The following is a 72,089-nucleotide window of genomic DNA, read 5'->3' as shown; positions in this document are numbered from 1 at the left end:
TTCGATCTGTGAACTGTGCAGTTATTCTCTTAACAGTTTTAACTTTCTTCTTTCACACTTGCATTCAAAATAAATACATTATTAACTCCTCCTTCCTTGTTAAAGTGTTTGTGCTTAATTAATGGCAAGGTATTTCTTTATAGTTTCTTCCTGCTTGACTAGATTTTCCTGGTCTAACACCTCTTGGGTTGGATGCCAAATTTTGGCTATTAATCTCTCCAGGTTTACTGAATATACAGAATGGGAATTGATACAGCTTTTATGAACCTGTAAATATAAATTAAAAATAAGACATCATGCTGTTTAAATACACATATATTTAACTAGAATTCATCAGGCAAAATTACAAAACCCTATAGCCCAAGTACAAACTCGTGAAGAAAGGTCCATCCTTCAAAAGTTCTTGAATTATATGGGTCTTATATTTTTGCACCTACGTTTCTCCTAACATTACAACAGAAAAATTTACAAGGTAACTCTGGGATAATATTTCCATAATGTTACACAAAGGAGTTCTTTAAGGAAACAGCTTTTCAAAAGTAACAAAACTAAAATGCTGAAACCTTTCTAAACTCTTACAACTGCTTGGTTAGGTTAAAAACCTCGTAAGTAAAATGTTACAATTAGAAAAATTATTGTCTTAGAGTCAGTTGAATAATATTGTTATTAAATCTCTCCTATTCACTACATTCTTTAAAAGAAAAGTAAAAACATTTAACTTTGACTGCACCATATGTGTTTTCATATCAAATATGGATGTAATTATTGTAAGCTCATTTCTTTAGGCTAACAAAGTTTTAAGTTGATTTTCTGAGTGTTTTAAATATGTCTTATGTAAACTTCAATTTAACCCTACTAATTGTAGGTAATCTGAATAATAAAGTTTGACATACAATGATAATTTTAACACTATTATAAAAGACCAATCATGTACTTTTAGAAAATCAAATGACACTTTCAGTTGAATTCTCTTATAACAGCTACAGAGATTCAAATACCAAATTTTATATTGATTTATATCTTGGGCAGCAAGATGTGAGGGAGAAACCTATTTGCAAGCTGCAATGGACAAATTAAGAACATGGGAAAATGTATTTGTAATTATCACTTTTCTAATGTATTATGATCTAAACATGGCTACACAAAGACCATGTACCTGCAATGCTTCCAACAGGTCAAGAGGACAGACAGGTGGTAAAAGTGGTGGATGGCATGAACCGCATGCTGTCTCCAGGACTGCTTCTACTTCTGCACAATCAATAGTAGGTTTTATACTAGGAAGGTGGTCCCCATTACTGGAAACACAAGTGGCATAGCTTAAACCAAGAAGACACACAAATGTTAACCATTTGAAAATATCAAATACTGTTTCTTTTTTTAAATTTATTTTAAAGAAAGTTCATACACTAACAATCTTTCTTTGTTTATAGCAATAATACATTATGCAAAGACTCAAAACAAAAAACTTATGAAAAATTGAAAAATATTTGTTCATCCTATCATCACAGGTCAAAGGTCATGTCATAGCATTTGTCAACTTCTCTTCAAAATTTCACTGAACTATTATTTTATGAATTTATATCAATAAGTTTGGTATCAAATTGTAGATTATAATTCAAATGTTAGCATCATTTATTAGTTAATTTAATTTAAAAAAAAAAACTAAAAAGTACACACCTAAATGTCAGCATCTGTGTGTCAACTGGTATGTTAAAGGAACATTGGTTCAAATTGTATGTTTGTGATGTCTAAATACAAAGTCTATAGTTTCATACAAATTAGGAACTCAAATTACTGATGTGAATAACTAATCGAAAGCTCAGAATTCTCCCTAGTGACTTTCTCAGCTATTTTAAAGTGCTAGGAAGCTGCCTCATTCTTTTAAACCAATATTTTATACAGATATGTTGTCTTTAGTCTGTTCAAAATTGCATATTTTAGACAAAATATAGTTTTGTTACTAAGCTTGATAAATTATAGTGAAATTCTATGATATTGAAATAGAGATTTATGATTTATTATTTTAATTACATATTTAAAACTTAAAAGTTTTGTTTCATATCCTCCACATTCAAAATTTGAAAAGGCTCAACAACCTATGGCAAGCAGCAAACAAGTACAAAGGTCATTGTAACTAGAAGATATAAATATTTCCTATTGTTATGTACTATAACTGTTCTATGTTTTAAGAAAAATGCATCTTTATTTATAAACTTATTTGTAAACAGTAATAATCTATATACATATTATAATGCATAATAACTGAAATTTCACTGTATTTTAAAAAAAATACAACCAAGACAGGTCACTTTGTAAAGACAAAAGGTCAGTTTTATATTATTGGATATCATAACATGCACTACATCAATGCAACTTTTGCAATGTTAACCAGGCAAGACTGGAAGGTCAAAATAACAAAATATATGTATAATGTTATAAGATTTAAGCTATTTAGACTAAACATTTGGTTCTTTATGTTATAATCTGTAGTTACTCTAGAATTAAAAAAGTACATTTATTTCATAATTTTTAAGTTGGTTACAAGGTCAACCAAACTGACAAACCTCCATATAGTCAGGGTAGAAAACATAACAGACAAAACAAAGTTGTTACTGAAAACAGATATTACACAAATAATATTTGAGGTTTTTGGGACAAAGAATAGTTTTTAATCATAACCTGAAAATTACTGCATACTTGGACTAGTAACAAAATACACTTAATATTTTCACAATCAAATCTTTAGCAAAAATACTTTGTTAAAAAACATCTGATTTTGTTGTGTACACATACTGTATCAAGAGCTGTGAAAAACAGTTAACTACTGTATATTATACCAGACATGAAAGGGTCAATAAACTCTCCAGTATTTTTTACTTCAGCCACATCTAATTTGTGATTTTATTTTTATTTTTAAATTTTATTGCAAAATAATTAACATTAAGACTTGGAATTTTGATATCAATCAATTATAGCAAAACAAAAATAAAATCACTGTTATTTATTTCTTACTTCCTGGATATTAAAGAAAATTTAAATAAACAATCACGAAATATTAAAAGACACATTAAGACAGGTGAGCACAAACTTTCTTTATAGGTGTGTAAATAGTTTGTCTTTTTTTTTTCTGAAATACTGCATTTTATAAGAACTACAAACATGAAATTCAAATTCCTTTTCAGAAGTTTAAATGGCAATATTCAAGTCCAAAAGTTTAAATGGCTATATTCAAGTCCAGAAGTTTAAATGGCTATATTCAAGTCCAGAAGTTTAAATGGCTATATTCAAGTCCAGAAGTTTAAATAGCTATATTCAAGGTCCATTGTGTTCAAGAACAAGTTTGTTAAATTGTAAAACATCATAAAAAGTGAAAAAAAATTTTTGTGGTACCATAAAGTTTACATTAATCATTTAACATAAAGTCAAAGTTTTTAAAATTGCAATAATAAAGTAATTTTTATTTGGTTATGTAATTTACAAGCACTGCAAGACCCTCTTAGCTTCAAATGAACTTATATGACCTTACCTGTTACTTCCACTGTCCAGTGTTTTGTAGGAATTCCTTAAGTATGGATTTATTGCTGCTACACCCATAGCATAGCGAAACTTTCCTTCTCTTAATCTGTAGGTTGACCTTCTTCTAAACACACACACTAGTATTCCTTTAAGTTGTTGCTGATAAGTGTAAATAAGAAACAAACCACATATCATTCCTAACATTTACAGACTCGTAAGTCACGTTTAACAGTCCTTGAAGGAATTTAATGACATATAGAAAACTACATATTTTTACTTACACAAAAGAAAGTGATAATACCACAGGAACCAACAGCTTACCAGTTATTAAAATGAAAGGAATTACATTTATTTTTAAAACTGACTGAATAATATAAATAAGCTATGTCAGTAATTCACAGAAGGTACTCATTCAGTTTGGTGTGAGTTTTTTCTTTTAAATAAAAGACACAAGTTTATATAATATTATAGTAATGAAGTATTTACCCGGACGGCTAGCATCACCATTTTAACAGCACCATCTTCAACTCCATCCAGCCCGATATCCCAAGCAGTTACAAACATTCGGCCATGGACCATTGACACCTCTGGAAGTGTGTAGTCTCTTGAACAAAAAGATAACCGACTGTCATCTTGTGGGTCCTTTGCAACAGCTTGTGGTGTGTAATTTACCGTGTTGGCTGGCTGAAGCCGGTGCTGGAATAGATACAACTTAAAATCTAACTTATTTGTTAGGCAAATAAAAGTTTATTAGAAATTAGATATGTAAATAAAGTTTGCTGAAGCAAAACTGTCTTTAGAAAAAACAATTATGACTACAAAATGTTTTTTTATGTCTAAAAAAATGACATAACCAACATTTCTGGACTTGCCATCATCCAATGGTAAGATTTGTATACAACTACATTGGACAAAGTTTAAAAATTTAAACAACTATTTAAAAACCCTTTAAGCACAGCCAGCCATTGTTACCACCTGTTCAACAAGGGAAAGATAATTATCCAACAAAAAATATGGCAACCATGTGCATTTCTCACAAAACTTCGTAAGATTTTGTTAAAGTCTGATGTATTTCACATAAAGAATGACATCTTTCTAATAATAACATTATTTATTTGTACCCAAAACTGTTAAAATGGTTCAACTAGGCCGTGTTAGCTGTTAAAACACTTTTCTCTATGTTATAGTTTTCACATTTAATTTTGATAACCTATAGAACCTCTCAAACAAATATCAAAGTTATTTTTTTAGGTTTATTTTGTTTTCTATACCAAATCATATTTTTTAGCTATTATCATCAACATAAGATGCAATGAAATTATTAACATTAGGAAATAAAGAGTCCAAGCATTTTATTTTTATGTACAGTATTTTTAAAGATGATGTTTTGGTTGTATTCATAATTTCAGGTGTCTTCCTTTTCACATGTAGTTAACTTTTAATGTTTTATTTTGTATCCTTTACCACATATTATTAAACCTGACAAAAGTGTTGAAGCATATTACAAACATACACAATACATTTACACAAAATCCTTAGCCTTGAAAAATCACACAAAGGATGATGCTTACCTAAAAAAATGTTTAAACTGTAAATAATGCATTTTAAAACAATTAATTTACAATGATATAATTCTAAGGCCTAAATACGTCTGAAACCGTATCTCTTAACAGTAATACATTTAGATACAAAAACACCGTAAGTGCTAGAGTCAATTAACAGCCTACAATACTACAGATAGTTACACATACTCCATGAAGACAACTGCAAACCAATTTTTAAATAACTGTTGTTAGAGAATAATGTAAAAGGAGCTGTTTCTAGTAACTATATGCATGTTTATATACCATCTACATGTAAGCTATGAAGCTCAAATAAATCTGTTGAAGGAGGTCATGGCACCTGTCAGACACTGAAAAACATTAATACTTGTTTCAACTACATTCAATAAGAGAAAATTTGAAATTTAACAGTCTAAAGAATATGTAAGCATCTTATAGTCCAGTTTTAAATTCTATTCAATTTTTATTGTATTACTGAAGATGCAGAGTACCAAAGTATAGAATTTTCATAGCTTGTTGGTGTTGTGGAACAGTGCATCTGAAATTTTTAATTATTTTTAAAAATGTATCTCAGAATGGCTGGTGTGGGTATTAACACTCATGTGACCATTTCTGGACACATTCAAACTCTCTCTTTCTTAACCTGAAGATGACCTAGGAAGGTCGAAACATTGTTCTCTCCTTATCAATAAAAGTGTTAATACCCATACCAGCCGTTCTGAGATACATTTTTATTTTAAGTGGGTTTCTCGTCATCAAGAATTTTTAAAATATTTATTTTAAAATAAAGAATTAAACTTAGATAACACTGATTACAATGTTAATATTACTCACATACACTGATAGTAAAGGTCACGATCAAATTGAGACTTGCACAGAAAAGGGTTCATGCATATGTGAACTGAACTTGTTGTCAGTTGTAGCAACTGTATTTCATTAGACATTTATTAAAATCTCAATTTTGATGTCTTATCTTCTACTACTTACTTGTTCTTGAGTTATTCTGAGCTTCATGTCTATTCTGGCCTTTATGTAACATTTAAAGGAAACCAGCCATGTTAAATGTCAGTTTAGTCTCACAATTTACAAAAAGATTGCATGACATTATAAGTACGAGGAGAAAGATAGTTAGTTAACTTACTGGAGTGTAATATACTTCAAGTTAACTTACTGGAGTGTAATATACTTCAAGTTAACTTACTGGAGTGTAATATACTTCAAGTTAACTTACTGCAGTGTAATATACTTCAAGTTAACTTACTGCAGTGTAATATACTTCAAGTTAACTTACTGGAGTGTAATATACTTCAAGTTAACTTACTGCAGTGTAATATACTTCAAGTTAACTTACTGCAGTGTAATATACTTCAAGTTAACTTACTGGAGTGTAATATACTTCAAGTTAACTTACTGGAGTGTAATATACTTCAAGTTAACTTACTGGAGTGTAATATACTTCAAGTTAACTTACTGCAGTGTAATATACTTCAAGTTAACTTACTGGAGTGTAATATACTTCAAGTTAACTTACTGTAGTGTAATATACTTCAAGTTAACTTACTGGAGTGTAATATACTTCAAGTTAACTTACTGGAGTGTAATATACTTCAAGCACATTTTGAGTTATGATTTTAGGTAAATAAAAAGTTATCAGATTTGAGTGGCAGCCACAAGGCCATCAATATGAGCTGTAGAATCTGAGATCTCATCAGAAACAAAGGCTGAGACCAATTCTGAAAATCAGTTCAACCCCAAAAAAATACAGAAGAACTTTAGCTCTAATGAACACTTTAAAATAACGTCTGAACACATACTTGTGTCCAAGTGATTTACCACATTTGGTACATGGCAATCACATAAGTGATAGTTCTTAAGATGAATCATTAATCAAGGAATCCAAGAAAACACAATAACAAAATAATCTCACCTCAAATGTTGCCCTGACTGGTCGAATTTTTTTCTTTAGCTTTCCTTTCTTTTGTTTATCTTTGTTTTGGACTTGAGCATTCCCAGATGAATCCTTGACTGAAAAGAAAAATTACATAGTTTCATGATGTAATAATCAATCAATACTATTTCTTTATGAATTGGGAGCTAAACTAAAAATAGGTTTAGTTGCAATAAGAAATGTAATACATAATACTACATCACTGCTTGACTTGTAAACAAATAGAAAGTTGAGTATTGTAGCGTAGATGCCTTTTCAATTAGATAGATCTGACCTCAATAGTCTCAATACTAATATCACCAATTAAGCATTCAAACAGAAAATATTCAAGGGTCTGTTATTAACTGTATTCTTACACATTGTACAGAAGATTGGATATGTTCTATTACATTTATTTGAACTGTTCCACCATCAGCTTTCTCTTGATTCTTTTTCTGCAGTTAGGAAAAACAAAAACTGATTACTTGCATTATGTGTGTGTACAAAATCCTTTTACAGGATTGGCTACATTATATCAAAATGATTTTGAATACGAAAATAAGGCAAGTTACACAAGATAACTACAACCAATATAAAGTCACAGTGGAACAGAGTATATCAGAGCTCCATAGGAGTGTGTTTTCTTACAGCCACATCGGGATATCTACTGGAGCTCCATAGGAAAAGTATGTACCAGCCTTTTCCAACAGAAAACATTCATACACTCAGGTCATAAAGAAATGGTCAAATTGAAAAACTCAAGATGTGGATGTTCCATAATGATATTGGAAAAGGAGAGGGATATGGACCATCCAGAAGTTAACATTTTCTGATGTATTCATTCTTCCTGATTCAGTACTGATCTTTATATATGAACTTTTGTTTAGCATAACAATAGCCTTGAAGCTCCTATTTAAATTTGCATTTCCACATGATGCTGTGGCATGCAAATGAACACGTAACAACCTCCCCTCCACCAATGAAGCCTCCAAACACTATACTGATTCCCCAGAAGTATTGAGAAGAGGTAAATATATAACAAAAGAAATATTTTCAGTGTGGGGAATGTTAATTTCTGATATCATATATAGTTTATATATAACCTCCACTCACATATAGCCAGAACCCCACAAGGAACTGGTGCAAAATTTTACCTAGATGAGCCATCATCAGGATAAGCCTGAAGACAACTCATGGAATGTGATGGCTTATACCTTAGATAAATATAGAAACACATGTGGGAAACCATACCTTGTCTGTACCAGGCTGCATTGTTAGCTTGGGTAGTACTGGAAAATAATCATAATTACATGCAGAAGACACAAACACAATCCAACACCTAGAATAGACACAACTGTAATATGCATAATACAGCTAGGGCACATCAGACCATTCATGGGAGGTCAACTGCAATCCAGAACCAAGCAGCACTATGAATGCAGCTTTTCTAAACCACAGTACGAATATCTCCACCACCTTCACTTCAAATGCAGCAAAACAAAATAGGAATGTAATATCAAAACTGCAACTAAGTGAGGACTTATGTTTGCTGATCTTGTGTTACATTGACATTGTATATCAAATTGATAGGATGAGAGCCAACCAGGTGGGCAGACTGAACATCACCATCTTACTCTCTACTGAGTAGAATCAGTCATACTAAGGTGCCAGCATCTGTAATCCAATACCTCAGTGGCTAGTAACTGGTAAACAGCAAAAACTCCTGTGCTCAACTAGGAGAGAAAAAATGGGATAAAAACACACTAGAGAGTATGGTGGAGTGCACTAAGTATTAAACTAGATATTAAAGACAATCAGAAACCTCCTATCTGTTTAACTAATGAAAGTTCACAACTGGGATTAGCATTGCTTAAGACACTGAGCACCATGAGGGGTTTTGTAGAAACTATCTCATAAGTGAGAACTATGTCAGGCCAAAACAGCTCTACATTTTGAGAACTGTAAGTATAACATGGCAGCAATACTTGCCACCTGTACAGTATGAGAAGTCCTTATAAAAACAAGAAAACAAAAAGATACCCAGCTAGAGAGTACGTGGCATAGAGAATACTGAATGAAGACAGTATAGCCTGATGAAGGTAAAATAGTTAAATGATGAAGATGGTGTAAGGAAAAGGTGAGAGATATTGTCTACATGCCAGCCCAAACAATCTCCTTCAATGGATGATAGAAGCAAGCAGTCAAATGAGTGATTAAGGTGAAATTTTGATGTGATGACACCTACAAGCACTGATATGTATCCCCATCCAATGAAGGTATACCAAGTGGATGAGCTGACAGAACTATCCAATGAGGCTAAGGAAATAAATAAATACACAGAATGAACTGACAGGATTTGGAACCACAAAACAGACAAGTGCAGGCTAAATAACAACAGTTCATATAAGTAGGACACAATAGGTGACCAGAATCAATGAGTTAATAGTTGATAGATGTGAAACAGAACAGAAGAGGAGAAGCTTGATGATAAGTAATAGAGGCATCAATATGAAAGGGATGTTGAGAGAACAGCCACAGTAATAGAGGCATCAATATGAAAGGGATGTTGAGAGAACAGCCACAGTAATAGAGGCATCAATATGAAAGGGATGTTGAGAGAACAGCCACAGTAATAGAGGCATCAATATGAAAGGGATGTTGAGAGAACAGCCACTGTAATAGAGGCATCAATATGAAAGTGATGTTGAGAGAACAGCACAGTAATACAGGATGTTGAGAGAACAGCCACAGTAATAGAGGCATCAATATGAAAGGGATGTTGAGAGAACAGCCACAGTAATAGAGGCATCAATATGAAAGGGATGTTGAGAGAACAGCCACAGTAATAGAGCACATCAATATGAAAGAAAGGGATGTTGAGAGAACAGCCACAGTAATAGAGGCATCAATATGAAAGTGATGTTGAGAGAACAGCCACAGTAATAGAGGCATCAATATGAAAGGGATGTTGAAAGAACAGCCACAGTAATAGAGACATCAATATGAAAGTGATGTTGAGAGAACAGCCACAGTAATAGAGGCATCAATATGAAAGTGATGTTGAGAGAACAGCCACAGTAATAGAGGCATCAATATGAAAAGGATGTTGAGAGAACAGCCACTGAAAAACACAAAGAATGAGGAAACATTCCATGGGAAAAATCTTGTTTGGTCTTGAGAGAAGATAAGCAATAACCTTCAGAGCTCCCAAAATATTGCAGGCCACAAGGAGACGCGTAGTGAATGGGCCCAGAAGAAGATACCAGAAACAAAGAGAGTGAGAATGAGTACCCCCAAGTTGACTGATCAAGGTACCACAGTGTAGTTAAGAGAGTGAGAATGAGTGCCTCCCAAGATGACTGATCAAGGTACCACAGTGTAGTTATCTATATGAATCAGTAACAAATGATCTTTTCCCAGTGGAAGGAAATGATGCAGAGCCAAAACTGCTAAGAGCTTCAAGAAGTTGATATAAAGGGTCAATTCCTCAAAGTTCCACTCACCTGAAATCCTATAGGAGTCAAGGCAAGACAATCACCCAAACCTATCAGAGAAGTAACTGCAAAATCCAGAAAGAGAGAGAGAGAAACACCCTCTATAGTACTGGTTCTGTTGAGGCACCATTTGAAACCATGTAGGGAAGAAGGAAAATGGACAAAGGAGGACTAGAGATCCCAAGAAAGGTTCCATTGATCATGCAGAGTCCACTTAAAAAGGGGCACATAAGCACATCCCAAGGAGGCCCAAGTCTACCAAAGGAGAGAAACATTCCCACACAGAAAGAGAAGGAGAGAGCAGAGGTGTGTAAACCAAACTTTCCAAGGCCTGCAAATGAGGCATATGTTCATAGTACAAAGTGTGATACACTAGTAACACCTGCAGAATGCCACTGTCCTACTCTCAAGTGAGTGATATGAGTCCTCAGGAGGACAAGCTACCATGGTCCACAATCCCAGTAGTTAGGAACTAGCAAGTAGTAAGGACTCCCACACTCGACTAGGAGGAAAGGGTAAAATACATATTAGAGAGTTCGGAGGACTACATCACCACAGACAGTGTGTGTGATGGTTCGGAGGACTACATCACCACAGACAGTGTGTGTGATGGATGATCGCAACATCCTATTCTAAAAAGCACAGCTATTACTTCAGTCAACCAAATCCTGGCAGTTTCTGGAACCGTACATCAGGTCCATAGAAGGAAGAGCCTCAAAGCCATAGAGCATCAAAGATTGGTAGCAATCTCTGCTTGACTCATCTTGGTTCATGAGTGTACAGTCTGGGACAAACATATTTATGAAGAAAAAAAGAAACACTAAAAATAACTTCTAACAGTACTATAGAATGCCTCACCTCTACAGTGTGTACAACCCAAATCTACAACATAATGGTTTATTCATACAGAACAATAAAACAGAGACATATATCCAACACCTGGCAGCATCTGGGATTATACATCAGATCTGTAAGATGGACAGTGCAGATTAAAAATACAAATGTACCTGGTCAGGTACCATTTCCCACAGAGTGTAACCTACAATAAACTAACAAAAAGGTCTCTGATCTATCATAATAATATACACAATGTAAGTCTTCTGCCAAATTTCAAATGGATTAACAAGTGCAAACGTAAAGAGGGTGATGGTTACAATAGAACTAGTTTTTGTTAGTGGAGAGATGTTACATGATCATTTGCATGTGGATATGCAGAAGTGAGAGGTGAAAAGCTAGTGATGTGTGTTGAAACTTTTCACCAACAGTTGAAAAAATTAATTTGTGAAAGGAGGTACAATATTGTATCAGAAAGGTATTTTCTATAGTTTGTTCATTTTATAAAAGATTTAGAAAATGTGGCTCGGGTATATTGATCTTTCACAAGCAGAAATTTATATGTGAAGTTTTAAATTTAAGATGTAAATATGCCTGCGTTGTTTCAAAACAAAACAATCCTACAGAAATAAAAAAGTTCTACTTCTTGTAAAACTTAGCAAACAGGTTAAAATATTTATAACTAGTTCTGCTCCAGATATATTTCACCAAATAGACATCTATCATTAAGAAGAGTTGTACAGATGTATTACCTAAACAAATGGGCAACAAATACTGTAGTGTACCATCAGTATTTCTGTAAAACATTTATTCTCCTATTCACAAATATTATCTACGTCATTGTTATATCATTATCAAAAGGTAATACACCCTTTCAGTGAGATTAAAAAATAATAGCAATTAATAAATATGACCATAATCCATTGTTTGTGACAACTTACTACAAATAAACTTACCATGTGTGGACACTAAGCTTTGACATTTGTTTAACATGGCGAGCAAGAATTCATTGTGTAAATGTACTAGAAATAAAAAAAAGAATACATTAAAATATATATATATCAATTGTAAAGTAACAACATCACTAAAACTAGTAATGGATAAAAATAGATTCAAGAACAACTGTTTTACTTGTAACACTATGTAACAAAATTTTTACTTTTTCTTGTTCCTGGATAGAAAGTATTATTTCCCAATTGTTTATGCCTAAAGTAAATAGAAAAGACCTATTTTTCTCTTCAAACTTTGCTTTTGTGACCTGGAAGCGTATAATGAAAACATGATGGGAGGCTATATTTGGGGGCTGATACGTGAAAGTGATTTACATTACAGTCGAAAATCTCGAAAAACTACTCACTTCTAAACAGTTTTGTTCAACTTTAGTATAAATACATGTAAATCTTGATTCATATGTTGTTTTATTCAGACCTTATGTAAATGAAAATGTGCAAATTTGCCCATTTTTACATAGAAAATAAGTTCATTTCTAAATTTCATTAATCAGGTCACAAAATCAAAGTTTGAAGGAAATAATGGACATTTTCTGAATTTTTACAACATAAAAATTAAGAAATGACACACACTATCCAGGAACAAAATTTGTGTTACATAATGTAATGTAAGTGGAACTATCTTAATATAAGCTTCCTCTCATCAGGCTACTTGAGAGATGTCTTGCATTCAAGAAAACATATACAATTATAGTGCAGAAGATTATAAAAATATCTTTAATGTACTGCTTCTCTTTATTACTTAAACCGTTTTAGTTTTCCAAATATTTCAGATATGAAAACATATGTTTTGACCTAATAAATCCAAAATGCAATAACAATATAATAGAATATGCTAGATACCACACTGATTCACTGAACAAGACTTCATGAGTCACTATCAAACTATGACACTTTCTACAGTATCACCAGGACAAAATAAAATGTACAAGAGATGGTTTTAAATTAAAGCAGACAGATATTCTTAGTTGCATTTAAAACTTGATAATAAGGAACCCACTTTGAGAAAATAAAAGTTTTGAACCATCTTAAAACTTTTAGCAGCATCTAGTTTCTACATGAAATTTTAGTGAATTTTTCCTTCAATTTGCAATAACTACAATATTGACACAAGAGAAATGCCTGAAAGATCAAAATCAAGTAAACAACTCCAAGAAATTTCTCTCAAATAACAAAAAATCCATCTCTCAAACAAGACCTCTAATGATTGACAAGGTTATTAAAGAGATAATTTACTCTCAAATCAAAGTTCTGGCAACCATTAGATACAAACATACAAGTACAATGGATACCCTTCACCAGTGAATATAAAGGAAACAGACAAATATTAATAACATTTTAAAGACTTCTGGTTCATACAACTAACCAAGCAGCATTATGTTGTTCTATTAAATATCTTCACCTGAACTGTCTGCTCGAACAAGAAGGTGGACACCAATTAATCTTATTTGGTTCCCACTCTACAGCACTAGGGTCTTACATCCAGGCTCATCTAGACACATTCCCACTCTACAGCACTAGGGTCTTACATCCAGGCTCATCTAGACACACTCCCACTCTACAGCACTAGGGTCTTACATCCAGGCTCATCTAGACACATTCCCACTCTACAGCACTAGGGTCTTACATCCAGGCTCATCTAGACACATTCCCACTCTACAGCACTAGGGTCTTACATCCAAGCTCATCAAGGCACACTCCCACTCTACGGCACTAGGGTCTTACATCCAGGCTCATCTAGACACATTCCCACTCTACAGCACTAGGGTCTTACATCCAGGCTCATCTAGACACATTCCCACTCTACAGCACTAGGGTCTTACATCCAGGCTCATCTAGACACATTCCCACTCTACAGCACTAGGGTCTTACATCCAGGCTCATCTAGACACATTCCCACTCTACAGCACTAGGGTCTTACATCCAGGCTCATCTAGACACATTCCCACTCTACAGCACTAGGGTCTTACATCCAGGCTCATCAAGACACATTCCCACTCTACAGCACTAGGGTCTTACATCCAGGCTCATCTAGACACATTCCCACTCTACGGCACTAGGGTCTTACATCCAGGCTCATCTAGACACATTCCCACTCTACAGCACTAGGGTCTTACATGCAGGCTCATCAAGACACACTCCCACTCTACAGCACTAGGGTCTTACATGCAGGCTCATCAAGACACACTCCCACTCTACAGCACTAGGGTCTTACATCCAGGCTCATCTAGACACATTCCCACTCTACAGCACTAGGGTCTTACATCCAGGCTCATCTAGACACACTCCCACTCTACAGCAGTAAGGTCTTACATCCAGGCTCATCTAGACACATAGATATTTCCCTGCCAATCAGGAGGCTGATAAGAGTGACAATAACACTGTACAGAAGATATCAAATCTCTACAAAACATTGAAGCAAGCATTAACCCCACTTTCAATCAGTAATGTACGAAGACAGCAATATTACAAACACTATTCAGAAGTAGGCCTACATATTTTCTTCTATAAGCTCATTATTGCTCTCACAAGCTATACACCTGCATTTAAACCATCCAACCGAAGGAAAACATCAGAACACGTCTTCTAATTCAAGAAATACTGGTCCCACCAGGTGACCCTACAAGTAGTGCTTTCCAAACTTTGAATAGCAGCATCCTCCTAACTCAGTAGTTTCCACTGCAATCCCCCCACATATTAAAATATTTTTCACAAATGATAACGTCAAAATGAACATTTTCTTTGCCTATTTTTAATAACTTTTTAAAGGAAAATAAAGCTTGTCAGTAAATGGGGGAAAAACTTTGAGAGGAAAGTGATATTTTTGTTAGGCTATCATCATCTTCAACTCTACTGTTTCTTTCACCTTCCATTAAAATACCACGTCCACACAAGGATATGTACCACAGTTTCTCAAACATCACATCTGGCTCTTACATCAAACCTCTCAACACAAATCAATTAACGGTACTCTTTAAAGACTTTTATTAAGTACAAATCACCTACAGGATATTCTGTAACATCTCCACACTGTAGTAATAGTAAACGCAAGTTTTATCAGTTTATCCATAACTGAAACTCTAAAACAGTTTTACAAAACAAAAATTCAAATTACTTGTGTCGGGGGTCAAAAGTTTCCTAGCATCAGCATCAAATGTCTCCTTGGCAGTCTGAAAACACATAAAGTGTTCAACATATTACTGAATTTATAAAACAGACATTTTACACTTCATTGATTTCCACCCTGAAAGAAAATGTTTACAAGAAGATTTTATTGCTGCTTTATCCAAGGCACAATACCATACAGATAATTACTACAGGATAATTCCTCTATTTTCATGCTTCATGGCCAGATTATATATTAGACACAGTGCCTGGGATCTATAAAAACTATTTGTCCATGAAAATTCTCCTTAAGAGTTAATCTTAGAGGGCCAAAAATAATAAATATAAAAATATTAAATAAACATTTTACTCTAAACACTTTATTACATCTTTAAGTTATACGATATATTTTTGTAAGCATGTGTTAGTTTGTGTACTCGTATTCACATAAATATATTTCACTAAAAAGGCTTTTTCCTTCCATAATTTATTTCATATTAACCCATTTTTAACAGAATTCAATACAAGGTATTAGTATATTACTGATAAAGATATTAATTTATATATGGTTTATGCACCAACAGCAACATATACTTAAAAAATCTAATTTATCTAACTTTTGGTTTATATTATAAGGCTGGTAGGGCTTATAAACAGAAGGTGCCTAGACCCTACAATTGTCTTGATCTGGCACTGTCATGATTATAATTCATAGTTTCAATTACCTCAAGTGTGTAAAACAACTTCTTATGTGCTTATCCAAATTTGAGAAAAAATTGTGTGTGTGTGTATATATTATGGAGTACTTGTGAGATATAAGCCTAAAAATGCTTCTTGGAAGTGACCGTAAAGTCTATCATGATCTGATACATTTTTTAAAGCACTTATACAATTCTAAAATCAGCTGCAAGTTTTCAACGTATACTCAAACTTTGAACATAGGTGTCTGATTTTACAATCTGACCACTCACCTTTTGCCTAAACCACAACTTCATGCTGTTCAAGTACCTACAAATAATAAAAAAATATATATATACACATGTATACTCAGTTAAAACATATATTGTTTTAACATAACTTACATGGTTAAGAGCACAAACATCACATACAAGTTTTTTTATTTACAACTACTTAACTCTAGTGTTGTTATTTAAAATAACTTCAGAATACATAACAGGTACCACTACAACTTATATAATCACCATCAACATCAGTGTAACCTTTGACAATATTCCAAATTAGTATGATAGAACCACTTAATATCTAAACATTTCCACAAAAGAATTAGATTTTTTGTGAAGCCCGATGTAAGTTTTTTATTTTCACTACTAATAAAGTTGTAATTCATAGCACACAACTCTTAAAAACTTAAATATGTAACTTGAATTTTGAGTACTGTTTTGCATGAGTCAATTTTCCAAAAGAAATTTAGTCCTTAGCCTGATCCCTCCTGCATCTGACTCTAAGATTCACATGCTACTAGCCTTCAGCTAACTCACACCTAAAAATATGTTCAGTGTGAACTGCACTAACACATGATGACATTATCATGTAGTGTCCCTCCACTAAGAGGACAACACTACTTCCTTTAGCACTAACACATGATGACATTATCATGTAATGTCCCTCCACTAAGACAACACTAATTCCTTTAGCACTAACACATGACATTATCATGTAATGTCCCTCCATTAAGACAACACTAATTCCTTTAGCACTAACACATGATGACATTATAATGTAATGTCCCTCCACTAGGAGGACAACACTACTTCTTTTAGCACTAACACATGACATTATCATGTAATGTCCCTCCAAGAAGACAACACTAATTCCTTTAGCACTAACACATGATGACATTATAATGTAATGTCCCTCCACTAGGAGGACAACACTAATTCTTTTAGCACTAACACCTTTTAAGCACTTCCTGTTGAAACAACTTGATCGTTGGATGATAAAGTGGAGATAAGTACAGATTTTCAGGAAAATGTTAGTACCTAAATGAAAATACCATAAAGTGTGACAGCCAACAGCAGGTATATACCATTCTCCCAGAAAGAAGAGAGGAGAAAGATAAAAGGGCCTTATGCATTACTGTGATGGATGGAACTTTTTGCATGACAAACAACTGCATATAACTGGTCAGCAAAACACGTAGCATAGTGTGATTAGGGCATGATCAGAATATATTGTCTCATTCTGACTAAACTGGACAGACAGAAATGGGATTGACAAATCCATCCTGCTACAGCAGGAAGGTGTACTACCTGTTTGAGGGGTGACTCATACTACAAAGACAATACCACCAATATCCTACTTCCAACAATAATATACTAAACACAATCAATCAGGAAGTTTCCAAGGTCAACCACCCAAATGGTTGAGTACCTGAATTGTCAATCAAATCCCTGCCAGAAAGGTCTTTTACTATAGATAATGAAAAAGTAACTGTGAAACCCTATTTTGAAAAGCCAACAATCTTATGTCAAAGAAATGGACAGCGACTTCCTTTTTGCTGGCTTGGTAGTTCATAGAATTCAAAAATTTAGATTGGATAATTGAGTAAGCTTAATACCATGAGAACATCTCTGGTACTTTTGTGGAACACCTCACCTTGACAATGGACACTGATAGAGTCAGGCTGAAGAGCTGAGCACTTTCCATTACTGCTGGCTCCATGCACATTTTGGGAATAGTCACACCATGGGAGGCATCACCAGCCATCTAGTGAGATTCTGAAAAGGAGATGATTTTGTCCAAAAACCCTGCACAGCCCAAACTGGACACAGAAAATGATTCAGGTCTGAGCACAGAAATGATAGATATAAGAGAGCAAAACATGACAGAAAAAAATAACCACACCTTCCTGAGCAGCCAAAACTGATGAGAAAAAATGCATTCTGCATAGAGGAGTAAATAAATATGATGAAAGAGGATGTGGGGTAAGCACTGATTGAATATATATCCAAATGACAGCAACAGCAGGTGAAATAAAGGAATATTGTCTTCAGGTAAAGATAGTATAAAGAACAGAAAGCCAAGATCTCAAACAATGCATATGTGTATGCATAAAACCAAAATAAGATCCCAGTCAGGTGTATAATTTGGTCAAGAGGGTTGGTGAAGGAGGTATGAGCAGAATAAAATGACAAAGACAGGAAAAGAAAATATCTTGAGGTAAGGAGTTGACAAATGTAGTTGACAAAACCAGCCATGGTGAAGATCAACACTCCATGAATCAAGAACTTGTGTTTAAAAAGAAAGGCCAAAAGGGACACAGTAGAACATCCTGGTAGATTAGACCAATGTCAAAAACTTTGCCACTTCCACAGACAAAGTTGAAGGATGCCAAAAATGGGAAAAAATGAGGAATACACATTTGGAGGATTCAATCTTGCTGGTGATGGCCCACACAACTACATATGTTAAGATTAAGATACAAGTTTATATAAGAAATGACCTCTTGACTTGTTTGAATGGATCATAGCTAAATGCAGGATGAAATGGAAAAATACATCACAAACAGCAATGGAGTGAACATTTCTCTGAGGCCCACACACCTGAAGTCACATCCTTGTTCAAAGACTTACTTCAGTACCAACAGAAAAGTGGCTGAAGCCAAAATGGAGACACCCATCATGGTATTGGCACAATCAAACCACAAAAAAAAAGTTATCAGAAATGGGAAAGGCACACTATCAGGGACACTAGGTCCTGAAAAAGATTCCACTGAAGAAGGAGCATATGTGTACAGCCTAAAAGAATGAGTACCTTCAGTTAATTCAGAATGTACAAAAATGAAAATAACCATTAAACAGGGTGTAAGTAAAAAGCACAAGCCCTAGTGACAGGACATTACACTGATTGCAGACAAAAAGGTGAAGAATGAATCTGAATGAAATGAGAGTTAAAGAACCACCCAGATGCACCAAATACCAAGTAGGCAAGAGAAAAAGACTCAGAATTATTGACTAGCCAGCCCAACTGAGGAGATCATGCAGAAGAATGAAGATGTGAGAGAATGAGTCAATCTTCCATGTACAAAATTGAGCCAATCTTTGATTATGTAGGGTGAATATCCCATGACTCGATTGAAGACATAATGAGCAAAAGATAGGGTACAGAACTGAAATACTTGATCCCAATGGATGAAATGGAAAAAATGTCTAAAGGGCAAAGCTAATGAAAGGTGTAAAAAAGGCATATGACACATCAACCTTGGTCATCCACAGACCAGATGGAAAGGACCATTAGAGAGAAAAGAAATTCTCCATTTGAAATAAAAGGACACAGCTTTTCTTGGGAACTATAAAGAAATAAGAGTAATATCCCAGAGTAGGGGGTAAATATTTTCAAGATGGTACTCTTGACCAAGAGATTCAAGACTGCCTCCTTGAGAAGTGAAGATAAATAGGATCAGAAAAAAGTGGAGGAGAGAAAGCCTGAATAATCCATTTGTTGGCAGAAAATGAAGACTAAAGGCTGGCAAGGCAAGACAGGTTGGTGCCCTTTGGGTCAGATCCAACAACATAGTCACCAATAAAACAAGTGATAATATTCATGTTATGGAATTAGGGGATGGAAACAAGAAGGAAGCAGGAATGGAAAGGGTATATTTGGTTGGTTGTTTTGAATTAAGCACAAAGCTACACAATGAGCTATCTGTGCTCACCTACCACAGGTACTAAAACTCAGTTTCTAGCACTGTACGTTCAAAGACATCACTGTGCCACTGAGAGGTGGGAAGGATGGAATTGAATTGGGAAAGCCTAGCACAGGAACAAAAGGGTGAGGTTGAGAAAGACAAGAAACCAAAGGAAACAGCAAGGGCTGAAGCTGGGCTGCTTCAGGCCATGTTTCCAGAGAGTCAGGAACACCACCAAGGACCTTTGGGCAAAGAAAAATAACTCAAAGATCACACAAAATTACAGTAGGCGTACATTACTTAGGAAACCTCAGAAATAATGTGAGAGGATGAGAGGTAATGTAGGAGGGTGGTAAGAAAGAAATGAAGGCATAAAACTGTGCACTAGATAGAGAAATAGAGGGAGATTCCTATGACTGAGATCCAAGAAAAGGAAGGAATAACTGCTGTAAGTCAAGTCAAAAGAATCAAATAGGTGAGGAGGATGAGATGTGTGGTCATTCAAGAAATAAGTTGGCATGGATCTTAAGGAACAGCATGCATTTTGTGAACCAAGTTCCCAAAAGTTTTAAAAAGTAAACCAACCCCACTTTATTCAGTCCAATGATCAGCAGAGACAGGCAGAATCCTCTTATGCTTTACTCATAATAGTCCATGAGTGGTGGTCCAGAACAGTACAGTACTACCACCTACTAAGTGATCTTATGAAACATTTTATAGAGCCTGTTGCAACCTAGATAAAGTATACTGAATAAGTAGATGCTACCATGGAATTGGTTTGATAAAAGTACACCTGTCTGGCAATAGTCAACATGAAGTAAAAATGAGGTAAGAAACCTTGAAAGATAAAAAAAAAAGGCATAAGAGTACCATAGAAAATACTCACTCCTCTGTATAACCTAGCAGAAGTGGTTAAAATGGCTACAAGGGGTAGTGAAAATCCCTCTGCTGAAGATACTTACAGATTATGCAAGTAATGTAAGATAAAAGTATTGGAGGAGGCCCACATACCAGCCCACACAATGACTTCCAGCAAACAATTCATCTGAGTTACTGATGACATAGAAATGTGACAAACCTGATTAGACATAACTTGCAGAAGTCTCCTCACCTTCAAAAGAGCCAAGAATAAGCAACCAGCTTCCATTTTTATAATTACATCAAAAATGTAACTGAGGATAAATCATGGTATACTGAATAAACCAGTGAGTAAAAGGCTGTTGTTTAGCACCTCTAAAGGCATTAGTATGGGAAACAAAACCTTCAAAACTCTCCGTAGACATAACAGGTGATCAAAATCTGATTGTTCATAGAAGTCAGAAATTGTGATTAGATTAATTGGCAAAAAAAATTATCAATTTCCCTGGCTGACCATGCCTTAGAGAAAAATGAACCAGTCTGAGGATGCAAGTGCAATGATAGTGTCCTGTCAACAATCAGAATAAACCACTCAGACTGGTGATGTCTGTTGATCAGCAGCAATGAAAAATAAACCTTTAGGGAATGGTGATACATAGTACATGATATTAAGGTCTTAAAGAGATGTTAAGAAAGGGCACCTAATGTCACCTTAATATACCAATTGGAATGGTCATTTTGGACAAAGATCTCAAAATAACTTGAGTAAGCCAGAGAACACTGAGAACTTAAAAGAATTTTTGTCTAGAGTATTGAAAGGTAGTCACAAAGGCTATTTCCACACAGGAGAATTATGGAAGGTGGAACACTTTTACCAAAGAGCCAGGACAAAAACTAAGTTATTGTTGGCATTTCTGATTGAAGTAGACTGAACTCATCCCAATACACCATTGCCAATATGAGGGCCATTTCAATTCATCATGGAAGTAAGCAATGGCTGAGACAAATACATGACAACCTTAGAAATTAAATGCCAACATTGTGCAAAGGCCTGCATAACCTCCATGCTTGAAGCCTAAGTTTCTGGGCAGCCAGGTTGTACATGTCAGATCATGGCTGCCTCCACAGAGATGGTCAAAGAGGAAGTGGAAAAGGTGAGTACTCCTGAAAGTACCACACAAAAAAAAAACAGGGTCTAGCTGCCAATACAGAGCTATGAACACTCCTGTCTTCTTGAGTCAAACAAACCAATGGGAATAAAAGCCAAAAGAAGTGGCACAACTCTCCATTCTCAGACCTACCAAACTCTAATAACCCTAAAATTAAGTTCTGAATTCCGAGAATCCATGGGAGATAGAAACCCTACAGATTGGGTGGATAATGGTAGTGAAGATGTTACTAAATGCCTCATCCTGATTGAAGCACCTTTAATGTCCATGGATCCACGATTAAGGTTAACCACATTCAGGAATTCTTGGAACTGAGCCTTCCCCAGATCCCAAAAGCATACAATAGTCCACCAATGCTGTTGATGGTATTCCCTCCTCCCAACTGTTGAGTGATGCTAGAAATTGGAGGTGGAATAGAAAATAATAATCTTAGAATTCATACCATATATTGGCTTGTGAAACAAATGTTTTTAATAAAAACTAACTAGCTAGCACAAAGAATGCTCAAAGTATTTCCTAACAATCATAGCAAAGAGAAACCTGTTAGCAAACACTGTGTCAAGAAAAATTATAACATTATCTGGATGAGATGCCTACATACAATACCAGGACAGACAGCATGTTGACATAGGTGGAGAGTGTCGTGAAACATATACTGCCAAGAATAACTGTGTGGGATACTAAGACTGGATCAAGTGAGAAAATAATCAGACCACTGCTTAGATGGGCAAAGGAAGTAACTCGGGCAGTCAAGTAACAGCTGCAGTGGGAGGGGAGGACAGTTTTGAAACCTTCTTATTTGGAAATAAAATATTGTACTAGCCATTAACATGTACCATATTATATATACAAGGTTGACAGTGACCAAAAAATGTATTTGTCACAAAGTATCTTACATAAGACTAAAAGATGTGAAAAGTGCTGTATCACAAAGTACGTTGAAAGCATTATTGGTACACCTAACATTAAAATGTTATACATCAAATGGTTAATATTTAATGGATGTAGTCCAATGTTTCCATAAGACATATTCAAGCATGCTAAAAAAACGAGATGCATGGTAAAGTGCTGGACTGTTCAGAGTTAAAGTTATAAATGAAGTAATTTCAGATCAAAACATCTTAAACCTTTCTTGTGACACCTAGAAATTTTGAATAATTTCAGTGGGCACAAAGAAATAGCATTACAAAATTGTAGTCAAATTCTTTAAATAGTTTTTAATATGAAAACTGATTGGTATTGAGTTTATGATAATTCATAAAACAATCACAACACAGAAAATTTATAAAGATCTTCCTGTATAGTAGCAGCATCATAAGTACAGATATGAGATTATCTTTCTGTTTGGATATTCTGAATTTTTTGCACTAAAGAGTATAGTGCAGTCCTCCCTCTCATAGTGACAGAAATATACACACACACACATTTGTACCTGTAAAATTACATTTTCCATAAGTTTCTTTCATTGCTACTTAAAACAAGAAATAATTGAAAGTTGAAACAAAGCAGACAAACCAGAGTATAAGTCTCTTAATGTTGTTTTTTTATAGTGATTAATTTTTAATAAATAAAAAACTGTACACACTTTTGTAATTTTTTTAAATAGACAGAGAAAATGCAGTTCATGCTATTTACTTGGTATCAAATGACTGAAACATTAATGTGATTTTAAATTACCAATATGTAGACCCATATTCATTTATCAGCTTTTATTTAGATTCTGCAACTTCCTGTTGTAATGTTTATGAAAACTTCAAGGTAACATGTAATGACCACAATAACACAATACCATTAATGTTTCTCATGCCTTGTACACTCCAGTTCCTGCAATGTAATACTATTGGCAGTTTCCTCTTTTGCTCAGGATACCGTAGAATTATTATGTTTTTTATGGGAATTTCACAACAAGTATGGGTTATAATGTTTAATTTTAAAAACATTTTATGTACTTTGAATCACATTTCACTTGATGAACAATGCATGTGGGATATCTAATTAGAATTATGAATATAATGTTGTTGAAAATAACCTTAATAGTCTTATATGAGAAAAGAAACATGATTCGTAGTTAATTAGTCTTCTTAAAACATCAAAGCAATGTGTTGTTGCTAGTGCAAGGCAAATAGGATTTTAGGTTGTCTCTACAGAAATACTGAAGTCTTCAAAAGTAATCCTATCATCATGTAGAAACTGGGTTTGGCAACATGTACAGTACTATGTTCAATCTTGGGCTCCTTACCTTAAATAGGACACAAATGTCGTTTAGGGTTCAAAGAAGCGGTACTAGAAAGATAGCTGGGTTGGAAAGATTATCATATGAAAACAAGTTAAGATCTCTGAGCCTGTTTTCTCTTGGAGAGGATTCAAGTTAGGTATTATAAATCACCTTTTCTTGTGCTTAATGGTGAGAATAGTAGGACTAGGAGACACAAATGTAAGCCAGGGCAATGTAAAAGTCATTTTCAGCTAAGATAGTTTTATTTTTCTGATAGGGTGGTTAGCCTTTGGAATGAGTTGTCTTCCAATACAGTGGATGCAATTAATTTAAGGGTGTTGATAAATGTTTGACCACTAAGAAGAAGATTAAAGTGTTTTACTTTAAACTTTAGTTTATGTAATTGCCTATATGGTCCCTTATTGTCCAAAAATTATATATGTATATTTATAATATAGGAGTTTTAAATAATGAGGATTTTGGTCATCCAAAATTACTATAATTTGTTTGTGATCATGAATGTTTACTGTGAGGTTGCCCTACGGAATGACCTGGCATAGACCATAACTTATAACATTACATTGTTACCAACACATCTTTGGAAAAAAATAGTTATTTACAGTAACGTATCTATGAACGTGTTTTTGCCTTTTTGTCTTGTGCTGTATGTTGCCCTGAACAAATATGAACAGCACAAAGCAGACATGTTTGGCTACAACAAATGAAACCAGACCATGAATACAGTACCAAACTTGCCACCATGTGCCCCTGGTCAGAGTTACTCTACAATCATCTGGAAGTCACCATCAAGCTTGCATTCAGGCAAGTAACATACAAGGGAAAAGCTGACATAACATTACAGAAAATACACAAATTTTACCACTGGTCATCACTTAAATGAAAAGAATTGCAACTAAGTGAAAGATCTAAAAACATCACAAAGGCCAGTTAACATTATGAGTACACACATCATACAGAGATTAGGTGTCAGCGATAGATACAGGTGGAAAATGCTAGTTAGGCAAATGGTTTGCTAACAACTTTTAAATCAGTGAAATGTTTGACAGCAAAACCTATATTGAAGTTGTTCTCAAATTTCACAGACAAATGATACTACAGACACTGACTACAAAAGTTACAGCACTTAAACTCATGCTTGAAAATTTAATGTGGAAGATAAAATACCTGAGTTGCTAAAAGAAAATAAGAAATAATGAAGAAACTGCCCCTGGTGCTGAATCCATGCATAGAGATAACTGAAGAAACTGCCCCTGGTGCTGAATCCATGCATAGAGATAACTGAAGAAGCTGCCCCTGGTGCTGAATCCATGCATAGAGATAACATGATATTTGTGAATCAATTCCTGAAGCAAATCAACAGCAAATTTTAACATTTAATTCAAGACTCAATTTTTAGCAATTTAACAGTATTTGTCATCCATTTGTGACCAAGAGGAGAGAAGAATCTTGCAAAAAATGGTGTGGCAGAAGTTAAAGCCCTGAATGATTATTTCTTGTAAAGAGTGATTTATATCCAGATAACACTAAGCAGAAATTGATCAAATTTATTGTGCAATCCAGAAAAGCAACTGTCCTCCCAAATGTTTTTTACTTCTGGGCATAAAAGTTACAAGAAAAGCAAAAGCATGACAAGCAGTACAATAACATCTTGGAACTGGCAAAGATTATACAGGTGTTGATAATGTCCTCTGCTAGGACAAAAACAGTGTTCAGCTATACAGCCAAAATAAAAACATGCAATGGACAAAATTATTTTATTATTTTTATTCATCATATAAACATCACCTACCACTATGACTTCTCAAACTGATGTCAACAATTCATAGACATATCTCAAGTACAAACATATTTACATCTGATTTTGTCTACACAGTCCTGTTGATTTAACTCAAATCTTGCCATGTCTCATGTAAATGTACAAAGTCAATTCTGAATTGTGACCAAAATTTCTTTCTCCAATATAAAATTGCTCCAATGAATGGAGCCTATACACATTCAGTTAAATTAATCCAGCCAATGTGGTTCTTTGTTACTATCTAATAATGTGCCTCAGAAGTCAATGATTGGGCCTTTGCTTTTACTTATTTAAATTAATGTTACTTTTAGACACGTAATTAGTAAGTTCATAAATTTGCTGGTAACATTAACCTGTTATTGTTAACTATACTAAAACCATTTTATTTAATCACATTATAGAATTGCTAGCTAGATCAAAAATTACAATAACCCGAATGTGTTACCTTGTGTTACAAAAACTATTTAATAAAGTTGTATTGAACTTGGTAAATAATGAAACCCATTCTATAATACTTCAACATAATCAATACACAAAGATATAAAAACAATTGATCATAATTAGCTATCTTTACTACTACTAATATTCACTCCCTTATCAATATCATTAATTAAAGCAAAGACCCAAGCACTAACCTGTGAGAAACCCCACTCCACTAGTAACAAGATTCAGTCTGAATAGATTTCATATAATACATTTTCCTATCCAACCACCCTACAAATACAAATCTTCACAATCATTACCAAAGTGACTTTCTTAGCAAAATGTGAATCACAAATAAATGTCTCATTACTTTTTAACCAGTAAGATAATTATTTTATCGTCTTCTGATTTATGAAAACTAATCTGAAAAGTGAATGTTGACACTTGAGTTTAAAAATTGAAAACATTAAAACTGAAATAGTATTAATGATTTCAAATTTCAGTGGAGTTCAGATTATATACCACTTGGTTTTAACAATTTAAGTGACAAAATGTTATAAACTTAAGCCAAATAACTACAAAATCTAAATTTCACCTACTACTTAAATAGTAATTATACTTATAGAAACAGTACGATAAGTACTCTAATTTATAATAACAAGTCTTAGATTATTTAGGTTTAACACTGGCATTTACTGCATTATATTTTCTTACATTTTAAAATCATCTCCCAGTGCTTCGAATAACTTTTTTCTAGCAAAATTGAGTTGTGTATCCGAAACCATTTTTTAATCAAAAAAGTTAGCGAATAACTTGAAATTATATCTGTAAGTACAAAAAAAATTCAGTTTGTACCAATACCAGCGCTCTAAGAAATATCTAACTGCCATCTAGTGATTTTGTAAAATGTAAATTATATTATTGTAATTTTACGTAATTATTTGAATATTTCAATATTATTCTTTTTTCAGCACTAAAATGTGGAAAGATAACAAGTGCTTTCGCAACATTTTTTCCTGTTCTTTTGGAAAACGTAACTTAAACTTTGGCAATATTGTATGTTAACTTAGAGTGTTTTCTTCTATATATTTGTAAAAAAAAAAGAAGAAAACGTTGGATAGTGAATTGTTTTTTTTCTTAATATGTGTTATTTCTATGAACGTACACAGTGTGTTGAATCGCGTTTTCTTGAAATTGTAATTTCTTCCCAGAATTGGATCTATAGATCACTGCAACTGATTTATATATATAACCTGGATTGCGCACTCGGCTTGGGCCTGAAAATTGAAGCAGACAGGATCTATCGATTCACTATGTTACCATGCCTAAAATAAACATATGTCTTACAATATGTTCATAAGACGTATGGTATGGGTATTAAAACTTAAAATGTGTAAAACAATGTTTCGACCTTCTTAGGCCATCTTCAGGTTAACAAAGTGAGTTTCTCGTCATTATGAATTACGTGTGTTAAATGTACATGGAGCCAATCTCTATTGATCACACATAGCAACGTATTCTAAACATTCTCGATTCGCTTAATGTCTCGCCAATTATTTTTCACGGCGCCCCTAGGCAAAAAGAAAAACTTAACAGTTCCGTTTAATAAGTAGTTAGGTCCAAACAACTTAACACTTTATAAATATTTTTGTCCTAACAACTTAGTAGCCGTTTGAAAGAATAATACACTTAAATTGAAATTAAAACAATATTTTATTTCATTTTTAAATAACCACAATTACTAATTGGATGTGTGTGCCTGTTTGGCACTGCACAGCTTCTCAAATCGTGGAATCAGATTGAACACCGCCATCGTCATTTCCTGTTCCACGTTGATTTTAGCTCGGTTCTTACTTTTCATCACAGCAACCGCTGAAAACCCAACTTCATAGAGATATGACGTCGCAAATAAAATTAAGATTCGCTGAGCCGTAGCACTTATCAGCGAATATTCATCTTTTACTGACATCCAAAACTCAGTTAGTTCCATGCTGCCAAATTTTGTTTTTAAAGTCTTGTCATAAGACAGTTCAACACGATTTTCTTATTCTGCAGAGGTAAATTCAGATGCGCTTGGCCTTAAATGGGTCTTGGTTTCATGCAAATTTCTACATATCTTCTGAAAAGTAATTTTAAACTAGTCACTGAGCTATGTTTAGATGCTCCTCAAAAACAGATTGTAGTTCGTAATTCAAATCGACTTCATTGGATGTAACAAACTGCTACAACAGGGAGAAACAGTCTTTGCAGTAATCTTCATTCGTTTTTCTTCTCCACAGTAATGCCTCAATTTCTGAAAGCTGAAATATCCTCTGCGAGTTTCAGAATGTGCGTGTTGCTTCCCTACATTCAACGCATTCAGTTTTTCGAAGAGATCGCACAAGTGTGCTAATTTTGACAAAAAAATCGGTATCAAAGAAGTTTTAAGTACATTCGTGTCCTTCTTCTTCGAGATAAGAGCAGAGTTCCTGTCGTAATTCGAACAAACGGAACAGTACATTCCCACGGGTGAGCCATCGCGAGCTACAGTAGTACAACAAAGATGTATGCTCGTATCCCATATCCTCACACAGTTTTTTTTACGAAACCTCGCCTTCTGTGGCCGAGTTTTTATACAGTTCACCACTTTCACACATTTCACAGGACTAGGTTTAGTTGAGGACTCACGTGGATCCACAGTGCATCAAAAGCTTTGCATCGATATAGACGCCAACGCATTTAGTCCAATCTAAGTTGTTTTCGCATATAAAAGTGTCAAGGATCTCAAACAAATCTTGAGCCTTTGTACCTGCAGTGGTACTTTTACAAAAGAGAAGGTCTTCCACAATCTTGTCATCATCCACGAACTGTGTGTAGCAAATAAAATGAACATCCTTGTTACTATCCATCACCTCATCCAGCTGTAACCGAAATTCCTTCCCTTTCATTTTTTCAATTAGCATCATTGAGGTCTTTCGCCATTTGATAGATTCTACGACTGATAGTATTGATGGATAAAGGAATCTTTGAAAGCAGTCTGCCCGCAGATTCACCAACCATAATGTTCACCATATCCACTGCAGCTGGTAAAATCAGTTCTTCTGCGATGGCGTGAGTCTTTTTACATTTTGCGACCCTATATGCAACCTGACAGGATGCTAGCAAAGCATTGCTTGATATTGATGCTTGTTTCAAAAATATACCTTTTTGTTCCTTCAATTTTTTTAACTTTCTGGTGAAATAATCATGGGAGTTACTAGCCATGTTAGAATAATTGGTCTCAAAGTGGCATTTTAGTTTACATGGAAGCATATAACCATCGTCATATTTCCAATATTTTCCGTTTATTCACAACTGGCCTATAGTTCGTCATTCTTTTCTTCACTCCCACACTTCTTATTAGTATTGAAAAATCTTTCAATTTTTATGCACAAGAACTAAATATCAACAAAATAATTCACTGAACTTCGGAAGACTTCACAGACACTTAATCACAACACCTTTCAGTTACTTCGATTCGTGACAGACCCGGAGAGTCGAAAGGTATTTATATACAAAATCTACGAAACGAGAAAGTTCGAGAATTTAGTGGCGTAGTCGAAAGTACAAGTAAACAAAAACAAATCTCAAACATTCGAGAACGTCTAATGTTAAAACTGTAAATTGCGTCGAGCTAGTAGTTCGCGCGATGTCCGACACATGTCGACATCGCTCAAATTCCTTTGAAAATTTGAAATATTCCCGCGGCGCCCTGGCGTGACGCGACACACAGTTTGGGAACCACTAAGATATCGGACAGGCTCATTAATGCTCTTGAATGGATTGAACAAAAATTGAAAGCTAATTTTTCACAAATGTATCGACACGCTGGCTTGTAAATTAAGTTATATGAATTTTATATTATTATTTCAACTAGGGAACTAGCTTGTACCAGGATTTTAAATTAGATTTTAATGCGTAACCCTCTCAAAAAATTAAGAGACCAGAGTATTTGACCTGTCTACATTCTGTAACAAACAAAAACAAATAGAATTAATTAAAGTTTTATTATCATGTATGTCAACAAGTATTTTAATATTTATATAAAGGCTTTATGAACGAACCCACATACAAACTCTTTTGATATATAACAACATAGTGCAGAACATCTACATGTAATACACACCACACTATACTAAACTATCCAGAAACATGACCGAAATGATTCAAATAAAGTTTCTTCACAACAAATTAGAAAATTATGAAAATATATTGCATGGCATTAACATTATGTGCACGTACATATTATTTGCTTATGTCATTGGTGTTATTGTAACTAATCAGACCTTGCAGCCTCGACCTATAAGTAAACTATTGAAGAACAATGAATGAAAATATATGGAATGACTATAGATAATTGCATACATCATCGTTATAATTTGCACAAATTACATTTACATGTGAGAAACAATTATTCAAAATGCCGTCAACTTACACGACAATAAATGAAGACTGAGCACATTCACAATAATACATCTACGAAAAAATTATATTCAGAAACAAAATTTTTACAAACACAGGAATTTATGATTATTATACATAAACTGAACAATATAATATAAAATATAAACATTCCCATTCTATCACAACGTATTATCTAATGTTGTTTTTATTTTTAGTGGTGTTTAAACAACACAACTTTTGTGAACTTCGTCCAAACCTTATCGCCAGTAATTTTCTCTGTGTACAATCTAGCGATATGATGCATAATTATTTTGCAATAACAGAATCACATACATTTTATGACCTTGAATACATGGCTATTTTCTAGTGTCGTATCAAAAATGTAATTTGACAAATAATTCAAGACTCTAGTTCATGACAGTTGGTGTAGAACCACTGTGATGATTGTTGGTACCACATCTGATAATTCAAGACTCTAGTTCATGACAGTTGGTGTAGAACCACTGTGATGATTGTTGGTACCACATCTGATAATTCAAGACTCTAGTTCATGACAGTTGGTGTAGAACCACTGTGATGATTGTTGGTACCACATCTGATAATTCAAGACTCTAGTTCATGACAGTTGGTGTAGAACCACTGTGATGATTGTTGGTACCACATCTGATAATTCAAGACTCTAGTTCATGACAGTTGGTGTAGAACCACTGTGATGATTGTTGGTACCACATCTGATAATTCAAGACTCTAGTTCATGACAGTTGGTGTAGAACCACTGTGATGATTGTTGGCACCACATCTGTGGTGGTTTACCATCACTCATCTTCAGTACTTGTTGAAAACATTTCTCTCTGTCCTCACACACCTTGCAACTGAAGTGGAATCATCTTTTATATTTACCGGTATATCGACGTAGCCAAGAAATCCTTTTCTGTCCCGTGTCTTTGTGTGTTTTTTTAGAGCAAAGCCACATCGGGCTACCTGCCGAGCCCACCGAGGGGACTCGAATCCCTGATTTTAGCGTTATAAATCCGGAAACATACCGCTGTACCAGCGAGGGGCATTTCTGTCCCGTTCCACATGCTTTTTTATGGCCCTTTCATCTATCATTAGGACACACAAAACATCCTGGTCTTAGGATCTAGTCTCTTGTACTATGTGGTTCAATGCACACTATGCTTCTTTGGTGAATCTTGGTTTATCAACCATCCCATATACCAACCTCTGATGAATGAGGACCAGGCAATACCAAACTGAATGTCTGACAGAGGTTGGTGTAAGCCTGATTCTAATAGAATTGCAGTGTAGGAGAGAATAATCTGAGCATGGCAAGATAGTGTTTACAAGTTACTCAGCCATTCTTTGGTGGAGTAGCCTCTTCATTACTACTAGTAGAACACCAGAAAATGTCCTCTCCATCATTTCAGTCCCATCATCAGATATCAGTTTTGTTCATCAGAAATTTGACAACTATTTTGAGATAATTATTCTTCTTATATAGTCTTTTCTTTCTCTGTTATGCAAATTTTAGTTCTTTCTTCTCATGAGCAAATTTTCCTCCACTTCATCCAGTTTTGTTTTCAAAGTTTGCAAACTGTCTTGAACAAGGTAGTTGTACCCTATTTAATTCTTTTGGTTGGGGTTGCTTGGTTCATCTGAAGTTGAACCTGGTGTACGTTAAACATTTGTGAGAGAAACCTGACGTACTGCTAGGAATTTTCGGGGTTTTGCATGCTGAAAGCGAACACGAAATACATATAGGGTTTAAACTGTGAGAGAGTATCAATTTTATCATCTCAATAATCGTATTAATTTCAACACATGTTATTTGATGCCTGACTAGGTTAAGTAATTACTCGCTTGTTTTGTGGGATGCTCTGGCAACTGGAATATTTTTGGTACAGCATTGGAACGTAGCCTGGTACTTCTACCTGTGTGATCAAAGCATTCCGCTTCAAAGTGATGTGAACAAAATACAACACTCTTTCCAGGATATAACTTGTTCCTCTTGATGTCCACAATCAATCTTTTCACAAGGTCCGGTTTGCTATTAACGAATTTGTGTTGGTTGATTGATAAAACCAATAAACAATTACGTGGAATGTTTGTTGGTATATACAATGTAATTACTCCACTTATTGCCTGATTTGTTGACAAAAATAACTCGCTACATTAATTTAAAAACACACTGTTATTCCTGCAAGAGAATAATATAAGACGACGCTTAATTTTCACTTGAGAGTGGGGTAAATTAAAGTTACAAGCTTGCTTGAGCAATGCTGTATCCCAACTAGGGAACCACAGAAAAAAAAAAATGAACCTAACTTTTAAATAGAAACAAGTAATACAGTCCTGAATTGCAGTCATATTTTTGATAGGTCATGTATGAAGTATAAACAAATATTATATTAAGTCTCTTGTATCACACTATTAAAAGCTTTAAAATTAATTTTAAATAGTTCCCTTAAACTTATACAGACAAGTATGTATTTATATATTGTTGTAACAATGTTCTTTCGTTGTGTACTCTTTAAATTATATGGTGAAAATACTTAATTGTTCAGTTATTTTGAAAAAGTGGATAATTATGTATGGCACTTTTGTATATCAACTGAAGAGAAGTCTATATTGTTTACTAAATGTTATAGTGTTCTATAAATTGACGTGATCCTGACAAGGGAAGAAAGAATTGTTGTACAACCACACAGAACAATTTCATTTTAAACTAATACAGCATTTGCCGTTTTTCGTCCTAAACAGCCAATTAGACAATAAGATGTTTTTTAATAAATCTTAACCTCCTAATCACTACTACTAGCGATCAAATTCCGATTGTACTATTCTGCATTGGTCAATCCACGTGACGAGAAAAATGTGTTTTATAACTAGGCTTTGTTTCAGTTTTTTGTCAGATATGAGGATCATTAAATCAGCAACGATCCATAACTCAGTGTAACAAACAAATTACAACATTAAAATATAACTTACAATAGCGCTTCTCGGTAGTATTACGAAAAGTTTTCGGGACATGTAACGCTAAAAACTGGGTTTCGATACCAATAGTGAGTACAGTATAAATAGCTCGCTGTGTAGGTTAGCAAGTTTGTTTGTTTGTTTGTTTTGAATTTCGCACGAAGCTACACAAGGGCTATCGGCGTTAACAAGAAACAAACAAACGCTTACAACAATGTGTACAAATTGAAAATCATAGGCTAAAGAGAAGAAAGTTGGTTAACAGCATCCATCACCAACTTTTACGTTGCTAATATCTTAACGAATAGTAAGATCTGATCGTTACTTGTATTTAAAATGCACACACATATGTAAAATGGGAGCGACTTTTTATGTCAAAGAGATGCGAATCTGGACCCCTTATATTTTCAATCGATTAGCTATTTGTTCAGTTACGCTAGAATTAGAGTAATAAAATTCGTTAGATTTCACTACTAAATCTCCGTATGATGCTTTGTTTTCTACGTTATTATAAAAATTATTGGTTTATATAAGATTATTGTAAATTTACAGACTTCTGTATTTTGTGTTATATTTATAATGTTCTATCAAAGCAAAACCCGAACTGGAAGAACATAAAATGTAAATGGATATATGTATTATGATATATTTCAAATTATTACTAATCTCACATGATTTATCGTTATTTTACTTTTACATTTGCATGTGTTAACAAATTAATTCGAACTTTGTCTATTAGTATTGTTAATATTCCTCAATTCAGTTACCGGCTTTTTCAGGAAAACAGGAACTACGTTTGAACTTAAGTGATTTGCAGTTTTGGTATATCGTGCATAGAAACTACTGGTGACAGTGAGGAATGGAGTGGTGTCACCGCTGAAACCTTGTGAATTATTTTAATTTAATACATTACTTGACACCAATAGACAACAACATATATATCGTAACGCATTTTTAAATAACATATATATTATTTCACTCCGTTATTTCTATGCCAGGTAGTGTAGAGACAGTGATTGCCACTGACATGGCTACTGATCTCAAGGAAATATTGCAGTTGAAGTTACAAACTTTAGCAGATCGGCCATACAATGAAATGGAACCGATTATTACAGAAATATTAACGCTGATGTCTACATCGTCTTGTCATTCAAGCCTTAGACAACTTGGCGACGATCTTCCCTTGTCTTTGTTGTTTGATGTAGTATTTTCTATACCAAATCCAAGGTAAGTCATTTATTTCCTAAAAGTGACTGAAAGGATTTAGATGAAAGTTTATATATATTTGGCCTATGACTCATTGTAGAAGTCACTTGTTGATGGAGACTTAACGTCATGAAAAAAATTCCTATTTGTGGGCATGGGACTGATTTTTGACACTATTTTTGCTCTTAACTCAGTCAAAAATAATTGAATATTTGCGCAACTTGTCAACAATGTTTCACCTTTTCTGGTACAGCATGGTGTTTTCTTCTTCTGTCCTTTCCGCTTTATTCTAATGCTTTCTGCTCCATTGTCTTCTTACCATACTCCTATGCTTAACTGGGACCTGTTTGATTTTTTACGATCTTTACTGTCTAGGTATCTATACCATTGATTTCTCTACTATTATTTTCCATTGTACTTATATTGATTCCTCTACTATATTTTTCCATTGCACTTGTATTGATTCCTCTACTATTATTTTCCATTGCACTTGTATTGATTCCTCTACTATTATTTTCCATTGCACTTGTATTGATTCCTCTACTATTATTTTCCATTGCACTTGTATTTATTCCTCTAGTATTATTTTCCATTGCACTTTTAAGTTAGAGTTTTGAAAGTCATCAACTGCATTGTTTCCAGTAAAAGATCTTTCAAGCTACAGGTGCAATGGGGATCCAAGCACACAAGTCTCCTAACCACTCTAATGGTCAACCATGGAGAATCCTCATTGGTTGGGCTGAGCACAACACATCAAAAAGTGGGGCAGTGGTGACACTGTCAGTGTTGGGTGGGCCAACCCCTCTAAAGAAAGTTCATACTACTTGTGCCTTCCTTCTTCTTTTAGAGCCTACTCTATTGAGTTGAATACAAATTGTACAGAATTCATATTCCATAATTAATGTGTCCTCCTTCATCTGAAGTCTGTTGAGGTGAACATACACTATAAATAACTGTAATACATTACTGATGTGTTCTTCTGCAACCATTGTCTATACAGTAGAGTCATGGTGGGCCTATACTTTTTATTTATTGCACTATTATCTGATAGTGCCTTACCACGTGTAGTGTGGTTGGTGCGCTTGTGTGCAAGTGCTTGGATGATCATATTTTAATTTTACACCTATTCCTGTAACACATTGGACTCATTTGTCTTTTCCCTTATATTCCATGCAAAGAGCCTACGTTGGTCGACGCAACGTGTAGTCTTTCATGGGTGTGCTTTTATGAAACACTTGCCATTGGGTTTCACATACCATGGACTACCTTTTGGGTGCATTCTGAAGGGAGGTAATCTAGGTAAACTTTTGCACTGGCACCTTCACAGATTTAGTGTGGGATTTTAGCAAAACTGTATGAAGAAGTGAGTTATGTTGGAAGTTAACATTTTTCGTACCTAAAAATACATCTCTGATTATAGACACCTATTCACACATTCCATCCCATCTTCCTCACTTTTGTCATACATTTGTATTGGCTTGTCAAAGAATGAAGTTATCACAAGTGCAAGTGTATGGAGAGAGTTAATACACATGGAGGTTGTACTGCCCTCCTATTGGTGGAGATGTTTTGTCTCATGATGACATCATGATGCATCCATACAGTTAACATTAAAATGTGATACTAAGTGGGAGTTGCTTTAAGTCAAATAACATGAAAACCTCTTAAGGTAGATGCACAATAAAGATAAGTAAACTAATTTCCATGTGTAATTAGACTAAATGTTTGAAGTATACTGTTTTACGTAACATTAGAGTAACCAGTTAACAGTAACTTTCAAAGATTTGTTATTCTTTGAGGTAAGTACATTGCAGTCCAGTTATTATATTTTCAAGGTTTAGAATTCTAAATGAAAATAAGAACAGCACAATGTGCAAAACGTGTTATTTAACAGATATACACATTTCACACGTATTTGCCCTAAAATGAAAAATTGGGGTATTTCACAGTGATACAGTAATGCAAAATATTTTGAAAAATCAGGCATGTTTAAGTAAGCATAACTCTTTTATTTAATGTAAGTACATATTTATTAACCATGTAGTACCTTGCAGACAACCAACAAAAATGTTTTACTAACTAGTAATTGAAGGTTCTTGGATAACAAGCCTACATATATATTTTATGATAAGTTGCAATACTTAGCCCTTCTGCTATAGGTTCATTGTGATATATCTGAGTTTGTCTACACACTTGCACATGTTAAGCATTTGCACTATAACTTGAGATACAGCATGTGTATATTCACATTTGGTAGATTTTAGTAAAAAATACATGTATTTTGTATAAAAAAATCAGATCTTTCAATGAAATAATTTTACTAAAGACTTGCTTGTGAATAAATAGTCTGTTTCATTACTAGTCAGAGTGCAAAGTGATTTTATGTTATGATTAAAAAACTATTCTTCATTCCAAAAATCTCAAATATTATTTGTGTAATCTATAAAACCTTCTAAATACATTTGAAACATTTGTTTTCAGTAAGACTTTACATTTTGTTATTTTCTGTACTCTAACTATGTGGGGAGTGTCACTTGACCAACCTTGTAACCATCATAACAAAACATTAAGAAACAAATATAAATTGTGCTTTTTTCATGCTAGAATGAGTATACATTGTAATGTTAAAATAAAAATGTTTAGTTTAAGTAGATAAGTCTCATAACACTATACATGAACCATGTATTTTATTTTTTATTATATTGACCTTCTAGTCATGCCTACCTAACATTACATGGTGGGCATTGATGAGGTGCATGTTCATTCAGGTCATATAACCAGTAATATAAAATTAACCTTAAGTCTTCCCTGTCTTGACTGTGTTTTAGTGGACTAGCATGTTGTAATATAGTCACATTTTAATTATTATACATGTATATAGATTATTACTATTTAGAAATAAATTTTTAAACTTATTTTTCTTAAAATATAGAACAATAAATCAAGAAGTAAAGCAAACAATTCTCTTCTCACTACGACCTTTGTACTCAGTTGTTGCCAGACGTAGACTGTTAAGCCTTTTAAAATTCTACACACTGAGGATCTGAAACAAATGTTTTTAAAGTTTTATATTTACAGTTGAATAACCATAAAATCCTAAATAATATGCTGATACCACAGATTTTCACTATAATTTATTAAACTTAGTAACTAAGATATATTTAAAGTTAAAAAAAAATAAACTATGAGCAGACTAAAGATACAACCTACTTTCTTAAAATCTTGGATTGAAAAAATGTGGGACATTTTCAAATATTAAAATGGCTGAGGAAACCACTCGGGGGACATTCTAAGCTGTTGCTCAGTTATTCACATGTCATATACTGTAGTAAGAGTGTATATGGGGCCATTTAAAAAAAAAATGGAAAGAGTTGAATAAGGCCACCATGTTTGATTCAGTACATACGCCATATCTCAACAAAATAGAAAGATATAAGTTCTTATTTTATATTTTAGCTTGTCAGTATTTGTAAAATGAGTTCCATATTTGTATGAAACTTTTGACTTGGTATTTTGACATCACAAACATGTAATTTTAAACAGTGCTGCATTTAGCGTACTACATGACTCACTAAAATATATATTTGTATTCTTTTAATATTTACTTTTAAATTATAAAATTAACTCTTATATTAAAATTTAAATTATAATCTGTAGTTTGATTCCAAACATACTGACATAAGTTCATAAAATAGTAGTTCAATATAATTTTGAATGCAAACAAATGTGATGGCATGACCTTTGACCTGTGACCCATCACAAAAGAGCTAAACAGAGCAAATATTTAATCTCACTTTCACAACTAGCAGTACAAATAAGTATAATAAACAAAAGATTGTATTGTGTAAGGTGTGAGACTTACAAGAGCTAAAGAAATTACTAGAACATGAGTTTTTATCAATGTATGTAGGTCCCTCAGAAATAGTTCATTTTTACTAATAGAGCCAGATGTTATTCTCTGAATATCTCTTAACATGAACAGATGTTACTAAACGTAATTTAAATCTTGCTCCTTTAAGATGAGTGGCAGAACCTCAACTCTTAACTCTTTTCATAAAAGCAACAAAAAAATTTTCAAAAAATACAACCCAAACTGTAGGTTTCTGACTGTTACTAACTGAAAAATATCTACTAATTGTTGAATATCTGTGCAATTCTGCTTTATCAAGTCCTAACATCATTATCTTAATAAGTTGCCATTATTTTATCCCAAGAAAACATTCTTTTTTTATATTGGGAAGATTAATTTACAACTGTTATCTGACTTGCCAACAAGAATAATTCATGTTGCTGATTAAAAGCAATGTTGTTTTTCACCTAAAAGAATCTGATAAATGGTCTTTTAATTCTCACATAGCCTGGTTTGCCTTTTGAGGAAAGTGAAAGCTATAGAGCTGTTCGATGTTCAATTGAGGAACCATGAGGAACAAAATTATTTTGTTTTTTAAGTAAAGAGGTTAAAAATGTATCGTGCATTCTGTACCATATAAGTATATTAGAGATAATTTGTGTGTAAACAAAATTATTTGAATATTTTATGGATTTCAAAAGGTAAAAATTTGGGAAAATTTGGTGGAGATCCTGGAATATGAATGAGCCTACAAGTGTTGAGAATGGTGTTTATGAATGAGCCTACAAATGTTGAGAATGGTGTTTAATGTATTAAAATATTCAAAAGCAGAATATGAAAATAAAAAAAATATTTATAATAATAAAAGTTTTTTATTGCATTGTGTGTAAAGAGCTACATTTAAATTGGATGGCTGTTTTTTGTCTTACTTGTAACTATTATAAACAACAAATGACTTATTGAAATGTACAATGGTGATATTGCTAGGTGTTTTATTACAAGCTTTACAACAAGGTGGCAAAAAGTCATTCAGCTAACTGAATCTAAGGACAGTGTGTCTAAAGTTAGTCTGTCTTACCCAAGTTAGTATGAAATAAACATTTTAGGATTATTTTAACTTGTTTCTTTTCAGTCAAGAGAATTGTCAGTTTCTGGAACTATTTACTAAACTGCTCTCTTACACAACGCCAGACGTACTAGTAACAAGATTTTATAATGAGCTTATTAAGTGCCTCTGTCACTCTCATCCAGAAGTACAGAATGTAGCCTTGTCCCAGGTAAGATACAGGAGTCAGAACCAGAAAAAATGATAGTTATGACTACTTTCTGAAACATGATTTGTAAATCTCTGAAGTATTAATTTTTCTGTAACATTAATTAAAATTAGAAATGTATGTACCTTGTAATTATAAAGACAATTATGGTGTGTTTTTGGTATAAATTAGTGTAATATTAAGAAGTTATTTGTCATTATATGTTACCCACATATATACAAGTAAGCATATATTACAATCATTGAATTAGACCCCATTTTTTCAAGCTTTTTTACATCCCATGTTTGATATTCTGGTACAGCCTTGTTCAATGTGAATAGATGGCTCACCTGAATTTTGAAGAAAAAAATTGTATAATAGGATTGAATTAACAATGCATTACTGCGACAGTAATGTGACAATTTGTGTAAATGCAGTTAAAAGAAAAAGTGACCTGAAACAAACATTCTATTACTTATTGAGATATCAAATTTATGCTTTTATGTAGTATATCTAATTAAATTTATAATATTTTAAGTGGAGCTAATTAGCACATCAATGATGTCTCTTCCAGCTCCCAACTATAACCATCCATTACAAGTGCTACTCATGTATTCATCTAATTTCTTCTTGAACTCATTTAAATTCTCTTACTCCACCACACTTGAAGGCAAGTCTTTCAAAAGCTAACCACCCTGTTTGGAAAAATAATGCTGTCTAAATTGTAGAGGATTGCTACACTGCCAAAATTTGAACTTATGATCCCTTGTACTATTATGTTCACTGCTAAACACGGAAGTGTTTGATATTATCAACACCATTAACAGTCTTAAACATCTCATTCAAATCCCCTCTGACCCTTCTCTCCAGAAAAAAGTTTAGAGAATTTAGTCTCTCCTCATAGGACAATCCCAGGTATCATCCTAGTGGCTCTTCTCTGAACCTTCTCCAGCAATTCAGTATCCCTCTTGAGAAAGGGAGCCTAAAACAGTACACAGTATTCTAAATGAGACCTTACAAGTGATCTATACAGTGAAATGATAATATCCCTTATATTCACTATTTCTATAGGTGCTACCCAAAATCTCATAAGTATTTGGGCTGCGCTACTTGATGCGAGTATCATTCCTTCTTGTTTTATTAAACACTGTTATAACTTAGTGTTTTCCTGGATTTCAATTTCATTGTAGCTTTAACTTACTCTGAGAAAAGAAATTTTTAAAGCTTCATTGAGAAAGTGAAAGAAATTACCCTGGAGATTTATTATTTAATCTGTAGCATAAGTCTTGCTGGTTATAAATGTAGAAAGGACTATATTATATTGGGGTAACACAAGGAACTTGACAAGTAAGGTTTCACATAGTGTATTCCTGCTTCTATGTTTTGCATAATTTAACTACTACTTGTCACATCTCCAATTCTACCTCATTTTTCTAGGTTGTCAGGTGTTCCAAAGACCCCTCTGCAGCTGCTGAGATGATGTCCAAAACAGAACTTCTGACATGTATTATTGAATGTCTTGCCATTGAAGACATTAATATAGCTCAAAATGCTTCTACTGTACTAAAGAACCTTGGAAAAGACATTCAGGCTCTCCACGTGTTCATTTCCCAACCAGTCAAAGATGCTATCGATGGTGTACTTCAACAAGGAGACATACCTCGACTTAGAATGTTAGAGGTAAGTCATTCAAGTAAAAAAAAACAAACTCATTTGATAATTATTTGCTTTAATGTGACAGCTTCCAAGACATACACAGTTGAAGTTGGCTTTAAAACAAAGATGTGACTTTTATCTTCAGAAGAACATTTGATATCTTGTTTGACGTTTTAGCAACTGACTTTCTTTAGTAACTTGCAACATGCACAGCCGGAGATGCACATTTAAGTGACTGCAGCATGCACAGTCAGAGGTGCACATTTAACAACTTAATTAAACTACTTTATCATCAATGTATACAAATAAAATTGGCATCAACAGATAGTAAATTAAACTGTAATAGTATAAAAGGTTTAACTTCTGAATTTTCTACAGAAATATTTTTAAATTCCTCAATCTCCCCGAGTACCCCTCAATGTACATTCCTGTATGTGGTGAGAGAACCTCCTTGAGGAAGTTCTGTTCTTACAGTTTTCCTCCTCTAAACATCCACCTGTGTGTGGTAACCTGTGAAGGGGAGGAGAGAATCCTGGTGGTTGAGGGGTCAAACTCCAACACACCACTTTGGTCTTGAATTAAACGGGTGGTCTTGGGGTGTCCCCCCAGGATCAATTGGCTAGTCCATTTGGGCCAGGGTCAACTGAGTACCAGCATAGGACATCCACAATGAGTGTTGTAGACATTGTGTCTGACACTGGTGTTCAGGTATAATGCTCACGAAACCCTGGCATTGTTGCAGTGCCCTTAAGGCACTGTAGTGCATCCCCTTGTAGAGCTCCATGGTGGGTGGGGTCAGTGGGCACCGAAAAATTTTCTATTTATTATGAATATTATGGATACTCCTAAAACAAAACAAAAAACACAACTTGAAACCATTGAGAAAAACCTGACTACTGGAAAATGACCACACATTGATGAATCTGTACAGCCTAACTCACCACTTGAATCTGTCCCACGATTCCTAATTTTGTATTCCTTAAGTAACAAACCTCTAGGGTAGATGTCCCCATTTTTTATTCAGAAGGGCTTGCTGGCTCCCTAAATCGGTTAAAAAGCTACATTCAGGAGACATCTTAGTGGAAACATCTTCATCATAGCATTTCAAACTAGTCACGACATCAAAGGCCTTGGGGACATACCCATTGAAGTTACTCCTCATTCCACTTTGAATACTTCCAGAGGAGTCATAGTTGAAAGAGATTTAAGGACTGTTCCTGAATCGGAGATCCTCGCAGGTATCACCAAGGTGTCACAGCAGTACACCGAACCTTTACTCAAAAAGATGGAATTCTGGAACCAACAAATATTTTAATACTAACATTTACTGTACCATGTCCTTCCACCACAATAAAAGCAGGATATCTGAATTGTAATATGTGACCTTATATTCCAAATCCTGTACGATGTTTCCATTGTCAATGATTTGGTCATTCAAAACAATGTTGTCGTGGTTCCTTGACCTGTGCCCATTGTGGTGGTAAAGACCATAATGCCACCGAAGGCCAACTCGAACCACATTGTGTAAAGTGTAATAGTACGTATCCTTCTTATTTTACCTCTTGCTCTAAATGGGTAGAAGAAAAAGTGTCTCCAAGACAGTTAACAAACTCACACATAGGATTGAAGATTATTATAACCTATTCTGTCCAGAACGTAATCTATTCTACTATTACAGTAGGAGTCCAAACAGATCTTACCCTATCCACTACACAATCTTCACCAGCAAATCTTTATTAAACACTTCACAAAATCAACACAGTTCACGAATCAGTGTCTCCTTCCATCTCTGTCCTGACCACACCTTCCAGTCGTTGCCGAACTTCACCTTCTTCAAGTCAAGATGTTTCCATGGGGTCTCCCTCTCTTGATACCCCAAAAATTAAATAAACCATTTGTCCTTGCCCTCAATCATTAGTACGTGTACAGATAAATTCAGACTCGACCATTCAAGCTAGAACAGGATCCATAGAGGACGATAGACCCACATTCAATAAAGAAAAAAAAAAAACAGTCATAAGCAGAAGGACTCTCTACCGTCTTCTCCTCTGAAATAATTACACATGGCCACACTAATCCAATGGAACTGTTGAGGTTTTCAATCAAATGTGACTGACATCAAAGATCTGATTGACTTTTATCATCCCACATGGCTTTCTTTGCAGGAAACATTTCTGCAGCCTACAAATACAGTTACTATCTGCCACTATTCATAATACCAGAATGTCAGGCTATGTGTAGGACAGGGACATGGGGGAGTTGCATTGCTGGTTGATCAGCATGTGCCCACCCAGTACCTGTCATTGACCACACCCTTGAAAGCTGTAGCCATCTGTGTCTCCTTTGGTTGTACCATCACTATTTACTCTCTATACCTTACACTTGAAATGCACCATAATCAATCAGACCTCAAATCCCTCATTGAGCAACTGCCTACCCCCTTTTTAATCTTGGGAGATCTCAATGGGCATAATCCCTTCTAGGGCGGCTCCCGTATTGAAATGAGAGGTTCCTGAACCACAACCTGGCTCTGAAATCAATACTAGCTCTTACACATATTTCCATGCACCCAGTCAGTCATTTACAGCTATGGATCTTTCTGTTTGTTTCCCTTCGCTACTCATTCACTTGTCCTGGGAGGTTGACATTAATCCACGAGGTAGTGATCATTTTTCAATCATATTATGAGAGATTGGCCGTGCGACCCAAGTACCTCGGTGGAAGTTGGTCCAGATCAACTGGCCTTTCATTACTCTCTCAGAACTTGATCCTGCCATCTTATGTAAATCATCCATAGATGATTGTATAGCAGCAGTAACCAACAGTATTATACAAGCTGCTACTCAATGCATCCCTAAAACCTCAACATGTTCCCCATGGCATCCCCACCCTTGGTGGAATTCTGCCTGTTCTATAACATGAAAAACTCAGAAGCGTGCTTGGGATAAATTTTGAAGATATCCCATGCTCTCAAACCGCATTGCATTTCAGCAAGCCCGTGCACACTCTCAGCAAGTTAGACATCAAAGCCAGAAGGAATCTTGGATTAAATACACCTCCAGCATTTCTTCATCCACCAGCACAAATGTTATGTGGGATAAGATCTGGAGGGTGAGTGGAAGATATACTTCTGCCCCCTCTCTATCTTAATATCTGATGGCCACAAAGTTGCAGATGCACAGTGCATTGCCAATACTCTTGGGGACTTCTTCTCTTGAGTATCTAGCTCTTCAAACTTATCCCCTTCCTTTTTAGCCATTAAAACACAGGCAGAGCATCTGCTTCTTTCCTTTTTAACTGACCATTCCTATGACTGCAACCGCCCTCTTACACTGATGGAACTCAAACTTGCAATTCATCGGTCTGGCAATACATCAGTCAGACATGATAATATCCATTATGAGATGCTATGCCACCTTTAATTGGATATGGCAGAAAATGTCTATCCAGATGCTTGGCGACAAGCTATCATACTCCCTATTCTGAAACCTGGGAAGGATCCAATGATTCCTTCAAATTACTGTCCCATTGCTTTGACAAGTTGTTTCAGTAAGATCTTAGAGAGGATAATCAATGTCTGCCTCATTTGGTTTCTTGAATCAAACAACCTCCTCTCACTTACTCAGTTTGGGTTCCAAAGACAATGCTCTATGATAGACCACTTAATTCACCTTGAAACATCAATCAGAGAAGCCTTTTTAAGGCGACAACATCTTGTTATTGTTTTTTTTTTATTTACAAAAAGCTTAAGATACAACATGGAGATATGGCATCTTACAAGACCTTCACTTGTATGGATTACTTGGCAACTTACCCCTTTTTCATCCAGCAATTCTTAATGAAGCACCAATTCCAAGTCTGTGTGGGCTCAACACTTTCTCATTTTTTTCCCACAAGAACTTGGAGTCCCTTACGGCTGTATTCTGAATGTCACACTTTTCATTATAAAGATTAATTCTATCAGTGAACAGCTACCCCCTTCAGTTGTAAACGGTCTTTTTGTTGATGACTTTCACATCTCATGTCAGTCAGCAAACATGAGGTTTATTGAATGGCAGCTACAAACTGCAATCAATCAGATACTGAAGTGAATCACGGAAAACAGTTTTAAACTTTCACTCTCTAAAACCGTTTATATACATTTCTGTCACAAACGGGGAATCCACCCAGTTCCAGAACTCCATCTTGATGATGCTATACTTCCTGTCGTCCCTGAGGCAAAGTTCTTAGGTTTTATATTTGATTGTAAATTAAATTTTATATCGCACATCAAGCAACTTCATATCAAGTGTCTAAAAGCATTGAACATTCTCCGTATCCTCTCTTCTATTTCTTGGGGAGCAGATCGATACACAAAATTTTTCGTTTCCTCGTCCGATCCAAACTTGACTATGGGTCTGTGGTTTATGGTTCTTCCAGAACCTCAGCACTGAAAATGTTGGATCCTGTCCATCACCAGGGGCTTTGGCTTTGCATTGGAGCTTTTCGTATTTCTCCCATGCAAAGTCTGTATGTGGAATCTCATGAACCCCCTCTATATATTCGTTTGCAACTGTCTCTAATGTATGCTTCCAAACTTCGATTCTTACCACAGCATCCTCCCTGGATGTGGTTTTCCAACCACAATGGACCACTCTTTTTAATAACAGAAAATCTGCTATTGTTCCTTTTAGTCTTTGTATCCAGGCACAATTAGGCAAAAAAAAGGACCCAGGAAAGTACTATATTTCTTGTTTTTCATATGATGAATTATTATTATTATAAAAATAACTAAAGTATAAGAATAAGAAACTTATTGGGTTAGGGTTAGGTGAGGTAATGAAAAAAAAATTAGGTATGGTCATGCATTGCATCATTCAGTATGTTAATGTGAGCTGTATGTTTGTTGAGTGATTTACTTGTATTGTGAGATTATTAGTTAAACATTTTAAAATCTGAATCGCTTTGCATGTTAGATAGTCAACATAGTTGAGGTAGTTAATTAACAATCTGATTTTTGTGTACAAATTTATTATAATGTTTACAGATAACCTGACAAATTTCATGAATGTAAGCATACATTATCAAAAGCTAAGGTATGACTAATCTTATGGTTATGAATTAGGTGCAGTGTATTTCTCCTGTATGTAAAGAACTAGCTGATTGCAATACATGTAATCAAAGATACACATATAACCTGTTATATTTACTTCAAGTTGTTGAAGAAAACTAGCAGCTGAAACATAGTATAAAAAATAATTTTCTTTAGATAAAGACTGATTTCTTGGTTTCATTGTGTTAAGTCCTACAGTTACTCTTTTTAGGCTTAAGAAATACTGAAATTAATTTTCTTCTGCATAACATTTTCTTTAAATTTTGTGTGTAGTGTTTCTACTGTTGAAGAGACTTGTACAGTAATGTTCATCTATTTATGAAAATGACAAATTAGTAGTCTAGAGGGAGTGATTAACATTCCTGAATTTTATATTTTATTTTCATGTGTCATTCCAAAAGTGATAGGCAGCCATATAAAATATGTATATATATTAGCTGTTTCAGCATTTGTTCATGTGTTCCATATATTGGCATTGTAGCATTTATCATTGTTCTCATAGTGTAATATAATGAATAAACATTAACACAATTCTTAGGACACGTTATGTTACAGCTTCTGGCGATCCTGGCATGCTCCTCGTATGAAGCTTTGCTCATTGTAAGCAGAAGTGCCTTCCTGGACGTACTCCTCAATGAACTTAATGGAACCGATATCCTTGTCAAGTTGAATTGCTTGGAACTTCTTTCTCAACTGGTTGAAACTAAACATGGACTTCTGTATTTAGAAGAAATGGGTGTACTTTTGAAGATGAAGAATATTTTACTTAATCAAGCAGAAGATCCTTTGGGAGATTTTCTGACACCAGGTGAGTTGGTTTTTCTTTCATTATTAATGGGAAAATATGTAGTTATTAGCTGACCTGTTTGTTGAAAATTATGCTTGCATTGGTTAATTCTAAAAGTAGCAAGTTTAAACAGTATGTTAAAATAATTTTGATATAACATTTCTAAGATCATTGTCAACTGAGTTTATAACTATGGAAACCTTCAACATCTTAAAATGTGTTTTGCAAATGTATGTGTAGTGTTAACTGGTGCTAGTTGATTAAGCTTTATCTTCAGAGATTGAATGGTCTGTATCTTTTATCTTTTAAACTGTTTGAGATCTTGGGAATAAACAAAGGTAGTTGACTACATTTTCTGTATCTATAAATTAACTGTAGAAACATTTTCATTGATAAAAATCTGCTTTGGAGAAACTATTTTTAGAGTATTTAAATTGATTATTTCATTATATTTCCTAACAGATTAATAAACATATAAATTTTCTCCATAAAGATATTCCAGTGAGATCTTTATTAAAATGTTTACATCTTTTGTTTTAGTGTTATAATAAAAAAAAAAACTCAGCTAAATGTTTTATGTGTATGTGTGAACTGGTTTGTTTTAAATTTAAAAAGAATTTTGAGTTACTTGGGGTTAGATTTTAATAAAATTTCCAGGTTGTCTGAAGAACAGGCTGACCTTTATCAGAGGTTTTCCTGAAGGGTTATATTGGTTGTCTGGAAAAATACAAGATCCAAAATGTTCCTTTATACTAAAAAAAATAAGCCCAAACCAAGCTGCTGTTAAACAGTCTCTTGAAACAAACAAACAATAACATTTTTAAACAGAACAGCAATGTTGACCAATCAGGTTCAATGTTTCATTCTAACCAGCTTGGCCTGCAACCAAATACAGTAAAGTACAGCCTGTTACTAGTAAGACTTGACTTTCATCAGAACTCTTTCAGTACTAGTATACCATATGTAAACAATATCTGAGCCCTGCACATGTATACACACACACCACTGACATGTGTTGTCATTCACACTTGTAGTTTGTATTAACCTGGAGAGAGGTAAAGCTAGCTGTATTTTATTTATTCTCATTTTGTTTCATACTGAACAAAACTTGCATGTGCAGTTATTGTTATATTCCATTTAATTCATGGATTTTTCCACTTTTCTCATGGTAGCTAGGCCTTCCATAATTCCCAGACTTCATTGGTCATGTATATCCAACATACATGACCAATGAAGTCAGTGTTACTGTTATGATTAATGACAAAAATTGTGAGTTTGATTGTTTTGGTTTCCACTGAATGTTTGTTGGTAAGAAGTTGAGACAGTCATGTTAGTTTTAGTATCATCAGTGTTGGATATACAAGACTATTAGGAAGGATTATTATTTAGTTGAGTTAATTAATTTTCATGAGGTGTTAAAAGTTGATTATTTTAAAACCAACAGTTGTGACAGGTTTCGTTATGTAACTCTGTATGAGAAGGACATTGTATATCTAGTTTAGTTGTTGTACGTGAAGATTCCAAGATTTTCTCTTTGTGTAGTATTGCTGCTACCAAATGACTAGTGATTTCTTTATTTTTCTGTTGCATATTATAAATGCATATACAGCAAATTATTGAAGTTAGAAAAAGCTGAGTTAGTAAAAATTAGGTTAGACTATGTGATTGTTAGTTTAGCTGTAGCAGACAGAAAATATGTAAAGTGAGTTTTACAGTTGTAAGAAAGATGAAGATATTCTAATGTAACTGAACCGACTGTGGTCCACTCATATAAGTGAATTTATTACTATTGTATTATGATAAAACTGGAGAGAAGAAATAATCTGCCTTGTGATTTTGGTTCTAAAGCTCTATATTCAAATGTGATGGATTTTTTGTGCATACATTTAACTTGTGTTTACAGTATATTATTTTTAAACCAGTGGATTATGTGCTGTCTGCTTATTGTTGAAATTTATCATGTAGTCACAGACACCTACTGTAAAGAATCTGTGGCCCCTATATACAAAACTTGACAATAAGCATCTGTAATAGAAATGAATCTCACTAAATATTTGTACTATTTGTGTTTGTTTTTATTGCAATTCCTTCACACCTTAATGTATGCATATAAAGGTTGTGCAATATGTATGTTAATGAACCTGACTAAACTATATTATGTTACCACACAGTCATTTTTACTCAGTTGAACTGCAGAGAAAATTTACCAACAGAAAGTAGCACAGAGGCACAGTAGAAAGTTTACTGACTAAAACAGCATTATTAACTATTCACAAAACCAAACTCTTCCTAATATTTTCAGCACCTTTTGGTGAATTGTACCAACATTTCTCTTGTACAAAATATGATCATTTTCAAACAGAAAATGGGCCTAACAATATTTTTATGGGAGGTTCAGAATTAGGAAATTTGCTGATGATTTTGGTCAAAGGTCAGAGTCAACTTTATGTTTGAAGTGTATGCATGTAAAAGTGTACAGTAGAATATGACACTGTTTTGAATAAAGTCTGTTCCATTGCATTAGTTGTCTGTTGGATAACATGAAGGGAATTAGATGGTCATCTGATGAAGTATTTTGTCAAACAATAATTATTGTATGATATTGTGTCCCCATCATTGTTTTTTGTCTTGTAAGCAACACCATACATTTCCAACTGTTTGCTTAAAGCAAATAAAAAAGAAATAAACTAGATTTTTTTATTCATATATTTAATGAAACAATTTGAGCAAATTAATACTTAAAGTAGTTATGAACACTTACCGTGACTGGTTACGATCCATGTCAAACGGAATTTTGTACTCAGATTTTTGTAGTACATTTAAGTTAATGGGTTTTTTAGGTTCCCATAAATTTTTTAACATAGTTATTTCAATAACTACAAATGAAATTGATATACTGCATGATAGCTTAATTAGATCCCAATCACAGAATAAATAATTAAATTATCCATTTATGTAGTTTATTAACACACAGGACTTAAATTTTTTTTTAATATCTTAACATGTTTATGTAAGTATAATTTATACTAAGGTTTTGCCACCACCATTACAGCTGCATAAGTATATATCTGTCACTGTTAAAGAAAATTAGTCTGATAATAAAATCTTATCTTTCAAGGTTTGCTGAAGTTTTTTGGAAGTGTTGGATCACACAAACCAAGAAAGGTTTGTAAAGAATATGAAGGAATTCTGGATCTCATTTTTCAGTTAATTCAAGGTAACTCTTCTTGTAGAGTTGTTGCCATTGATACACTTGGTGTTTTGGGAAAATCAGCAGAAGGAAAAAGAACCTTGTCAGATGAAGGTAAGAAAATAATTTATGTAGTTATAGCTGTAGAGGAAACTGAACACATCTGTAACTGATTTTGGATATACAAAATGATAAAAACCCTATAACTCGAGCACTTTTGGAAGATGGGCATTTCTTCTTCTAGGGCCAGCTGTTTGCCCCTGAAGATTAAAGGTCTATCTTTTGAAAACACGTAGGTTGTAAGTTTTTTTCATCATTTTTGTATCAAGACTTCTTGAATCTTTCTTCTTTTTTTTTTTTGACATCATGAATGACTCGTGTTATCAGTATCAGGTTAACTCTGTAAGGAACAAAGAGCACTTATAAGTTGTCAATTTATATATCATATTTTAAATTCTGTTGCATAAATGAGGTTATAAGGTATTTACATCAGTAATGCAAGTAGTGATTTATAGTTTAATGGGAAAGTTACTAGATGAAGTTCCTGCAGGGATGAACATTGTATTCTAGTGGAAAATTTAGAAGGGAAAAATTTTTTCTTTTGTATAGTTTATTTAAATGTTTCTTTCTAATCCCATTTGGGATCTTCCTCTTTGGATTTGTCTTTGGAGCAAACAGTTCACAAATTCCTCACCTTTTTTTACTGCCCAGTATGTTCTGTCTTTTGGGAATATGGGCTTCCTTGGGAGTTCTGTAACCATGGTTGGATTCATATGCACTCCCTTGGGTTGTCACTCCTTGATCAGTGGAACTTCTCCATTGATTTCTGGCTTGGTAGTTAAACAGAGACCAGATCATGGTGGGACTGCTGCTTACTCCAAATCCTCCAGATTTACATTTGTTCATGCACTCATCTTTTGAAGGTTGGGGCTCTTACCTTGACTCCCAGGAGATTTTCTTCCTAAAACCTATTCTGTCCATGAGGTTGGACATACCCATTTCCTTACTAACTATTTCTCACTTGTAATCCCATTGGCTTCTTTGTGTGGTGTTCTCCTTAAGGTGCTGTGTTGCATGTATTAACTCCTTTTGAGGTTTGTATTCCTGACTTTATTCCCTGGAACTTTCACATTTCACATTATCTGTCCCATGTCACACTTACCAGTTAGGTTTGTCAACTCATTAGGTTGTTTCTTGTAGACTTGTCCATGGAAAGTCATCATCTCAACACCTTTTCTCCTCATTGGATTCATCAAATTGTTATGTCTTTGGCTACACAACTTTGACATCTTTTAAGAAGAAATTATTAAATCCAGAATCTGGACTACTCCCAAAAATTATTAAATCCAGAATCTGGACTACTCCCAATACCTTTATCATTCATTTTCCACATGACCTGGATGCATTATCCTCTACTGGATATCATCTCCCTCCTGTTGTGACTCTACACACCAGTTTGACTGGGATGAGTCCTATTACTTCAATTCATTGATGGTTTTATTTCAGAAACACTAGTTTTAACCAATGATAGTGGGATCCCACTCTGTGGCAGGTGTTGCTTGATCAGGTATGCTTTACCTGAGGCTCACACTAGTTAATGATTGCACTGTAACACTCACTGTAGAGAGGAGGTACTCTGTCAGACTGCTGGTAGCTTACCCATTGGTGTGTGTGTGTGTGTGTGTGTGTATATATATGTTTCTTGATAAAAGTGCATTTCAATAATTAGTGGAATTCACAACCAAAGCTGACTCATTAATTGGAAAAACTGAGGTCATTCTGCTTTTTAAAATAGGGAATTGTGGACACCTATTGCACAGATTGCAATGTGATATTTCTCTGGACTCCCAACCATTTGCACTACTACCTTTTTTCTTCCACTGGAGCATGGAGTCCTTACCACTTCCGAGTTGCTAGGGTGGTAAACCATGGAGGCTTCTTTCAGTTTATACTTGTGTTGTCCACTCAGTGAGAAAACAGCAAAGCTGGTTTTTTTCCTTCTATCTCTGGATGCTTTTCTCAGATGGACAGCAATACACAGAAGAAAGACAATAGTGGGTTGGAGCAAGTCCAGCCTATGCAGGATCGTCCTTGTAATACCAGGTTCTAGATGTCCACTTCCTACAGGTGTGTGTGTGTGTGTGTACTGTAGAGACCTCTGTTCTTGTTAGTTCCAGTTACAGAATGCTTTTTACTTACAACTAAGACTGATTTTGGAAGAACTTAAACAAGTAATTTCAGCTTCAGGGTGTATTTGTACTGTTCCAATAGTTGAGTGAAGGTTCCAGGTTCTCTTTGTAATTACGGATGTAGGATTATTTCTTCCTTATGGTTGAGTTAGTTATGATTTCTGTACTAGTTACAAATATTACCTAATTGTTAGAGTTGAATTGAGACAACATCACAACTTTGTAATGCCAGGTTTGGTTTTTGGACTTCTAGCTCCTACAATTGTTTTGAACATTTATCCAGTTTTGACAAAAAGCTAACTTTCTCTTCATAATTCTGGTTGTTTGACACTGTTCACTTACTGTTGCAGTTGCTGACTTTATGTAATATGATCCATGTGACCTAACCACTATTTTTATATTACAGTATATATTTTTCTTTTGATTTGCATCCCTCTGATTCAGAGGATGAATTACAAAATTTGTTTGTCCACTTGAGGTTGAGTGTCTTTATATATACACGTAGATATTTATATTTTCCTATGAATTGTGCATCTCAAAATGAATCACATTTGTGTACATCCTTCTAATGTCAAGAACAAGTTATGAAACCTTGTCTATGTGATTAAGGTTGTGCATGTACCTGCCCATATGAGATTCAATTCCTGCTTCAAGGATGAAGAGCATACCTGTTCCAGAAGTAATGTGGTTATGTGCATCATTCATCTTCAAGCTATTCATTCTGGGTAATTACTTTCTGCTTGGTGTCTATATTGTATTCTTAAACTGGCTTCTCTAGTTTTGCAGTGTGGGGTTCTAGTTTTGTGCAGACAGAGGTAAGACCATATCAGAAGTGAACATTTTTCTTATACTGAAAGTGTATTTTTCACAGATAATTCCCTCCCTTATTCCCCATAGCTGGTGAGGATTGAGTGTGAATAGCAGAATGAGCGAGTTGTGCCAATGGTGCAATATTGTTCAGGAATGACACTAAATTGATGGGGTATATAGACTTGACACTGATCACAAAAATATTTTAGCACTGCTAAGAGGGCAGATAAAGATTGAGATAGTTTTGTGCAACAGAAGGTAAATATGTATCAAAAATATATTTTCAATGTAAGATGTCAATAACAGTTTTAGCCATGATTTTATATGCTAAGTGAGCACTATAATCTGTAAAATAAAGTATCAAATTAAATACAATAATGAATATAAATCAAGATAAGATTGAGTTTGTAGAGAAGTTATGACTTTCCAATCAAATAAAAAAAGAAAGAAAGTATCTTTTTTCTGAAAAAGGTTTTCATAATGTACTTTCTGGAAATTTCATAAGTCCCTCAATGGATCATGAGTTTTTTGTAGTGTATAGAGTGCACACGGCCTGTTAGGTAACTTTTCACTTTGAACACAAATACTGTAAAAATGATAGAACAAGTAAATCAAATAATATGAATTTTCTTTCAAAACTAGGTTCTGTACAGTAATTTTGGACTATGTTTCCTTCAATTTTTAAGCACTTCTGTTGTGAGAAGGAAAAATCAAGTTCCTAAAAACTTTAAATTCATAATGGGTTTGACATTGTGACATTTCATCAACCTGTTCAGTGCTGAAGACGAGATAACTAGTCCAAGCCGATTGGTAACACAGTGCCACAGACGAGTTAATTCGTTCTCAATAATGTCTAACTTCAACGCTAGATGTCAGCACCATGCATGCATTTGACCTATTTACAAATTGTTTCACTTTCAATCAAAAATGGCATCACGAAAAAGGTTACAGAATGAAGAAGCATTAGAGTTGTATTTTGAACTTGGTTCAGAGTTGCCATAGCAGCTGAAATACTTGGCAGTCAACAGGTTAAATGTATTTAGTTGTTGTGAAAGCAATTTTTGTGTCTTTTGCTGTAAAACTATTTTCATGTCTATGCACTGGTTGGTAGTTACTTAATGACATTTAAAGGGCTTATGATGATAACTTGTTTTATTTCAGCGTAACAAACCTAGTCACTTGTAAATTAATAACTGTAAATCTGTATGAACATTTACTTTTGGTTCAGTGAAATGAACAGCAGTAACTACTATTGACGAATCTAGATTATTCACAGTCTGATATTTGCCCTTAATAAATAGAGGTTAACTTTTTGATAGCTTTTGATTTATAAGGTTTTGAACTATTGTGGCAATCTTATGTGTTTCTTCAACCCTCTCTCCATGGGCAATTTCTTTTTGTATGCATCACTAAGTTTTAATGGGTTTTAATTAAATATTGCTTTTGATGATACACCAATAAATATAACAAAAATATAGCTAATAATCCATATGTTAACAGTATAAAAGTTTTAATTTCTTAACTTGTAAGGCAGTAGTAAAAAAAAAATCCTGAATTTTTCCTAACCCTATGACAATGACCTTTGTTTTGTAAGTATACTACGTAACTCTTGTGAAAGTTATTTACAACAATGAAATGAATCGATGAAATTGTTTGAAATTTCCTAAAATTATGTAGTTTTGGAGAAATAAAGTACTTAACTTTTTTTTTGTACAATTTTACTAAAGATTCATTACTTAATGTAGTTGTTTTGCCCTCAAACTCTGAATAGTTAACATACAAAGTGTTTTTTATTTGGAGTTTAAAAATATTATTTATTTCCTCACTATTTTCACATTTTATTAGCATAATCTGTAGAGCTTCTTAAATGAGTATCAAACGTTTTCTTAAGGTAAATGTTTATATTTTATTTTCCATTATCTCTACCATTCACTAACTGTATCTTCAATGCAAAGTACATTGAATTGTTTAAGATTAAGAAACTTAAATATATATATATATATCATTTGAATCATCTTGTACGTGTATTATTTTCATGTAATTTCACATTTTTGTTTTTCGCTAATAGTTTATCTCCATGTTTTATTTTCCTTTCCAATTCTTTCTCTTCTGTCATTTATGCCAATACATCTCAAAGTGCACACAGTCAATTATTACATACTGTTGGGAAGAGATTTATAGATGCAAACAAAATATTTTGCTCACATCCTTTGTTTAAAAGTCCTGATTATACAAGAGACTAATAAATAAACCAGTAAACTGAAGATTTTGCATGTGAAATGTTTAATAAAATATAAATATTAAAGTAAAACCTGAATACAATTTAACTATATCAATCTATATATATATATATATAAGGTGAGAAAGTATAACCAAATGCTAGGAATCCTGCTCTCAATAATGGTCTGAGCTTTTTTCTACCACATACATACAAACCCATATATTGCTAATGTCTCTTGAGCTGGTTAGCTAAATCGTGGAAAATCTACCCTTTCCGTTGGTAATGAGCTTGTCATTCAACTTAAAATGTCATTTAGCAACCGAGCTTCTACTTTGAAAGTGAATGTGGCTTATGCTGTGGAATTTTTAATGGTCTTTTTGTCTGACTCTGAATATTGCAAATTACATCTAAATAATTTCTAAACAACTTACCGATTTACTGTGACTGTCTGGAAGATGACAATTTTGCATCCTCACTCTTGTTTATTTTAAATAGCTCTGAAGTTGAGACTTTTGTCTGTCATAACAATACATGCTAAAGCTTTATTATTGTTTTAGAGATTTGTATCGAAATAGAGGAATAAAAATGTACATGATTATAAAACTTAATGTACTTGATCATTTCTTTAAAATACATTTACAGTGAAGTGGTTTCATTATATTTTGAATGTTACTCTTCAAAATGCACAGAATGAGGTTTACAAATGGCATTGTTTCCATAGATCTAGTATGAAAATTGTGGCATTTCCTCTACAAGCTTTCCCTCTTCTTGAATTCATTTACCAAGAAGTAGGAAAGTTAATGTAAATTACACTTGTGTCAAGTATGATTTTCATAACTTGAATCTTCAATTGGTCACAGAGCCATCAAACAGAAAATCATGTATCAGAATGGTTGGTATGGCTATTAACACTTTTACTAAAAAGGAAAGAACAACGTTTTGACCTTCCTAGGTTATCTTCAGGAAGGTTGGAATATTGTTCTCTCCTTATCAATAAAAGTGTTAATACACATACCAGCTGTTCTGAGATACATCTTCATTTCAAGTGGGTTTCTCGTCATCAGGAAATAGAAAATCATCTTTTTATCTCATCATCTCTTTCAGAAATTACTGCTAATTTTTCTTGCATTCAGTACTATATTATGATGTGTTATATTACATTGTTTGCTGTACAGAGAAAGTTCAACTTTGTTTTCAGCTCAGACTTTATTACCACAGAAAACATATTGACAAGATAAGATAAATTTTTAATGCCTCTTGACACACAGTAAAATATGTAGATAAACTGGTAGCTATGTAACGTTGTCTGCTTTACATAAGGAATGTAGATAAACTGGTAGCTATGTAACGTTGTCTGCTTTATGTAAGGAACATAGATAAACTGGTAGCTATGTAACGTTGTCTGCTTTATGTAAGGAACATAGATAAACTGGTAGCTATGTAACGTTGTCTGCTTTACGTAAGGAATGTAGATAAACTGGTAGCTATGTAACGTTGTCTGCTTTACGTAAGGAATGTAGATAAACTGGTAGCTATGTAACGTTGTCTGCTTTATGTAAGGAATGTAGATAAACTGGTAGCTATGTAACATTGTCTGCTTTACGTAAGGAATGTAGATAAACTGGTAGTTATGTAACGTTGTCTGCTTTATGTAAGGAACATAGATAAACTGGTAGCTATGTAACGTTGTCTGCTTTATGTAAGGAACATAGATAAACTGGTAGCTATGTAACGTTGTCTGCTTTATGTAAGGAACATAGATAAACTGGTAGCTATGTAACGTTGTCTGCTTTACGTAAGGAATGTAAATAAACTGGTAGCTATGTAACGTTGTCTGCTTTATGTAAGGAACATAGATAAACTGGTAGCTATGTAACATTGTCTGCTTTATGTAAGGAATGTAGATAAACTGGTAGCTATGTAACGTTGTCTGCTTTATGTAAGGAACATAGATAAACTGGTAGCTATGTAACGTTGTCTGCTTTACGTAAGGAATGTAGATAAACTGGTAGCTATGTAACGTTGTCTGCTTTACGTAAGTAATGTAAACAAACTGTGGTAGTTATGGAACATTGTCTGCTTTATGTAAGGAACATAGATAAACTGTGTTAGCTATGTAACATTGTCTGCTTTATGCATATTGTTATTGTATGTTATTTGGTACATTATGTAAGTAACTAAAGAATTGTTCAGCACAATACTGCTGTTAATATACAAAAAAGTCAGGTTAAGTGATATCAAAAATGGTAAAATAAAAAAACCCAAGTATGTAAGTTACTTCTCGAGATGTTGGTCTAATTTTGTGGTTGTAGCTGTTTGTTTTAACACCTTCATCTCTCTCTTCATTATTCTTTTCTTTGGTTATATTCACATTTTCATTTATGGTCTTTTTTTTCTACAGGTGGCTGTGGTCAGTGTGTCAAACACCTTCCTCCACAAATCTCTTAACTCTTTAAACACCTTTCTGTATAAGTTACTAAGTAATATTCAAAATTTAATTGAACAACTTTACTATCAATTTATGGCAATGAAAGTACCAGTGTCATGTGTGTTATAATTTGAAGATTAATGTTATGTAAGTGTTAACTGCTTTATTTCAGAAGAAACCTTTGAAAAATGAACTTCAGTCTTGTTTTCACAATGCACACTCGTGCTCATAAATCTGAACTTTTACAATCGGTAACTGAAACCAGAAATGTGTGTGTAGGTGTTTGTCTAGATAAAACTACATTTATTGTATTATTTATATGTATATTCCAAAGTTCTATGGTTAAGTTCAGTTGAAACTGAAGATAAACTTGGCAGGTTTCATGCCTACCTCCTATTTAGCCTTGAGACTTATAAGCCACAGATACTTAGTTGATACATGTGTTTATAATCATTACAAAGAGCTCATTCTACACTCTAATCCAACAGTAGTTATTTTCAAATTGACACTCGGTTGTCATCATCTGATACATGTTGGCTACTTTTTCCACAGTAGTACTTGTGGTTGTTTCTTACTTAAATATGTTATACTTTAATAGTTAAATTGGAGTTAGGTTTTGCTTTTATATCTCAGTTAAGTATGTATTATTTGCGATTTAAAATGCATAATTAAAAGTTTTTTAAATATTTTTTTAAACACATCTCAAACATTGCCTAAGTTTTCAAGGCTCACAATCTTGCACGAGTGCAAGACTGTCCTGCTGAAGGCTTGTGCATCGCTGTGGAATATACTGTAATACACCCCAATGGAACCACTGACGTGTGTTTAGTTAAATAATCTTAAAAGACGGAATGAAAATTAACTACATGTGAAAACAAAAAGACCTGAAGTCATCACCACAAGAATCTCTTAAAATGTTTCACAAAAAAATATTAAAAGTGTGTTTTTCTATTTTTTTAATTCTCAATACTTCATTGCACAGTCTGTTGATGGTAATGTATACAGTTAGTGATATCGTGGAGAAACTGAAATAAACCTTAAAAACCTTTTGATATTCTTTCAAGAGGTTCAAGAACTTATGCAAATAAAACTCAAATTCGAAGATGAAGAAAAGTATCTTCTTGCACTCGTAATATTCACTTTGAGTGCAAATAACTACAACAGATAAATAACATATTTTTAGTAGAAAGCAGTGTTGTACTTTATAATAAATTATACAATGAAAAGTGAAAGAAGAATGAAACTTTAACATCTAAACAGCAAATCTTTTATACGTTATTCATACCTTTGTTTCAACATCTCTTCTTATGAAAATAAAACAAAACAAATAGTAATGAGCTATTACAAAAACCATAAAGGTCAACAAATAAAAGTAAAACCAGTATTGATTTTGTTAAATTGTTTATGATCTTTGTAGCCAAACAGGATCTCATCATGTTTACTGGACATATTGAATATCAGAGGGATATTCTCGAGATCTAGATCATTTATCACATTTACTCAGCTTTCTTCTCCTTGTCTGTCAGCTGAGGTGTATCAAGTCACCAGTTTTTGTGCTTCTCATTTTCTCCTTGTGCATGAGTGAGATTCCTTTGTTTCTGGAGTCTCTAGCTGTCATGAAACCCTTCATTTCTTTGGTGCATGCACTTGTGCTTTCTGCAGAGAATCTGTAAATCCAAGGATTTCATTCTTGGATTCCACTTTCCTTGTTAATGAAATTCTTCACAAGGAGTTGTCACTGCTGACATTCTCCAATTCCCTATCAGGTACAATCTATCTCTTTACTAATGCTTTTTTCTCTGATTGAGGCACGTCTCTAGTAGATTGAGGAACATCTGGTATTTTGACTTAGAACAAGCCTTCACTCTGCATCAACATGCACAACTTTCTTGATTTTGCCAAGCTTGTTCTCATTCCTGCTGCACCTGATGGATCACTTTGTCATGCTTCTCTCAGTCAATTCTATGATTATTTCTTGTATGGACTGTCCAAGAGACACTTGTTGTGGGAACATTCACTTCTGGGCCTGTTCACATCAGGTCTGACTTGTTGCCTATCATTTGCCAGCAGCTTGATGACAAGTCAGTCCACATTCTACTCAGTCATTTCTACACACCCAGGTCATCCTTAAGGTTTGCTCTTGGTTGGGTATGCCTCTCGTGAATGCCTTTTACACCCTTTTCTACTTCATATTTAAGCTCTAACTGTTGATTATATCAGCTAGACCTGGTCTCATCTTTTTCTATATGCCTATTTCCATATTCAATTCCTCCCTTGACCCTCACTTTTTATGTTTTGCTTCTTGTTAGATTCTATTGTTGACATCTCTTTGGTCATGTTTGGCTTTTTTTGCTTATTACTCATCCTCTTATCTTCCTCGACTCAGTTTGACCTCTTTTGCTTCACCTTCATATATCCTATTTTTACATTGTGAGATATCTTTACATGTAGGATTTATCTGTTATGTTGCCCTTCGACTGTTTCTGGTTGTCAACAAAAATGGCAGTTCTTTTGTTCTTGGTCCATCTGCCACTCCTCCTGGACACCCTACTTTCTGCCTTTTTACCTGGATGTTATCTAACAGCCTTGTTTGTTATTTTTCCTTTCCTAGTACCAATAATAATTTTTCCCCTCTATTCTTCTCTCTGTTACACCCTTTCAATCCACCTCCATCCCTGAGACCTTAATGAGGATTTACCCACTCTTATACAAGCCCCATTCAAGCTGTTAGCTTCTTCTTTGTGTGCTGTCTCTCTTTCCAGAGTTGTTCTACTCACATGTGACTTGTCATTCCATTGTCTATGTGTGGATGCATTTCACATCCTTTTCCATTGCAATCATATACTTCTTTCCCAAACCCATTATATTTTTCCTTAAACTTCAACTACGTAGGAAGATATCTGTATTTTCTTTTCTGTTTTATTTTCTTATAGTTGACTTATTTGGTTGTTAAGACCCAGATCAGCTCCTTTGTCCCAGTCGAGCTGTTTGGTATCCCTTATCATGGTCCTCTTCTTTTCAGGGTCCCCACCATTGTTTGTCCCAACCCTGTTCACCCATTCTTTCAGAGAACTTACTCCTTCTACACTTATTGGATTTTAATTCCCCCAGTTAGTATGTTTTTCACAGGTTGTTTATTCATATCTGTTTATCACATTTTTCATTCTTTTGTATCTTGTCTTCATTGACTCTGGGATGATATCCTTCAAATGGGCTTTTGGCTCTTCTTATCCATACAAACTGGTTGTTTTCTTTCCTAATGGATTTTGGGCTTCTGCTGGTTGCCATTCTTCTATCACCCCACCAATTTTGAGAGAAATACATAACATTTCATTTATCAGGGTCTTTCTTTTACTTTTAATAGGATCTCACTAGGTGGCAGATGTTGCCTCACAGGATTTACTTACCCAAAATCCAAGTGGAGCCCACGAAAATGGAAAGTACTTGTATCATTTGCACTGGTTATATGGATAGAGCCCATTTGTGAGATGGGTGTTGCACAAAATTACTTGAGGTATCCTTGTGGTATTTGTATTTACTCATGCCTGATTCATCACATATATTCCATGGACAAAGCTTACTCTGGGGAACTGTCAAGCCTCTTTGGTTATTGCTCAGTTAGGTTTTTGGAGAACAGAGTACATATAACATAAAGGTTTAGTACTACTGGCAATTTCTGCTTTAACCCAGCGATAGAAATAGTGTTTACTACACCAGGTGGTGTGTAAAGGAAGAACATAACATATAAAATTAATATAAAAGAACTTGAAGTGACTACATTATATTTAATCTTAAGTAAACAAGAACTAGAGTGCAGACAAAGTTATTATAGTCTGTTTAGTTATTCTAAACATCAGTGGTAGATACTGTGGTACACTCTTTCTGCTCTGTTATTCCACATGTTAAAATTATGATTTTATTTTTTAAAAATCTATATATTTTAAATTTGTATCACATGAAGGTTATTTAATATTTAAATCTAAATATCAGCCTGTACCATTTATATTTTTTAAATTCATTTATTAATTTCCTGAAATAATGCAAACTTGGGTTTTATTAGTAACATGAAAAAATGAATTATTTTCAAAATATTTTGAACATTTCAATCTTTGTTTAGTGTTTATTTTTGTATGAATAAGTTTTGTCACTACAATGACTGTTTTTGTTTATATTCAGTGGGACATTTTGTATTGGCAATAATGTTTACTGTGGTATGTTTCTACTTAGCTACAATGCCTCAATAACAAAAACACTAATTCTTAATGACCTGTGTGTAACTGTATATATATTTTTTTTATAATTAAATGTTGTGTTTAGAAATTCTGCATGTGTTTCATATGATACAAATACTATTTATATCTATTGTATTCTTGACAAACAGTGTACGAAGTTTTGTTACAAGAGCTTGCTTTGTTTTACAGGTGAACGTACTTATAAACTGTACAGTACACTTATGTGTGGTGATGTTGTGAGAATTATTGCTGTACAAAGAAATGATGTTTCGGAGCACCAACAACTTTCAGTTTTCATGGGCTTTGTTTAAGGCTTAAAACCCTAAAAATCATGTTTTAATACCCACAGTGTTCAGAATACAGATACCCTATTGTGCTTAACAACAAATAAGTGAACCAGTGTTTAATAATTGCTCAGTGGATTTAAACATTTAAGGTGTTTCTATTCAGATATTTACAGTTGTTGTTTTATTTGTGGTTTTCAAGGAGAAAAGATGATAAACTGTCTGAAGGTGATAGGAGACTATATTGAAAGTGCAGTGGTAGATTTAAGGATACGTTCTTTGAATTGTATCAGAAATCTCCTTCACGTTGAGGTTAGTCAACTTACAGATATTTAAATAGATAAGTTTATAATTTGTTATTGTTAAACTTTTCCTAATTTATTTTTTAACCCAGTAGTAGTTGAACTTTTAAACAAACATATTAATGGGTGGTTGTTTAGAAATATTTATTTTGATAAATTAGTAGTGACTAATAATGGGGAAAGAAAGATATGAGAAAAGTCCTCTGTGAAATTTTAAGGTCTACGTTGTATGTGCCTTCATGTGTATCAGTTTTGTTTTTTTCAACATTTGCAGTTAGAAAATTTATATACATATATGTATATCTATTGGAGAAGAGTTTTCTTTAGAATTTTAAAATGTAGACTGTATGTGCCTTCACATGTATCAAAGTGTTTTTTTTTTAAGATTTATAGTTAAAAAAGTGAGTGTGTGTATGTAAAAATGCTTTTAGTAACTCATCCTATACATGGCTATTTCCTAAGACTAATATGTTTTCATACGATTAAGTGATCTCTTCAGGTATTTTTCTTATTAAATTGTACTCAAAACAAAGGAGTTTATCTTCTGCTACTCTTTATGCTACAATATTAGAGAAAAAAAATTTTCTTTGGCCACTTGAGTGGTTTGGTTGAGTGATTGATCTGTTATTGTTTGTTTTTTAATGTTATCAACCCTTTGTGGTCTTTGTTTATTTTTGAGTGGTTTGGTTGAGTGATTGATCTGTTATTGTTTGTTTTTTAATGTTATCAACCCTTGTGGTCTTTGTTTATTTTTGAGTGGTTTGGTTGAGTGATTGATCTGTTATTGTTTGTTTTTTAATGTTATCAACCCTTTGTGGTCTTTGTTTATTTTGAGTGGTTTGGTTGAGTGATTGATCTGTTATTGTTTGTTTTTTAATGTTATCAACCCTTTGTGGTCTTTGTTTATTTTTGAGTGGTTTGGTTGAGTGATTGATCTGTTATTGTTTGTTTTTTAATGTTATCAACCCTTGTGGTCTTTGTTTATTTTTGAGTGGTTTGGTTGAGTGATTGATCTGTTATTGTTTTTTTTTTAATGTTATCAACCCTTTGTGGTCTTTGTTTATTTTTGAGTGGTTTGGTTGAGTGATTGATCTGTTATTGTTTGTTTTTTAATGTTATCAACCCTTTGTGGTCTTTGTTTATTTTTGAGTGGTTTGGTTGAGTGATTGATCTGTTATTGTTTGTTTTTTAATGTTATCAACCCTTTGTGGTCTTTGTTTATTTTGAGTGGTTTGGTTGAGTGATTGATCTGTTATTGTTTGTTTTTAATGTTATCAACCCTTTGTGGTCTTTGTTTATTTTTGAGTGGTTTGGTTGAGTGATTGATCTGTTATTGTTTGTTTTTTAATGTTATCAACCCTTTGTGGTCTTTGTTTATTTTTGAGTGGTTTGGTTGAGTGATTGATCTGTTATTGTTTGTTTTTTAATGTTATCAACCCTTTGTGGTCTTTGTTTATTTTTGAGTGGTTTGGTTGAGTGATTGATCTGTTATTGTTTGTTTTTAATGTTATCAACCCTTTGTGGTCTTTGTTTATTTTTGAGTGGTTTGGTTGAGTGATTGATCTGTTATTGTTTGTTTTTTAATGTTATCAACCCTTTGTGGTCTTTGTTTATTTTTGAGTGGTTTGGTTGAGTGATTGATCTGTTATTGTTTGTTTTTTAATGTTATCAACCCTTTGTGGTCTTTGTTTATTTTTGAGTGGTTTGGTTGAGTGATTGATCTGTTATTGTTTGTTTTTTAATGTTATCAACCCTTTGTGGTCTTTGTTTATTTTTGAGTGGTTTGGTTGAGTGATTGATCTGTTATTGTTTTTTTTTTAATGTTATCAACCCTTTGTGGTCTTTGTTTATTTTTGAGTGGTTTGGTTGAGTGATTGATCTGTTATTGTTTGTTTTTTAATGTTATCAACCCTTTGTGGTCTTTGTTTATTTTTGAGTGGTTTGGTTGAGTGATTGATCTGTTATTGTTTGTTTTTTAATGTTATCAACCCTTTGTGGTCTTTGTTTATTTTTGAGTGGTTTGGTTGAGTGATTGATCTGTTATTGTTTGTTTTTTAATGTTATCAACCCTTTGTGGTCTTTGTTTATTTTTGAGTGGTTTGGTTGAGTGATTGATCTGTTATTGTTTGTTTTTTAATGTTATCAACCCTTTGTGGTCTTTGTTTATTTTTGAGTGGTTTGGTTGAGTGATTGATCTGTTATTGTTTGTTTTTTAATGTTATCAACCCTTTGTGGTCTTTGTTTATTTTTTGAGTGGTTTGGTTGAGTGATTGATCTGTTATTGTTTGTTTTTTAATGTTATCAACCCTTTGTGGTCTTTGTTTATTTTTGAGTGGTTTGGTTGAGTGATTGATCTGTTATTGTTTGTTTTTTAATGTTATCAACCCTTTGTGGTCTTTGTTTATTTTTGAGTGGTTTGGTTGAGTGATTGATCTGTTATTGTTTGTTTTTTAATGTTATCAACCCTTTGTGGTCTTTGTTTATTTTTGAGTGGTTTGGTTGAGTGATTGATCTGTTATTGTTTGTTTTTTAATGTTATCAACCCTTTGTGGTCTTTGTTTATTTTTGAGTGGTTTGGTTGAGTGATTGATCTGTTATTGTTTTTTTTTAATGTTATCAACCCTTTGTGGTCTTTGTTTATTTTTGAGTGGTTTGGTTGAGTGATTGATCTGTTATTGTTTTTTTGTTTAATGTTATCAACCCTTTGTGGTCTTTGTTTATTTTTGAGTGGTTTGGTTGAGTGATTGATCTGTTATTGTTTGTTTTTTTAATGTTATCAACCCTTTGTGGTCTTTGTTTATTTTTGAGTGGTTTGGTTGAGTGATTGATCTGTTATTGTTTGTTTTTTTTTAATGTTATCAACCCTTTGTGGTCTTTGTTTATTTTTGAGTGGTTTGGTTGAGTGATTGATCTGTTATTGTTTGTTTTTTTAATGTTATCAACCCTTTGTGGTCTTTGTTTATTTTTGAGTGGTTTGGTTGAGTGATTGATCTGCTATTGTTTTTTTTTTTAATGTTATCAACCCTTTGTGGTCTTTGTTTATTTTTGAGTGGTTTGGTTGAGTGATTGATCTGTTATTGTTTGTTTTTTTAATGTTATCAACCCTTTGTGGTCTTTGTTTATTTTTGAGTGGTTTGGTTGAGTGATTGATCTGTTATTGTTTTTTTTTTTAATGTTATCAACCCTTTGTGGTCTTTGTTTATTTTTGAGTGGTTTGGTTGAGTGATTGATCTGTTATTGTTTGTTTTTTTAATGTTATCAACCCTTTGTGGTCTTTGTTTATTTTCATTAATCTTAAAGTTGTGTCCTCTTTGGAACCATGGTTTTAGGAGGCTGTTTCACTTGGATTTGGTGGAGAATGAGTTACATTACTGAGATGGCCACTACCAGATAACAGCACACAAAAATGTTACTTTCAGTATATATGGTGTCATTAACAACGAATGGACAGACTACATCTAACAACATGACAAGTTGTGTCACACTGTCACTATCAGTATAACCAAGGACATACATATATCTGAACAAAAGGACATGTTCTGTAAAACATTGCAGCAAGATACGGTATTCATCTTCTATAACTATGTAAGAGGCTATGCTCACAGAGTACTATGGGTAGATTGTCCATAATAATTAGCCATGTTTCAAACCAACAAATACTGATGAAGATTCAGTAAACATGTAGAAAGAAAGATCTTCATAAGCAGAGATATACAAGAAAAGATAGGACAACAGATGTGGCTGGAAAATGATTTGGTATTAATACACATACAGATGTTTCTGAAATATGGAATAAAACATTTTTTTTATATGTACATGCACATCCTGTGGTTCTGTCGTAACTGATAAAAATAAAAAAAATCCTTTTGATAATCTGCCATCATGAAAATACTTGAAATCTGATTTGAAGAGATAGACATACAATCACATTTGAGTAGAAGTGATGCAAACTTGTATTTTTAAAAATTGTAATTTATGTTAAATGGTGTTCTTCAAACTCTGTTGAACTTGGTCATGTCCCACTGTAGATTCAGTACAATACCACATATGTCTTGACTGCAATAATGCAATGTTACATTTGAGAGATGACTTTTGTATGTTGTTTTCTTGTAGTAGTAGTTCTGAGGTGCCCCATTGGAGTCTGACCCCCAGGTATGTGATAGTTTCATTTCTTATTCTCTCTTTCATTCACTGTCTTGTTGATCTCATCTCTCTTGTAATTATCTGTTGTTTCTGTCTTCTTCTGAGAGGATAAGTCTGGTACTTGTGGCAGAGTGTTTAAAAAACAGATTTGTATCAAGTTGAGCTTTGTACTTGTTGGAAGTTGGCATTGGGAAGATTAGGAACAGTTGTCTTGGTATTTACAGTAGATTAAAGGGCAGAACTTTTCAGTCTCTCTCTCTCTTTTTTTTTCCCTCCCTTTACTATCTGTAACCAAAATAAATATTGCAATAACCTGCATCTCAATATTTCAGACTAACAGTAGTGTATTTAGTCTTGTTCTCTCTACTGGTACTCGACAAAGTTGGCACTTATCTTTGTACACCTGTACTCTAAATTCCAAACATCCCAGAAGGATGAGCAGCATTCAAACGTTTGTGATGCTCATTGGTTACGTTCCAAACGATATACTGGAATAAACGTTTTCACAGATTCAAAGAGCCATCTTGTTACTGTAGGGAATTTTCATTGTAAACAGTGTAGGATGTATAAACTGATATATTCCACATCATGTTCTCAGAGCAGGAGTCAAGTCTTTTTATTTCTGTGTGTGTGTGTGTGTGCTTGCTTTGTTGCTCCTGAGATTAGACTGTTTATGTGATACTGTAATAAGATAATGACACAGTTTGTGATTGGTTGTTTTATTTCTGTGTGTGCGCTTTGTTTCTCTCGATGGTTTACGTAAGTGATTTGTTGTTTTATTTTAAGCAGATATCCACCTCACTTATTTACAGTGAAATAAACATAAAATATTTAACAGTTCATACTCTCAAGAGTTGTACATTGAAACACTGTATACAACCATAAAGAAAAAAAGCACGGCTAATCCACTCACCGAAATATCCTGTTGACAATGCTCCATGTCATGACAATGTACAACTCCCATACACAAACATCCTGTGTACATCAAACAAAATGGGGGCCTTAAAAGTCAAAAATTTAGCATTGCCAATGTGGAATCCAACTATGTGTGACTCATTTTTTTTATATTAATGACACCTTGCTTTTGGGTGCATTTGGAAGAGTGCCTTTAAAATCAATGTTCTACTCTAATTCACTTTTAAACAACTTTCAATAATCATTCTGTGTGTCTCCTCTTCAGTGAAAATGCATCTAAACTTGTGATTGGTGTTTCCATTAATTGTCAACTTCTCACCAGTGTGGTTTCTGTGAAACAACACATTATACCATTTTTCTGCATACTTACATGCCATGTCTCCTATTTGAATATACTGTGGTTTTCAGCAAAAAGCTTTTCATTCAGTCCTTTGTTTGCTTGTTTTTCTTCATGGATATTACAGATGTATGTCGTGAAGAGTATGGCTGACAAAATGCAGCCTTGTCTGAATCTTCATGACACATTGGACCAGTTCATTGATCTTGTGTTTGTCCTGATACTTACTCGTACTGTCTGTGTAGAGAGCTCTTACAATTTTGATCAGTTGAGTAGGAACACCATTTGAGAGAATGTCCTGTAATATGTTTCATTTAAATTGAATGCATTTTCTTGGTCAAAAAAACTTAATTTATCTTTCCATTGTTTTATCTGTCAAAGGTTTAAAATTAATTTCATTTTGGTGGTACAGTTTCTGTTTCTCTTGAAGTCCTTGAGTTTAATGATTGACTGGCTTTTTTCAAGAGTCTTTGCAGATTTCTTCCTTTTGGCTCAGTAAAGAGATTCCTTTTGTCATAGCATACTCTAGTTTTATTCTTTTGTTTTACCAAAAGTGTAATAACAGTTCTTTGCAATCTTTTGTTACTTGCTTTTGTTTACACTCGCTCACCTGACTATACATATCCATTTCACTCTCGTCTCCTTATTGCTTTGATTATTTCTGCTACAGTTCCAGTTGACTTCTCAGCAGCATATCTTGTGTGTGGTTTTGATATTCCTGAGAGATTGAGTAGATGCTCAAAGTACTTTACCCACTGTCTGTCTTTTTTCTTCATCTGTGCTAGTTGGAGTTCCATCTTCATTAATGATGATATGTGTAGGTCACACAAATGTTCTTCCTGATACCTTATGGTTTCACAAAAGTCTTTAATGCCACACATTTCTTGCTTGTCAGTTCATTGCTTTATTTTTGTTGATGTTTTCTTTTGGCCAGCCAGCATTGGACATGGTCTCACCTTTCCAGACTAAAATGCTACATTTTATCATATATTAAAAATAAGGGCTTTTTAAACCAACTTTATGTACATTTTTCATAATTTCAAGGAAAATGCCTCAATCCATATAAAGTTGTCAACTAAATATAATTATTTGTTTAATAACAGATGCTATTTGGTAAAAAACAGAACATCAGCTAATAAAACATTTCATGAAGCACTTAAAGTTACCTGTAATAAAGAATATGGACTTTTGTTTATTACAGTATAACATTTTTACAAATACACTTTAGGAAATAAAATACTAAAGTTCATAATGAAAGAGAAAGAACAAGTAACTTATTATTTATCGGTTGTTAGTATGTTATAGACATTATCTGAAACATTGTACATCAGAGTGTTTATTAAACTGATACAGCATCTATGTACGTACACTATGAGCATGCCATGAATTTCACTAAGCAATAATATGAAATGTGTTTTTCTACAAATAATTTCTTTGACATTGTTATAAGATGTAAAATGAGATATTTCGTCTTGGTGTGTTGTTGGATAACAAAATGTCACTCTATTCTGGAAGACTTGTATACATGAGTTATATAGTAATGAAAACTGTAATGTTTAAGTACACAATGATAAAGTTACTTCTTCCAATTAATCCTCTCAGCTTACTTTATTTTAACAAATGCTTTAGAATTACATCATGATGTGTATACATTATTCTTACTGTTTTATATTTTACCAAATATTTGATTGATACATCATGCTCTGTCGTTTCTGATTTATTATGGATATTGTTCATTTTATTTTAATGTTTTTGTGAAGATTATTCTAAATTTATTATTATTTGTCTTTCCTTATCTCCATGCAGTATGATGAAGCTACACAAGATATATTAGGCATCACAGAGTGGTGGTATAGAACTCTTAGCAGGGATACTGTACATATCCTTGTGGGTATTTGTAAACAACCATTTCAAGATCTTCGATGTAATGCACAAAACGTCATACAGACAATGGCCAGCCAAAAATGGGGACAAACCGAACTTGCAAGATATCCAGGATTTGTAGAGTACTTACTAAATCGCTCAACAGAGCATGATAAGGAAGGCAGAGAATCAAAGTTTATGATTGTTAAGACCCTAGTGGAATCTCCCACATCCCAAGATATTTTTGGAAATGAAACTTTTCTTAAGTTCAGACGTTACTTTCAAGAAGGCCCATTTTACATGGTAGCAGAGTCATCTGTGGTCTTTGAAAGGTCTACTTGAATTAAAAATTCTCAATACTAAAAAACAAATATCAGCAGCCCAGGTGTTTATTATTACGTGATGAATAACATGTTTGAATATTAAGTATCAGTTTTTTGTTGTTGGATCTACAGTTTAGAGTTTCTGGTATTACAAACATGTATGTCCAATCACGTTGATTTTTTTTAATGAAAAATAACAGGGACATTACATTGTAACACAACCTTTTATGTGAATAAATTACTTAAAACCATAATAAAATTAGTTAAAATTGGTTATCTTTTAAAAGAAGCACATTGAACTGTACAATCCTAAATCTTACAAATTAGAATTTTAATGGAATCAAGATTACTGTTCAACTGTATTTATTGATAAAAGATCTTTGTAACATAATAAAAACAAATGTTTAACTTTATATTTGTTTATTTACTCACAATTTTAATTCTAAGGTATGCAGGAATTATTCTGATAACGGTTCCAAATCTTCATCAGAAAAAAACAAAATATTTATCTCTGTAAGTATTGGTTTATAGGGATTAGCAAAATAAACTTGCTCGATATATCATCCTTAAGAAAATTGAAAAAGATATCAAAATTAGTGTCTAAATGTTATTGGTGTCGCTTTCCAAAGTATTTTTAATAGTGATATATGGGGAACAAAATACTGAAAACGGGGTAATAAGGTACACCAAAAACATAAATATTCCTCGTGTAACCATGGTACTAAGTTATTTATACGTGTGCATTTTTTAACATTAACGTACATATTTCTGTATTTGTCTATTGTAGGTGGTTAAATGTTACGGTTTCTGTAGGTTTTGGAAGTTGTACAAGCTGAATGACTGTCATATGATGGGAAATAATTTTTATTCTCAAATTTATATGTAAATGAACGTTTTATGAACATGTTTTCATAAATAATTTAAATCTAGTAACAGTATATGTTTGGAGAAAATATCCTGTTTCTAGTATTTCGTGAAACATTTTAAGTATGTTTGATTAACCTTAAGTACTGTGTGATGACTTTGTATATTTTTA

The 72,089-nt window shown here is 33.7% G+C and overlaps 2 protein-coding genes across 4 annotated transcripts in view; one reads left to right on the top strand and one right to left on the bottom strand.

Annotated features, from left to right (window-relative positions):
• LOC143245354 (transcriptional adapter 1-like) overlaps positions 1 to 27,459 on the bottom strand; it is a 29,247-nt gene extending 1,788 nt beyond the window's left edge. Inside the window, exons 1-9 of one of the 2 annotated variants that reach the window (XM_076491599.1) lie at positions 27,292 to 27,459; positions 16,420 to 16,456; positions 15,459 to 15,513; positions 12,290 to 12,355; positions 7,006 to 7,103; positions 4,003 to 4,212; positions 3,527 to 3,675; positions 1,157 to 1,295; positions 1 to 267 (exon numbers count right to left, since the gene is read on the bottom strand). The exon at positions 1 to 267 is cut by the window's left edge and continues 28 nt beyond it. In XM_076491599.1, the coding sequence (XP_076347714.1) occupies positions 115 to 267; positions 1,157 to 1,295; positions 3,527 to 3,675; positions 4,003 to 4,212; positions 7,006 to 7,103; positions 12,290 to 12,355; positions 15,459 to 15,513; positions 16,420 to 16,456; positions 27,292 to 27,362 (978 nt within the window). In that variant the 5' untranslated portion in view covers positions 27,363 to 27,459 and the 3' untranslated portion in view covers positions 1 to 114. Of the gene's footprint in view, positions 268 to 1,156; positions 1,317 to 3,526; positions 3,676 to 4,002; positions 4,213 to 7,005; positions 7,104 to 12,289; positions 12,356 to 15,458; positions 15,514 to 16,419; positions 16,457 to 27,291 lie in introns of both variants that reach the window. The other variant, XM_076491598.1, reaches the window with a different exon arrangement.
• Positions 27,460 to 34,777: 7,318 nt separating this feature from the next.
• LOC143245352 (26S proteasome non-ATPase regulatory subunit 5) lies at positions 34,778 to 71,466 on the top strand. Of its 2 annotated transcripts, none has more exons than XM_076491596.1 (7): positions 34,778 to 35,199; positions 40,161 to 40,305; positions 41,719 to 41,961; positions 47,585 to 47,837; positions 50,935 to 51,120; positions 63,373 to 63,482; positions 70,674 to 71,466. In XM_076491596.1, the coding sequence occupies exons 1-7, from the start codon at positions 34,964 to 34,966 to the stop codon at positions 71,070 to 71,072; spliced, it is 1,572 nt and encodes a 523-aa protein (XP_076347711.1). In that variant the 5' UTR covers positions 34,778 to 34,963; the 3' UTR covers positions 71,073 to 71,466. The 2 variants fall into 2 exon arrangements, with proteins under 2 accessions (XP_076347711.1, XP_076347712.1); XM_076491597.1 differs by lacking the exon at positions 70,674 to 71,466 and adding an exon at positions 67,586 to 67,624 and having other exon boundaries at positions 34,780 to 35,199.
• Positions 71,467 to 72,089: the final 623 nt, after the last annotated feature.

This window comes from Tachypleus tridentatus, chromosome 2 (genome assembly GCF_004210375.1).
Source record: "Tachypleus tridentatus isolate NWPU-2018 chromosome 2, ASM421037v1, whole genome shotgun sequence".
NCBI classification, from domain to species: domain Eukaryota; kingdom Metazoa; phylum Arthropoda; class Merostomata; order Xiphosura; family Limulidae; genus Tachypleus; species Tachypleus tridentatus.
The sequence above is the reverse complement of the archived record's forward strand: the minus strand, read 5'-3'. Positions and strand labels throughout refer to the sequence as shown.

Excerpts from the sequence above, each read along its gene's own strand:
- LOC143245352 (XM_076491596.1), top strand. The coding sequence starts at position 34,964 with ATGCCAGGTAGTGTAGAGACAGTGATTGCCACTGACATGGCTACTGAT. Across the intron at positions 47,838-50,934 it reads GGGAGATTTTCTGACACCAG|GTTTGCTGAAGTTTTTTGGA; the intron begins GTGAGTTGGTTT and ends TTATCTTTCAAG. Across the intron at positions 63,483-70,673 it reads GAAATCTCCTTCACGTTGAG|TATGATGAAGCTACACAAGA; the intron begins GTTAGTCAACTT and ends ATCTCCATGCAG.